Below are 72,089 nucleotides of genomic sequence, written 5' to 3' on the forward strand. Positions count from 1 at the left end.
CAATCCACGAGCAGGGGAGATCCTTCCAATTTCTGGTATCCTCTTCAATTTCTTTCTTCAAAGACTTAAAGTTCTTGTCAAATAAATCCTTCACTTCCTTGGTTAGCGATACTCCCAGATATCTTATGCTATTTGTGGCTATTGTGAAAGGTGATACTTCTTTGATTTCCCTCTCTGCTTCCTTATCCTTTGTGTATAGGAGGGCGACTGATTTTTTGGAGTTGATCTTGTATCCTGCCACGTTACTGAAGGAGTTTATCAGCTGTAGGAGTTCTTTGGTGGAGTTTTTGGGGTCGCTTATGTATACTATCATATCATCTGCAAATAATGAGAGTTTAACTTCTTCCTTTCCAAATTGAATCCCCTTGATTCCCTTATGTTGTCTTATTGCTATTGCTAGAACTTCAAGTACTATATTGAAGAGATAAGGAGAGAGTGGGCAGCCTTGTCGTGTTCCTGAATTTAGTGGGATAGCCTTGAGTTTCTCTCCGTTTAATTTGATGTTAGCTGTCGGCTTGCTGTAAATAGCTTTTATTATATTTAGGAATGACCCTTGTATCCCTAATCTCTCCAAGACCTTTATCATAAAAGGGTGCTGAATTTTGTCAAATGCTTTTTCAGCATCTAATGAGATGACCATATGGTTTTTTTCCTTCAGTTTGTTTATATGATGGATTACATTAATAGATTTTCGTATGTTGAACCAGCCCTGCATCTCTGGGATGAAGCCTACTTGATCGTAATGGATAATTTTTCTAATGTATTCTTGGATTCGGTTTGCCAGTATTTTATTGAGAATTTTTGCGTCAATGTTCATGAGTGAGATTGGCCTGTAATTCTCTTTCTTGGTTGAGTCTTTGTGTGGTTTAGGTATCAGGGTAACTGTAGCTTCATAGAAGGAATTTGGCAGTGACTCTTGTGTTTCTATATTATGAAATACCTTAAGGAGTATAGGTATTAGGTCTTCTTGGAAGTTCTGGTAGAATTCCGCATTGAAACCATCTGGTCCTGGGCTCTTTTTGGTAGGGAGGTTTCTGATAACAGTTTCTAATTCTTCGCGACTAACAGGACGATTTAGAGCATTTACCTGGTCCTGGTTTAACTTTGGTATATGGTATTTATCTAAAAAACTGTCCATTTCTTTTACATTTTCCAATTTTGTGGCATACAGGCTTTTGTAGTAAGATCTAATGATTTTCTGAATTTCCTCTGTGTCTGTGGTTAAGTCCCCCTTTTCATTTCTGATCTTGTTAATTTGCGTGTTCTCCCTCTGCCATTTTATTAGTTTGGCTAAGGGTTTGTCAATCTTGTTGATTTTCTCCAAGAACCAGCTTCTTGTTTCATTGATTCTTTGGATTGTTTTCTGTGTTTCTATTTTGTTGATTTCTGCCCTCAATTTGATTATTTCCAGTCTTCTACTTCTCCTAGGTGAGTCTGCTTCTTTTTTTTCCAGAGCTTTCAGGTGTGCTGTTAAGTCACCAATGAGCGCTTTCTCCGTTTTCTTTAAGTGGGCACCTAGTGCTATGAACTTTCCTCTTAGCACTGCTTTCATTGTGTCCCATAGGTTTGAGTATGTTGTGTCTTTGTTTTCATTAAATTCAAGAAAGACTTTAATTTCTTTCTTTATTTCTTCCTTGACCCAGGTGTGGGTCAGTAGTTGACTGTTCAGTTTCCATGAGTTTGTGGGTTTTCTGGGGGTAGCATTGTTGTTGAATTCTAATTTTAATCCATGGTGATCCGATAAGACACAGGTGGTTACTAATATGTTTTTGTAACTGTGGAAGTTTGCTTTGTTACCAAGTATATGGTCAATTTTCGAAAAGGTTCCATGAGCCGCAGAGAAGAAGGTATATTCTTTCCTATTTGGGTGGAATGTTCTATAGATGTCTGTTAAGTCCATTTGGTTCATTACCTCCATTAAGTCTTTCAATTCTCTGTTAGGTTTCTGTCTGATTGACCTGTCCATTGGTGAGAGAGGAGTGTTGAAGTCTCCAACTATTAGTGTGTGTGGTTTGATGGCTGCCTTGAGTTCTAGAAGTGTTTCTTTTACATAAGTGGGAGCTTTTATATTAGGGGCATAGATATTCAGGATTGAGACTTCATTCTGATGGATTTTTCCTGTTATGAGTATAAAGTGTCCCTTTCCATCTCTTCTGATTGATTTTAGTTTGAAGTCAACTTTGTTGGAAATTAGTATGGCCACACCCGCTTGTTTCTTAGGGCCATTTGCTTGATAAACCTTTTCCCAACCCTTTACTCTGAGTAGATGTCTGTCTTTGTGGATTAGGTGTGTTTCTTGTAAACAGCAAAATGTTGGATTCTGTTTTCGTATCCAGTCTCTTAGCCTGTGCCTTTTTATAGGTGAATTGAGTCCATTGATATTAAGTGATATTAATGACCAGTGGTTGTTAACTTCAGTCATCTTTAGTAGTAGAGTTTGTGTGTTTCCCTTCTTCTAGTTGTGCTGGTGAAGGGTCGCTAGATGCCTGAGTTATTGTCGGCGTTGTTGGACTCCTTGGTTTGTGATTTTCCTTCTATTACTTCCTGCAAGGCAGGATTTGTGGCTGCGTATTGTTTAAATCTGTTTTTGTCCTGGAATATCTTGTTTTCTCCATCAATGGTGAATGCAAGCTTTGCTGGGTATAATAGTCTAGGCTTGCATCCATGTTCCCTAAGTGTCTGTAGTACATCTATCCAAGCTCTTCTGGCTTTCATGGTTTCCATTGAGAAATCAGGTGTAATTCTGATAGGTTTCCCGTTATATGTTACTTGACCTTTTTCCTTTGCAGCTCTTAATATCTGTTCTTTATTCTGTATGTTTTGTGTTTTGATTATTATATGGCGTGGGGATGCTTTCTTTTGATCCAGTCTATTTGGTGTTCTGTAGGCTTCTTGTACCTTCATAGGAACATCCTTCTTTAGGTTGGGGAAGTTTTCTTCTATAATTTAGTTGAATATGTTTTCTGGGCCTTTGAGTTGTAATTCTTCTCCTTCTTCTACCCCAATTATTCTTAGGTTTGGTCTTTTCATGGTGTCCCAGATTTCCTGAATGTTTTGTGTTAAGAATTTGTTAGATTTGTTTAGTTCTTTAATCTGTGAGTTTATTTCCTCTATAGTATCTTCAGAGTCCGAGATTCTTTCTTCCATCTCTTGTATTCGGTTGGAAATGCTTGTCTCTGAAGTTTCTGTTCGTTTACTCAGAGTTTCCATTTCCAGTCGTCCCTCAGATTGTGTTTTCTTCAATACCTCCATTTCATTTATCAGGTCTTGTACTGTTTCCCTTACCTGTTTGATTGCTTTTTCTTGTTTTTCTTGTTTTTCTTGGGTATCTTTGAGAGATTTATTTATTTCGTCTACCTTTTTGTTTGTCATCTCCATTTCTTTATGGCAGTTTTTTACCTCCAGTTTAAGGTCCTCTATTATTTTCATAAAGTACTGTTTAAGGTCGGTTTCTTCTATATCTTCTGGGGTAGGGTGTTCAATTCTTGTTGTTTCGGGATGTCTGGCTTGTGGTGATGTCATGTTGCTTTTCATGTTGTTGGAGGAGCTCCTGCCTTGGCGCCTGCCCATCTCTTCCTTCAAAAGGAGCGCGGAGGTGTTTGGTGTCCCCAAAGGATGATGGATACTCCTGCAGACTGTCAGGTCCCCTTGCAGGCCAAGCAGCTCTCAGACAAAGGCCTACCTTGCTCTGGGCAGTCAAATGAAGGAGGGGACCTCCCACCGGCCTGGGTGCACTCAATTCCAGGTCCCCAGAGCCCAAACAGGCTGAGCTGTGGGATTTTGTGGCCCCAAAGACGGGAGGATGAGGAAGGGGGAGGGGGGGAGGATTCTGGGTGCAAGCTGGGAAGGGACAGGAAGAGAGAGGCGGTATCCGGGGAGAATAACCCCTGCAGGAAGAGCAGGAAGTGTGCTGGTGACAGGGGGAGTTGTGGAGAGTCGGAGGTCCCTCTCCGGGCAGCTGCCGCGGTTCGGGCACTCACTCCTCACTCACCCCAAAGAATGATGGATCCTCCTGCCGACTGTCAGGTCCCCTTGCAGGCCAAGCAGCTCTCAGACAAAGGCCTACCTTGCTCCGGGCAGTCAAATGAAGGAGGGGACCTCCCACTGGCCTGGGAGCACTCAATTCCAGGTCCCCAGAGCCCAAACAGGCTGAGCTGTGGGATGTTGTGGCCCCAAAGACGGGAGGATGAGGAAGGGGGAGGGGGGGAGGATTCTGGGTGCAAGCTGGGAAGGGACAGGAAGAGAGAGGCGGTATCCGGGGAGCAGAAATGTATTCTTGTGTGCATGGCCAGAGTAGCTTTTATAAATAAAAACCTTTGTATGTCATCTTCCTGTTTAAAACTCAGTGGTTCCTTCTTGTTCTAAATATAAAGACCAATAGGCATACCACAGGTATAAAGATCATGTGACCTCCACTTACCTGTTTATTTTTGTTCTTGCCATAGCCAACCTTGCTTTCTTGAGATTCAGGAATACTGGCATTCTCCCAACTCTTTAAATATTGGTGACACCCTGCTGCCAGGGACTTTGCATTCATTCCAGAATGCCATTCATGCACTCTTAGTTAGTGAACTCTGTTAGTCATTCTTTAGCCCCAGAACTAATGCCACCTCCTTAGGGAGTCTCTTCAGAGGCTAACTCAGTCAGATTCTCATTACATTACATGCATTCACATGCCCTCAGCCTTTCCCTGTGAAACAGGTGTGCAGATTATAATTATGAATGTGGGTGGTGACTTGGGCAGGTCTTTCTCCTTCACTACACTTTAAGCTTAAGGGAAAAGATAACATCTATTTTAGTTTCCAAGCCCTCCCCGAAGATAGCACAGCATTTTGCACACAGTAGGTGGGCATTCAGTCACCTGTTAGTGGAAATGCTAAGGTACCTCCCAAGAAGCTCTCACCTCCTTCTGCCCTCTTCCCTGTGCTCCTGTGGAATCTGCAAGCAAGAAAGCTGAGACTTTGTCCTGAATTTTAAACAACATTTGATTTCAAAATGGGGAGATTTAGCAGGCAACGCTCTTTCTTTCTATTTTTCCCCCTTTTAAAACTAACACTGAGATTCCGTTCACCCTCTGGGGACATTTCTACCATCCCCTCCCCCACAAACTGGGCACTGTGAACTGCTCTTGGAAATTTTGTGAAAAGGGCAGGGTATTGGAATTTGAGACAAAGGGAAGAAAAATGAGCTGGCTTGAAAAGTCGGCCGGCATCATAATGAGCAACATTATTCTGGGAAATGTAGCAGCCTGCTGTAGAGGCCCCTGTAGGAAGCATTTAAACCAGCCCAGGGCCAGACACACAGCCCACTCACCCACACAGACATAGACACCACATGGCCATTCTTTCTGTACTGGCTGTGTCTAAAAGTCTCAGTCTGAAGCTGAGCAGTCAGTCATGATAAGGCAGGCAGGCTTGTCTGGTGGGACAGGTGCAAGAAAGCCAGATCTTGAGGCCCCTGGAGTCACCTTGTGTGTAACATCTGGAGATGGCCCAACAATTGTAGTTCTTAGGGATACAGAGTGGGTAACGTGATGTGGTTTATGCTTTGAATGTGAGCTATCCCCCAGAGACCTGTGTTTAGATAGTTGTTTTTCAACCGGTGCCACTATTTTGGGAGGTTGTGAAACCTTTGTGACATAGAATGGAGGTGGCAGACCTAGGGCTATAGAGGAGAGCCTTGAGGGTTATAGCTGGAAGCTTCCTGTCAAAATGAGGAAAGCAGCTGCCACTCACACTCTTTGCCATGATGTGACCTTCTCCCCATGTCTTCCCTACCATAATGGAGATAAATATCTCCTTCTTTAAGTTGTTTCTAATTAGCTATTTGGACATAGTGATGAAGTGGGGCTGACAGCCACTAGAGTCTGCTGGGGAATGTTCACTCATTTCAGCCCTTCCACTTCTATGCCACGAACTTTCTGATATGTCAGTCTCCTTGTTTAAGTTTCGAACTCATTAACAGTATTTATTATCTTTATCCTGCATAGTAATTGTATGCCAAGCACATACACTTTGAATAGGCTTCATCCTGCTCCCACTTTTATCCACTAGGCATTATCATCTTCACCTCTAAGTGTGTCAACACTGAAGCCCAAAGAAATTGGTTAAGGTTTTATAACCAGTAAGGAATTGTGTTATTTTAAACCCGGGGTTGCTCAGAGATCTCCATGAGGTCTTGCATCCTCCTGTAAACCCAGCTTTCCCCTTGTTGACATTCTTATTCAGATTCAAGCAGGACAGTCATGGCATTTGAACACATGCCTGCATTATTTTTATCGTCTTCAAATCACACTATCTGATTGTCAAGACAGTGACTATCACTTCTATCTCTGTTTTATAGATAGGATGACAGAGGTGCAGATAAGGGACTTCTGCAAAGAATTCTAACAGAGCCAGGATTCAGACGTGTGCCTGTCTCACCCAAGGCCTACACTCTTAGGTTTCTATACTGTGTTGTGAAAGGAAGAGGCTGCCTTTGCACACTAAGTTGTCTGAGAGACATCCATTCCATGTGTGCAAGTGCTCAGTGGAGCTATGTGTCTGAACAATGCAAAGGTCTTTCAACCTCCTTGGTGATCTTTCTAGAGTTAAGCAGTTGGAGTTACTTGGCATGCACAATGGGCACCATCACAACTCAGTAAACAAAAAGAGTTAGTTCAATTGGTTTTTAAAGTAAAAATGAATGAAACAATGCTCAGGTAGTTGAAACTAATGATTAGTATTTAAGCAACCACAACTTCTGTTTCTTTCTATCCTGTACTCCTGACCTTGCAGAAGAGGAGGCCTGGGCTCCAAAGTCTGATTGTAGCTCATGATCTCCTATGGCCTGTAGTGGGAGAGGAGAACTGAGGGTATCCTACCCCAGAGGACTAGGCTGTGAAGCGAGTTCTGTGTAGAAATTTTCAGAGGATGGTGGCTGTGAATGTGTAAGCATGGAGTTTGGAGGGAGAGAAACACACACATTCAGCCTAAATCTTTCTTCTGTGAAAAAAATGGGTAAGTGGATGAAAGTACCTTAACTAAGGACTTCTCTCGATCACTCCAGTGAGCAACCTATGTCCTCAGAGAGTCAGTAGCAGTAGTGATTTTAGTTCTTGTGTTTTAAGCTTCTGAAAGACTTCAATCCACTTGAAGGTTGTAAGAATGTTCAATTTATTTCCTCAGTGTGGCGGATGCCCCTATGGGCACATGCAAGTTCATGAAGCTTAAGAATAAGTTGAAGTTCATTAGTGCTATCCTAATAGCTCCCACTAATGCAGCTTTGGTGAAGCAGAAAATGCATTGTGTTGGACTGAGACAAAGACTTACTAATATTAACCTGCACAGGTCACTCTATTCCCTGAGGCTGTTTCCTCAGCTGGCAAACGATGGGAGTGGTGATGCACTTATTCAGTCAAAATATTGGAAGTCTTGAACAGAAAAAAAAAAAAAAACCATATAAATGGTGAAGGGTTTTCCTCTTGGTTGGCTGACAAGTTGAATGTTATTATCATTTTTTTTGGTCTTTTTGTATGATTCAAAAATGTATTATCTTGAAAGATGAAAAATAAGCATACTCTTGGGTGTTAGGATGAACTGGGCCTAGCTGGTTCTGGATCCCAGACTCTGCACCCCTCTGCTGTTCCTATGCCCATCCTCCTTTCCCAACCTCCCCAGCTCTCAGTTCTGTTGAGAGCTGTTTCATGCAGACATGAACCTGTCTCCCTGCAGATTAGTCACAGCAGTAGATAAAGAGGGTTGAGTGACCGAGGGAGGCTGCAAATAAGCTCCCATTAACACAGTCTGGGAGTCTCCAGTAGAAGAGCTGGTAAACAGTCTCCACTTATCGGGCTCTTCAGCATTTAGCTGATTTCCATAATGAGCTTCATCGAACTGCTGGGCCCCAGAGGTGTGCCCAGGCTTTCAGAAGGCATTGTGTTCTGTAAATCTGATTCATGGAGAGGTAAAGGCAAACATATTAACAGGGGAGGGGAGGCAGTACCACCAACACAAGGGCTGCAGTGTCTGAACAGGATAGGCTCTCATCCCAAGATTAAAGAGGCAGATGCTTCTAGGTTCTTACTGACTTTTGGAGAGGGAGCTGTGGCTGCTGAGGTTCACTCCCAGTTCACAAGATGAAAGGGAATAAACTGAGGTACCAGCAAGCACTGGTCACTCAGGCATAGTCAGAGGATCTGGCCACAGCCTAGACTTTAAATATATTTCAACGGCAAATGACATAAAGATGACATAATATCCTGTCTTATTCTGTATTACTAACTCATATTACAGCTGAATTAATTGTAGCAACATAGGTACACTTAGACAAAAAACATCCATCTCATATTGACTGCGCATGACTCCTTTAGCCATTCTATCCCTCCTTTCCTTTCATTTCATGTTTTCATACGGCACACATTTATGACAATGAGCATGGCCACGGTATATGCTAAGGATGAGATGATCCATGAAAAATCTGTTCTGTGCTCCTGTGGAGTTTACAGTCTGATGAGAGCGATAGAAATTAATAAAAATCATCAAATAAATAAATGTAAAATTGCTACTTTGACAAGAAATGTGAAGGAGAGATACTTGATAAGATGAGAGTCTCTGATGGGGAGAATAACATAGTTAAGAAACATTTCCCTGAAGAAGAAATGCTTGAGTTTTGAGATCTGAAGGAGTTATGTAAATGGAGAGGGAAGAGATGGGCAGAGGATAGATGAGGAGAGACTCTGCCCTTTTGTCAGAAAGAGGATGGTCTGTGGACTCTCAGATCACACTAGCTTTGCTGCTGTATTAACAAGAGCCCTCCAGCACTGAACGTGAAATGTGAGTATCTTATCTGGTAAATACTTTTGCAGTAATATCACAGATTAGCTCATTCAGCACTCCTTGCTCTTAAGTCTGTTCATCAGGAAGTCCAAGTCTCCAAAGTGCCTCATCACTGGTATTAGTGAAAACCTGCTCTAATGTTTCAGATGATGATTCTATTTTCTCACAGCTATGAGGAAGATCTTTACTCTGGTGTCCTCTGTTCCCTTTCCTGAGACTCCACACATTCTCATTTCCCTAACTTCTAATACCATCATGTAGTTGATATTTGAATATAGTAATTGTTTAAGGGATCAAACACTTAACACATAATGGTTCTCCAGATTTATTGATTATTCACACTTCATGACCACACCTGCTTAACACAGGTCTGCGATAGTTCCCATCAGTGGGATGCAAACTGATAGCACAGCCTTCATCCAAAATTCTGCACATTACTGTGAAGGATAGACTATAGCATGGAGTTCTGACAGCTCTCTGGCACCCAGATGGATGGAAAAGCAACTGAATAGTAGAACAGCAATAATGAGTGGATGTGCGTTGTGAGCTCACACTGGAGAGACCTGTGGAATCCGATTCCATAAGATCTCACAGGATATTTAGGCTTCATATTACTTATACAAGATGGAGCATCCTTAGCTCAAAACTCTGAACCCCAAGCACTCAAAAATTTGTAAATTTTTATGCCTTGAAATGACACCAGAATTGGAAAAAAAATTCGCACCTAGTCTCATGTGATAGGTTGCGGTCAAAATGCAGGTGCACTAAAAATATTGCATAAAATTACCTTCAGGCTATGTGTATAAATTTTATGTGGAACATAAATGAATTTCATGTTTAAATGTGGGTCCTATCCTCAAGGTATCTCATTAGGTATATGCAAATATTACAAAATCTGAAGAAAAATAAACATCAAATGGAAACCAAAACACTTCTAATCCCAACTATTTTGGCTAAGAGATACTCAACCTGTACTAAGAGAAATGGGCAGTGGTTGAAATTTTCCTAAGCAGTGAAATTTCAACGAGAGGAAGCTACCAGAAGTCTATTTCCAGATGCTGCTGATGATACAAATAATAGGCAATTATTGCATCAGGCACCTAATTCTTTCCTCCAAGTGATTCTGAGATATTTACTATTTTTACTCCTACTGAATAAGAAGGAGAGAAAGACCTATATCAGCAAACAACTATTGACATTTATACTTATTAAGTTGCCCGTGTTCTTACCAATATATAATTCTCATTTTGTACAAAGTTAATCATGCTATGGAGTTGAAAGTCATTGGACAAAGAACACAGGAAATTGTGAAGGCAAGTGAGGGGAAGTCTCAGGTTGGTCAGTCCTGTACTCTGCCTGTGCTGCTACCTATATCATCACTGGCTCTAGCAAAAGAATGTACCTTGAAGACTCTTTCTGCATGGGCAGGGTGGGAGGAAGATGCAAGGATGGAAAGTTGTATGCACATTTATGTGTATAAATGGAAGTACAGATGGGTGAATGAGAGTGAAGACGTAAGAAAGGAAAAATGCATACATGTATACATGGATGTATGTAAGGGTGGGTGGAAGGACTGAGAATGGATGGATGGATAAACGGAAAAAGGGGTTGGGTACATGAATACAGACAGATAGCAGTGAGGCACTTCATTGGCATATTGGGCTCTTGGACTTTCAAAAATGCAGACTAGATTAATGGAGCTTAAAAGAATGGATGAGTTTTCATTTTAAGACTAGGCCTAATGAGTCTGAAGAGACTAGCAATTTAGAGCTTTTGTATATGGTTTGTCATTTTAATTTTTATTTTGTTTAGTCTGTTAGTTGGAAACTCAAAGGGTAAAAACTGATGTATGTCATCAAGAAAGCTTACTTCAGACTGTACCTATGTGAAAGTTATGTCAAATTTTCATACCAGAAAAATCCAAATGCAGAAGGGAAGAAGTTTTAGTTCTGTCATGAAAGACCGCAGTAAGGGTGATTCTCAATGCAAGCGAGTCAACAAACAGTTAATCAGTGGATGCTGCTCACATCCCTGAGCTTTGTATGCTTCATATATTATTTTAGTCTCTACTGGAGGAGTCATTGTCCTATAACACCAGTCTAGAATACACACACACACACACACACACACACACACACACACACACACACACAGATGTCCTCTGTGATTTCTATCTCTAGCAAGAGAGAGGCATCAAATGTATCTCTGTGTTTTCAGCCTGCTAGTTACTCAGTGTCTTTCTTTAGGAGAGACATTCTTTTTGACTTTTGACCTGCTTTTCATCATTTTCCATGTAAATCAAAAACTTGATCAGATTACCAGGACTATGTAAGAAAGCAAGGAGGCAGAATAGAAACAAAGGCTGACTTGTCAGTGTGTTCTGCGTAACCCTTGGTACTGGTCCATTTTCTGTTGTTATAGCATATTAGGCTTATGAAGGTTTATAAAGAAAACAGGTTTATTTGGCTGAAGATTCTGGTGATAGGAAGCTTCAAACATTATGAGACTAGCATCCTGGCAATGGCATCAGGCCACTACACTCTTGGTGGTTCCATGATAGAAGAGAATGGCATGAGGAGAGAAAGCAGTCTGAATGATGAGTTATGAAGCTAAACTAGATATTTCAGTAATTACTTGCTTTCTTGGGAATTAACTAGGTTGCCATACGAATAACATTAAATCTTTCTGTGGCCAGTGATCCCAATGACTTCCTGGTAGTTCACACATACTTCTAATATAAGTTCCTAATAGTTCTACCACATTCCAAAATAACTACATTGGAAAACAAACTTTCAGCACATAAATCTTTGCTGGTGCACTTAGACCATATATAAACCACAGAGGTCAGGTCCAAGTCTGACCAGATCTTTCCTAATGTCAATCAGATCAGGTATCATGATGGAAGAGTGTCTATGTGTTAATTTCATTGGTTAATAAAGAAACTGCCTCGGCCCTTTAATAGAACAGAAAATTAGGTAGGCGGAATAAACAGAACAGAATTCTGGGAAAGGGAAGGGGGACACTTCAGGCAGTCGCCATATGCAGTCGCCATTCTTCTCCTCTCTGAGATGGACGCAGGTTAAGATCTCTCCTGGTAAGCGACCACCTTGTGGTGCTACACAGATTACTAAATATGGGTTAAAGCAAGATGTGAGAAGTTAGCGAATAAGAGGCTGAAACTAATGGGTCAGGCAGTGTTTAAATGAATACAATTTCCGAGTAATTATTTTGGGTAAAGCTAGCCAGGTGGCGGGACACAGCCGGCCGTTCTTTCTACAGTATCATGCTTCCTAGTGGCTAGTGGTACATCAACTTCTTTCATCTTCTTTCTTTATTTTGTTCTTTTGGTTCATTGATTTGACTGACTATTCATTTATAATTAAATCATACATTTATTAAATGCCAAGTGTTTTTCAAATCCATCTGAAACACCAGAGCTTCCCAGTATTTATCTGCATTCTGAATACAGATTCATCCTTTTAAACACACATATAGCTGTGCATCTTCATCGCCGAGGACTCTGGTGTTGTCTCTCTGTCCACCGGGGCTCAGGGATTCACAATACTAACCCCTTCTCCCACAACCTTGTCCCCTGTTTAGATTCTGTCCACCACTTCTGATGCCCTATCATTTCAGCCTTTGCATCTTTGCACATGTGGGTTCCCTCTTGACCAGTTCACCACTTGAACCCTAGCAGGCCTTGCAGACCAGTCAATTTTCCACTTCTTAAAATATTTTGCACCCATTCCAGGCAGGTTTGCCTTTCTGTGACCCTAGGAAGCTCTGCTTTCTGCTTACTCTTATAGATACAATTATTCTTTCCTGGCATGTTAACCTCATTTACTCTGAGGTTACAAACTAGACTCTACACTCTTTATTTCATTCACTATTCTGGAGAACAAGGTTTGCATTTGGAAGTTTTATTTGGTAATTGGAGAACCTTAGGTAGATTTTTAAGTACCTCTATGCAGAATGATTAATAAAAACCCAGAGATAGTTATTGGAGTTCAACCTAAAGGTCAGAAAAGCAAAACAGCCAGCCACTGGCTCTTACCTCTACCTCAGTCTGAAGTGGCAATCCTGCCTTCAAGAAGCTCAGAATGAGACTGGGTCTGACAGCTGTCTCCTCTCATTTTATCTTCCTCTCTAAGGCTGGGATTAAATGCGTGCACCACTATTGCCCGGTTTCTATGGCAAACTAGTGTGGCTACTGGGATCAAATGTGTGTGTCACCACTGCCTGGTCTGTAAGACTGTCCAGTGGGGCTGTTTCACTCTGTCTTCAGGCAAGCTTTAAAAAATACAAATAAAATATCACTACCCCTCTGGACTTAGTTTCTTTTTTAGCAAACCAAATAACAATACCTATCTCCAGGCCGGTGAGACTGCCAGTGAGTTTGATAAAAGTTTATGAAATACAATGGCTCCTTACTGAATGCTAGATGTTGTGGAATGAACTCTAGGTTCTAGGATCTATGCAGAGCCTGTCTCTGACGTTACCACAGGGAAGTCCACCATTATCTTGGGTTGTTTATGATAGTGGCAAGAAGATTAAATAAGATGTTGTTTTGGAAATGCTTAGCACGGTGCTTGCATTTATTAAGTACTCAGTGGCTTTTATAATCTACTAATATACATTTATTCCTCCATATTGTTTAGTATAAAGCAAATATGAGAAAGTGTGACTTGATTTAATCATGTAATGGCATTGAGTCAGAGCTTATTTCAGAATGTGAAGACTGCTAATGCATTTCTGTAGCTTTGTGCTATTAGTAGACACAAATGGTGTGAAGGAGAAAATAAGATGCCAAAGAAAAGTCCAGCAACTCCAGGAAGCAGAATTTGGATGATAAAAGATTCAAGGATGACTGATAGTGCTTTTGGGAATGAGGACACTTCCACCGGTATCCCCAGATACAAGACCCTACCCTGGAGGTTTTTTTCCTAGGGCTTCTAATAATTCTAATTGCATTCATGGAGGAGAGCTACACAGGAATCCTTCTGACTAAACAATGACATCTGGCTAAACAATGGTATTTGTTGTGATTTTTACCTATCCATGGCTTGTAGGGGGAACACCAATGTGTAGAATGAGGGCTCTGTAGGATCTAGAGTCTTTGCTGTTGAGTAATCTTGGCTAATACTTCCCACCTCTGTGGATCGTGTGTTTCTTTTTAGGGGATTTGGGGCAGACAGACTTGTCTACCTAAAGCATTGCAAAGCTGAACATAAGAGACATAGAGTCTCAGCAATGTTGCTCATGATTCTTCAGCAGCTTAAGATGTGAGAAAGGCCTCATTTAGGTTGTTCTTTGAGCATGTGTCAAGACAGTGGTTTCCCTGCATAATTTAATTAATGTCAACAATTCCTTGTCAAGTACTTTCCAGTTACAATCTTTAGTTATGGATAGTGAAGGAAATAATAGAAGGCCCATGTTGGCTCTTGATCTGAGTTTGGGTCATACTGTCCATTTTGATATTCCCAGTGATAAAACTGACATTTTAGTCCTCATCTGTCTGTGTCTTTTACCCACTTCTTAAGTCACTGAACTCTTGATAAAGAAAGGTGTCAGTCACTGTACAGGACTGGGTAAAAGAATGTTCATGATGGCACAGGTACTAGTGGGCATAAGTAGATGTGCATTTTCAAAGTCAGTAGAGACTTTTCCTAATAGAAGGAATTACTGCCTAGTTATGTTTCTAGGCAAATGACCACATGACTGGCATCTATGAAACTTTCAACAGTTCGACAGGCATTCACACTGAATCTTTGAATCACACAACAGTTAGGAAGACTTAGCCTAAAGCTCTGCAAGATAATTTTATTAATAAAATATACATTACTTGCTATAACTTCTAATTTTTACATTGGGCTGGGAACTAGAAAAATTTGAAGTTCCATCTTAAGAGCTATGTGCCTCAGTGCTTCCACCTGTCAATTGAGAATAATAACACATCACACTGAGTGTTTCTGGAGAATTAAGTGGGGCAACACATTTGTCAGCAGCATGATGTAGGCACAATTAAGCACTCAAAAGAAGACAGTCATTATTATTATGATGCTCACTTTTAGTCTGTACAAATAATTTTTATAATAATCACCCTAGAGTTTAATATCTCTATATTAATTAATTAAGTGGGTAATTGTTGAATTTCATAAACATTAATCAGGACCTATTATTTGTGAGACAGGAGAAAACATTGCCACAGTTTAAAAAATAATCCAAACAGTGAGCACTGGGGCTGAAGTGAGATGGAATGGGGAGTGATTACTTTCTAGGTTCGAGTTTCCTGTGGCATGTCAAGAAATTGCTGTAAGTATGTAGTGGTGATTGTGTAAACCATGATTTTAGAGGATTTCAATAAAGTAGTCCCACATTAGCTCAGAATAGAGTATAACAAAGGGTTCTTTATTTAGGGGTAGACTCACAGATTGACATTCCTCTTCATGAGCAGGGAACAGGAACCGAATCCAACAACCAAGACAGAGAGAGTGCATGTTTCTACATCTATTTTTATAGTACCCACGGCCACACCCAAGATTGTCCAACATCTCAAAGACCATTGTCTGAAGGAGTTCCACAGCACCTCCACCTTTTGTCTAAATAAGAGAATTTCAAACCAAATACAAAACTAAATACAACAATAAGAACAGATACCAAGTATAAAAATTAGAATTACAACCAACATAAACAATATTAAGTGAGAAACATATGCTAAATGTTTTAATAATTATCCTATACTAAGGAGTCTAAGTCTTGTATTAGAGATGGCTTGGTTAAGTCATAGAGGAAGTATGCTGAATCCTAAATGGCTGAAATGCTGAATTTTATATTCTTCAAACTTTACTTTAAAATCAGAATAAAATAATGGACCACCTGGATCACCAAGTTCTATGTTCTCAGGACTGGAGTGAAGGAAGAGAGGAACATCTGTTTTCCATTTAAAAGATCAAAGGGATGTTGGATATCGGAAGAGAAATTGAATAGTAATTCTATGCAATGACAGAAAGAAAGTGGGTTGTGACCGAGAACAGCTTGCCAGAGACTAGCAAAAGGTGAGAGAAGGTATGAAGACATGGACTGGCCTGCTACAAACCTCTCAGTCAGTTCCATCTCCGAAGAGAAAACTTGGTTTGTTAGGTGTATGAATAAGTCTTCCCAGGAAAGCAAGAAGGAACTTCTATTTCCCTACCATCCAAAATCCCTTACACGAGGGGCAATGGACTCTGTCATGTGTGATGAAGGACAGGAATACAGGGATGGCCTCTTGGGTGTAATTGCATATTTTGGAGTTTATGGAAAGTATAACATGAGCTGTTCTTCCTACTCTCATTGAATATTCCACAAACACTCACCATATAAACAACATGTCTTTTCTCAGCCCTTATTATCATTCTTACAGCCACTTGCAGGCTTTTAGAAACCCATTATTATAATTATAATCAAGAATCTTAGGACACAGCCATTTGTGCCAAAAATACATTTACACGCACAATTGTTCGCAGAGGAATGAAAGTGAGAGATGCTGTTCTATAGCTCTGAAATCTATGGGTAGAAATTCCTATCCTGCTTAATTTTCCCATCCATTTAATTTTGTAATTTAAATTTCTTATTGTCTAATTCCTAACCAATATTTGTGTTTGATGCATCTTTATTAAAAATATTGCCCTGTCTTAATTTTCAGAAGTGGAAAGAATGTGTGTGTTATCTCCATCATCTGAATTCTTCTACTGGGGACAGCCACAAACCAAAACAACATAGACCAGCATTTAAGGGTACTAAATGGGGTTTCTGCAAACCTCTGTCTCCTTAAAAAATTGCTCACTCTCTTGATTCTTTTATATTAGGAAAAGACTTTTATTTCATAATTGTTGATGAATAAATGCAACACTATTTTACCTCAGTTTACATTTATTTGGTTTTTCTTAGGCTTCTGTAACCCATAGAGCTGAATCAGACACAGATCTAGTCTTCAAAACATACTAATTATGAAACAAACCGAGGATAACATATTTGTCATAGGAGGCAAGATTTAGTGAAAGCTAAAAGAAATGAAAAGTATAAAGAAAAATATAAAACAAAATCATATGTCACAGTGAAGAGAGAGAGAAGGGAATTATATGACTAAATTTGAATGAGAAGAATACAATGGAAATTGTGCTCTTGAATCACTCTTTGAAAATGTGACATTAATACTTTGATCTAAGAGCAGGTCTTGGCCTCCTTTTCAATACAGTCAATACAGCTGACTTAGATAATGAGTCAATGGCTCAGTTTCCCCACCTTCCAAGTATGAATAATAACATTTATTCTCATGATTCCACACACAAGTACTACACATGCTGTGCGTGGCAGATTTCGGCATGACATGGAAGGCAAGGGGAGCATCAGGTTACAAAACATGGACCCAGTTCATCCTCTGGTTCCTCCTTCTTCTCACCTTGGCTTCCCTCCCTCCCTTTCCCACCCCGACTCCTCTTTTTCTCCCTCTGGGGCAGGTCCTGTACTCAAAGATTTATTCCAGATAAGATAGTGTAGCTACTTCTTCACAATCTTTGCATGTAAAATTTTCTCAAGAGAAACATTACACATGCTGTAAATATTAGTTGTCATTGATTTGTTATTTTTCATTAATCTGTTTTATGAACTGTGGCTCATATGTACATGGGAAATAGCTGAATCAAGACTTCTGAAGAAGTCTGCCTCTGCTTCTCTTGTTTCTTCCTTTCCCCCAGTTCCTGTTAGTCATTCTGAACCTGTGACATATAGGATCTGTACTTCAAGGTTAGTGAAGTTTGATTAGAGAGGTGTGAGCTGATTTGGATCCAGCCTGACTGTGCTGATTCCCACTTGGCATCATACTTTTATCTGAGATTTGAACTACTCACTTGCAAAGGAGTGATAATGCGGACCCTCTGTGCTCTTCTGAAGTTTAGTCAAAAATGTCCTTCAAGTAGCCACTGGCGCCACACTTGAGCTTACAAACTCATCAGAACCAAAAGAAAAAAAAATCAAGTCTTCAGAGAGTTTTATTTTGATGACAGCAAATGATAATACACAGACAATTGGATTGTTAAAGCACAAGTCTTATGAAATAAGTGTACAGGGCTCACCAATGGAGAAAGCATATACCCAACACAGATGACAAGATAATAGAGAGGGCGGTGGAGAGGATGGGTGTGTTCCGAGGAAACAGCATGTACAAGGTCCTTTGAGCTGCACATGGACCCTGTTCTTTCTTGAGAGCATTCTAAATTCTTCGTAAGGCCCTCAGTTACCATGTTTGTGGCATTCTATCTTATTAGAACTAAATACTTTAGTTGAACTAAGTATTGCCAATGCATTTTCCTACTCTTTCTTCCAAAATCAGAAATCCTAGTAAGGCATCAGGAATAAAACTCACTCTTTCACCCACTGCCTCTGTTTCAAGTGCAGTGGCCACCTGTGTATAAATTATCTGGCTACAGAGATAAGAGACATTGGCATAAATTAGGTATTAAAACATCCACTTAATACATAGGCTTTTCTCGAGGGTAAAGTTACTGGAGTCAATGAAAATGCACCTAGTAGGTATCTAAGAAATGTCAACTGATCCATTTCTTTAAAGAATATTTTCATTTCTAGTGACATGTGTGTTTGTTCTTGTGAGTACCATGCCTACGAAGGGCAGATGATGGCACTGGGTTCCCTGTCACTGGAGTTTCGTGAGTTTGTGAGTTTCTTGAGATGCATTCTGTGAATCAAATTCCAGTCTTCCAGAACAGCGCTCTGAGTCCCTAGTGGCTGAACCACCAGTCCCTAATTCTTTACTTTTAATCCTTAGCTTATATTCAGAGTATTTCCTGTCTAAATATGTTTAACAGTTTCAAATGAGAATTAAGCAAACATGTGTGGCCAGCATCCATGGTGGCAACACCCAGTAGGTCAAAAGATGTACTGAGGTGAGTTGAATAAAGGCTGTTGGAGCCCTCTGAATTCATGGCATTGGTTGTGGGTAAGCCTGGGGTAGGAAAGTCTTTGTGGGAAAATACAAATGCAAGTCATTGCTGCCTTTATTGGTCTGTTACCCACGTCTTTCCTCTTAAAACACTTTGCAATCAAAGGATTTTGGAGTGGACTATTTTCTGGCGCCAGCCTTCACCCTGAGCAGCACTAAGAGGAAAAGCTGATTAGGGAAACTCAGTGCTGTACACATAAGTCAGAATCACCAGTGTTCATCCCCAGCAGGATTATACCATTAATTTCTCACCAGAACCCTCACAACCATGTTTTCAATGACCCAGTGTCACTGTTTTAAGGATTCATTATGGTAAAGATCCTGGATTCTGACTCTATATTTAACCAACTAAAACTTTCTCTCAAGGTTTAGTTCAAAGTTTCTCCTTGAATAAATAGCAGTCTTAAAGTTACCTGTCCTCTAGAAAGCTCTGGTCACTGCAGTGCAGTGCTACCTAGACAGAGACTCTGGCTGTCACTTGCTGCACCTCCCACTGTGAGAATTTGCATTCAGTTCAATGTCTCCCCTTATAAATAAAAAACAATTGGATCTGGAGTCAAACATCCTATCATTACTTCATCACACAAAATCTCCATTTCATCGTCAGAACAAAATTCACAGGCAAAATAAGGAGCCTTATCTTTTAAGGTTGCTTTAGTGATTGCAATAATGGATGCAGTATTCTCAAGGAGACTGTTGGCTGCTCTGTGAGTTTTTCAGTATTGGTTCTTCCTTGTTGATAGGGCGTAGCTGGTCATCTCAAATCTATCCTTAGATTCATGAGGTCAGGCATGGGTCAGCTCTTCTGTTACCTGCTTTTCTCATTTGGTTGTTTTGGTTTTTATTTTATTTTTTTTTTTTGAGACAAGGTTTTTCAGTGTGGATTTGGAACCTGTCCTGGAACTCAGTCTGTAGACCAGCCTGCCCTCAGACTCAAAGATACCCACCTGCCTCTGTCTCCCAAGTATACACCACCACTGCCCAGCTGCCACATGCTTTTTATGTAACCTTGAGGAAATTTTTGAGCTTTTTTCTTCTTTTTTCCATCTAGATAGTTATAATTAGAACCTTATAGTCAGTTGGAAAGTTTAGAGAATAAGAATGCATATATTTCTAGGCATTGTTTCCAGCTGGTCTGGTATAGGAGCAGTGGGATATATCTTTGGAATTTGCATTATTTGCAAACTCCCTAGGAGATGTTAACATATGTTGTCTTTGAACCAGCCTTGAGTAACAGTCTGTGTGTTGTACGTGTTGCTCCAGTGCAGCTTGGTTGCAGGGTACATATGAATTTGTTTTAGACTGGGCCCTTGAAGCCTTGCTGCACAGAAAAAGAGCATGCAAAGTTCCTTGGGACCCAATTGTGCATTAATGCCTGATCAAGGAAGTTAGGTCGATACCAAGGCTGCTACTTCCTTCAGCTGACCATGTAAAGACAGTCACTTTCCAGCTCATGGTCACCTCATCTGATATCTGTACTTCTGGAGTCAGAAGACTTTAAAACCAATGCCTGTGGTTTCACCTCCTTGAGTCTGACTTCTGGGACTAGCAGATAATGTACATTTCTGCAGAATAATGAGAAAGAAAGATGCTCACTTGCTTTAAAGGATGGTGTCCCAGCAGATCTGGGTGTCAGTTGTGTGTTCTCTCTCCTGCATGTGTACACTTACAGTTACCTCCAAACTTGGCATGTCTGAATAATTCATGTGATATTCCAGGCCATAAAAGTTGAATGCTTTATGTTGCTAACCACATTACATTAATACTGGGACCTGGTTTAGATATGTACTTCATATAATTTCTCCATCACCAAACTTAGAAATAGGTACAATGGCTGAAATCATGGTAGTGATAGAACCAAGCTTATTATGAAAGCTCAAGGGGATAGCTAACTCCTTTGCTTCTAAAGTGTGTGCAGGTATAGGTATGTGTGGGGAGGTCAGAGCATACCCTTGGTTGTGGTTCTTTAGGTTACAAATACTTATTTTACTCCTCACACCCCTTTTGGTTAAGATAGATGACAGGTTTCTGTTTCTTTGTCTGTTTTAATGCCTCGCCTGGAAATCACCAAGTAGTGTAGGCTGTCTGCCTTGGGGGTTGTAGGGGTCCATTTGTCTGTGTCTTCCCAGTACGTTTGGAATTAGAAGTGCGTGCCATCATATCTGGCTTTCAAAATGAAAGAGGAGAGAGAGACAGAGAGAGAGAGAGAGAGAGAGAGAGAGAGAGAGAGAGAGAGAGAGAGAGAGAGAGAGAGAAGAGGGGATATCCATGTCTTCAGGAGATAAAACAACTCAGGCTTTCATGCTTGCAAGGAACTTTCCAACAAGACCTTCTTCCCAGCCCTGGTTCCTTGTCCTTTGAGTGCCCACAGGCCACCTGCAATCTTTGATATATGGGCACATCCTCCACTATCAAAGCCCTCCTGCTTCCCTCTCCTTAAGTCTCTGGCCCTTCTGCCCCCATCTCACAAGATTTTTTTATATAATCTCTAATAAACACCACATTCCAAGACTTAACCATACCTGAGTTACCTTTCTGTACTAGGTAGGGTAACTTATTTATGGGCTCCAAGGAACGTTGGGGACCATCATTTCATCTTACCTCATTAATTAATACTAATAAGCAATTACCGTGTGCCAAATAACTGAGACCATGTCAGTCAATATGACCGACCTGGTCCAGAACTTTTTTGTAATTTATTTAGGGAAAGACAGAAAAGCAACTATGTAATGAAAATCAGTTAGGGAAGGGGATGAAAGGGAGCCTGAAGGAGGTGACTTACTCTTTCCAGACTAGTATAGGTGTTTCCCACGGTTCCACCCCTTAGCCAAATCCCCAGCCCCTTCCCTGGAGGATTCTAGTCTGTCAGGATACCTGAGTCACCCTAGACCCTCTTTCCCTACCCAAAGTGTAAAAAGGAAGTTATGGACAAGTACATTATACTTGGTGTACAAGCTGGGAGGTTTGGGTCAGTTCCTGTCAATGTCTCAGGAGAATTAAGCTGAGCTGCTGCAGCCCACTGCTGCACATCTGCTGACAAATGTATTTACCAGCCTGCCCTGAGAATCATGTCAATCTTCCAGACCAGACACATGGTTCTTCTATAGCTACATGCTAGCTGGACTTGATTTCATTTTGAGGTGTGTAGTTAAGCGGATCCTGTCCTCTCTAGTCCTCAGCTAAGAGAGAGCAAAATGCAGCAACCAGACATAGCATCTGAAAATGCACACAAAGGAGCCTTATGATCCCATCCAAGTATGATTACCTAGCTCTCTAATTCCCTCCTCCTTGTGATTTCCCATTAGCTATAGTGAAATCTTAGCTTCTGGCCACAATATCCAGGTCCCTCATTACCTGACACCTGCCTCCCTGCTGCCTAGACTTTCAAAGCTAATGCTCTAATCATGCATTAGTAGCTTACTGTGCCCTAAAAGGTCATGCTCTCTCATGTGTGCTGTCTGTCGATTCTCCTTTATTGCTCTTAGATTCTACTGCGCCTATCTCTAAACCTTCTGCTCTTATCTAGTTAATATATTTTGTACATTATTTTCAGCCTAAATCAGATGCTGCTACTTTCCAGAACCCTTTGCTGACATATAGACATTTGGCACACATTTGCATTCTATGCCAACCTAAATGTACTCCTGCCACAAAGACACACAGATTGTTAACTTACATGCTTGAAAGCCCGAGTCCCCTACCTCACTGGAAGGAAAGGGCTTGTCATTCATCCCATCCATGCTCCTTGGAGACCTACCTTGTCTGGAAGTCTGGTTCCTGTATCCGATACTTTTTGAAGTTTCTTTAACAAAATTACTTTGACACAAAGCTGCTTAGTGTAGGGATGTTTTGTTTTGGCTTTTAGTACCACGAGTCAGTCATTCCATCATGATGAGGTAGGCAGGGCTGCAGGGCTGGGAAGCAACTGATCACATTGTTTTTCATGAGTCAGAAAGTGCACGGATATGAGAGAGAGAGAGAGAGAGAGAGAGAGAGAGAGAGAGAGAGAGAGAGAGAGAGAGAGAGAGAGAGACTAGTTCTCAGCTTGCTTTTCATTTTTATATATTCTGAGATCCCAGCCCATGCTACCTACATTTAAAGGGAACCTTGCTACACCAGTTACCCTAATAGAGAAACTCCCTCACAGACACACCTAAAGATTTGTTTCCAAAGTGATTCTAGATCCTGCTAAATTGGTAATCTAAAGCATCACATTTCCCAAGTAAATAATCATTCTGTAGAGTCTGACAGACTTCCCCAAAGTTGCACAATTCAGATGTTCTAAATTCGCAGTGAATTCCCCACTGACTTGTTAATTTATGCATGATTAGAACTGTCACTGGTCAGCTTCATGTGCAGCAAAACAAAGCACATGTCTGCTTGAAGATGACGGTAGGACAGAGTCATCATTCTAAGGTTTCAATGGCTGCGAGCACACTTTCAAACAGTGAGCACCTTGCCTGTGTCATTCTGCACCAGTTCCCAGGCAAACGCTCTTTGGAGAGGTGAGCCTGTCTCTGCTGACACCATTACTGAAGACAAATAGGTACATAAAACAGTTATACTGGCTTCTGTTTCGTTAGGAACTCAGGGGGAAGGTAGGGAGGGGGAAAAGACTTAATGCTTTTTGCCACTCAAAGATAACATCAAGAGAAGATGGAATTTTATTCTTTTGAGTTACTGAGTGGTTATTAAAGTAGTGAAAGGTAAACATCAGGTTGGATGTCATGGAGATATAGTGTCTTTTCTGACTTGGAGTGACAGCCAAGAAACATTTCACCCTAGTCCCTCTGAACTCGGATATGCCACTAGGAACAGATAACAGTGGAAAAATGACTTTCCCTCATGACTTCAGGAAGGTTTCAAAAAGATTTATTCATTTATTTAGTCATTCATTAAATATTCATTAGCACATAGGTAACCAGAACTGCATTATTAAGTGGCCAAGAAATTTAAAGATGACTAAGATCAAATCCCAGATCGTAATCAATTTGCAGTTCAGTATGGAAGCCAAGTAAATATACTGCTATTAACTTAGAAACTTGCAAGAGCTAGGTAATGCCAAACACTCACTGGACACTCAATCTGTGTCATGTAGAACATTATAAAGCGTTGACTGCATTAATTCTTCTTGTCTTCACAAGAATTCTGTGAAATTGGTGCAAGTTTATTTTTGGTTTTCTGCTCTGAGTAAATATAAGTACAGAGCTGGTAACTAGCTCTCTGAAGATCTCATAGCTTCACAAGAGCAGTGGAAGGGTTTGTAACCCCATATCTATCTCAGGACTCCGTGCCCTTCACCTCTCCTGCCATCTTGGGGGAATAATGGTTCATATAGAGTTCTCTGGGATTCATTAAGGTTTGGAGATAGTCTCTCAAAGATGGAAATCAGGGGTCCAGGTTCTGAAAATTAAACCAGGTCAGTAGGTAGGCAAGGTACATGGGGAACCATGAGTACAATTCAAGTCAGAGAGACTGTATGTATTCACAAGTAACTGATAATGCTGACTGTAAGAACAACATCCCAGACTATAAGAATGAAGCAGATATCAGTGGTTACACAATCAGCCCTTCTGAAGTATTTCCTGAGAAAAAGAGAAGAGAAACTCATTGTAATAACAAGTAGGAACAGACAACTAAAGAGTAAGAGACAATGCCTTTGTAGTGTTATTTCTTTCTCTCAATCAAGGCTGTTGGTTGATGGAGAGAGATGGAGAAAACATGAGCCTAGGAAGTTTGGCTGACTGAGCAAAATGAAGAAGATACTTAGGACCATGATAAGAGCTCTCTCTCTCTCTCTCTCTCTCTGTGTGTGTGTGTGTGTGCGTGTGTGCGTGTGTGCGTGTGTGTGTGTGTGTGTGTGTTGGGGGTGTTAAAGATGGAATGAGGTTTTAGGGAGGATCTGACAACACAGGAAGGAAGATAGATGGAAGTGAAGTGTTTAGCCACTGGTGTGATACTTCTCTCTCCTGTTATCCTTTGCTATAATTTTTTGAGGGAATAGAGCCGATGATCATGGGGTACCAGTATCTGATAGCCAGAAGCAAATATGGGGTCCTTTCTGGGAAAGACTTACACTATCCCATAGTGTATCCAAGAAAAGAAAATTCAGTTACTTTGCTTGGAGGAAGATTTGGGATCAGTAGAAGAATGTTTTTGTCTGGTGCAACAATGAGGAAAATGTTGGGGAAGAATAAAGAATGAAGACATAATAACTTCCTAAGACTGATTTTGATTGCAGGTCCTTGGTGACTTGTGGGCACAAGGATCTTTCCTGATGTGGTGGGAGCTGCTTTCTGCCTTTTGTAAATCACTGGTTTCTTGCTCCTGGTGAAATGCTATTCCCCATTCAACCAGATTTCACTGTTCAGGGATGTTGTTCATACATTTAGTGACCTTAAAAAGGTCTAGGTCGTCTCCAAGTATTGGTTGCTACATCTGTAAGATGAATGGGCTAAACATTCAGGAAGAGTTATAGAGTGTAGAATTGTATTCAAAAACTCAAAGCATAGTGGACATTTTAGCTAGCTTCAGAACCCTTCAACTTAGTACACTAAAATGCCAATGAAAGTGCTTAGTACACTAAAATGCCCATCACAGTGCTTAGTACACTAAAATGCCCATCACAGTACTTAGTACACTAAAATGTCCATCACAGTACTTAGTACACTAAATGTCAATCACAGTACTTAGTACACTAAATGTCAATCACAGTACTTAGTACACTAAAAGCCAATCATCACAGAACTTAGTACACTAAAATGCCCATCACAATACTTAGTACACTAAAATGCCCATCACAGTACTTAGTACACTAAATGCCAATCACAGTACTTAGTACACTAAAAGCCAATCACAGTACTTAGTACACTAAAAGCCAATCACAGTACTTAGTACAGTAAAATGCCAATCACAGTGCTTAGTACACTAACATGCCAATCACTGTACTTAGTACACTAAAATGCCAATCACAATGCAGCTTTGATTGCAACTGTTTTTGCTTTCCAGTATTAGATTTTCACAAACAAACAAACAAACAAACAAAAAACCCAACCTCCTGATATTAGATTTTGGGAAGAAATGATACATAGAAATAGCAGAAGGAAGTTACAGAAAGATATATCAATGCTGGGTATTTTAGGAACGTCTTAAATGCCAGTTTGAGTGTCAACAACTTTGGTATTTCAAGCAGGGCCACTCTTCAACATACTCAAAGCAACATAACAGATGACAGCACAGTGGTTTTATTTTAATCGGCCAGGGCATAAGAGGCCATGTTCCTATTACAGGGAGATCTATAAGGAATCAGACCCATTAATGGCTCCCATTAAATTCAGGGCATGCGGGAAAATTGTAGTTTGATTTAGTTTAGCAACACAAAGATATTGGCAAGATAATCACATAAAAGCGATGCCTTTTATGGCTGGGCTATTTGATTTTATGTCAGCGGGTTTCAAATGGCCATTTTTATGATGGTATATAGGTTACCCCATCAAATGTATGCATTATCCAGAGTAAAGGTTAAATAGATTGTTTTAGTATTCAGGATTCAAACCTGATAATATGGATATTATAAAAATTTTCTTCTTCCTCCATGATCCCTTGCCTGCAGTGAATCTATGGCTTTCTTCTACATCATCCTCTTTCTGAGGGCCAGTAGGAGTCTGATAAGCCAGTAAAGCACAAAGGGATAAAAAATAAGCATGTGTTCAGAGTTCAAATTTGGTAGGGTGACTGTGCTTAAAATATTTTCTCCTGACATGAGTTGCCTCATCTATGAAGCAGAGACTGTGGGATCTACCCCATAGTACTCTTACCAGAACTTAGTGTGACAAGGTATATGGTGCATATAATACATGGATGCAGCAAAAAATAAATTACTGATGAGGTCACATTCACCCCTACCTGTCAGATGAATGAGAGGGAACAAAAGGGGAAGCCCATCAACTTGAATTAAATTTTTTATTTGGCAAAGAAAAAGGAAAGAAAAACAGACAGACAGACAGACAGACAGACAGACAGACAGAAAGAAAGAAAGAAAGAAAGAAAGAAAGAAAGAAAGAAAGAAAGAAAGAACATTGCTTCTTCCTCAGCTTATAGTTCTAAAAGCCGTGGAGATGGTCTGTCCTGTATCAGGAGATAAGAGCTGGCCAAACCATATGACCTTCTGGGGACAGCTAGAAATTAGATTCTTGGCGACAGGGACTGAGGCATTGGAGTTATTTAATACACATTGTTTTGGAGCTGAAAGGAGCGAGGCCCATAGTTATTCGCTTTCAATATCCCTCCAAGTCCTTGGGTGCATTTAAACCCTTAATTCATCTTCCATTTATGCTTCTTCCCTTCCCTGATAAGTTTTTCAGGAGACTTTGAAAGAAAGACTAATATTATCCAGGCCAAATGTAATTGGCAGCCCCCTCCCCTGTGACACTGTTGCAAATCATTCACTTCAGAAACCTTGGTTTCTATCAGGGTCTGAATCTCCAGTGATTATTTGGTGGGCTCCATGAAGAGAATTCTAGCTGTCTCTTTAAATCTGTCCCTCTGACTATCAGCTTGGTCCTATTTAAATATTCCAGACAATTTCAAGACTTAATAATGATGAATACGGTTAAGATTAGGGTTTAATAAGAGCATTAAGAAAAAAGTTTTCATTCCAGATGGAGGTGGGCTGCTGTGAAAATTGAATTGGCACCAGGCTTCCCAGGCCGGGCTGACCACAGTAGTTCCTCATCTCTCCCAGCATGTTAGCTCTCTTCAGACAGTGTCCTGGGATGGAACTCAGCATCCATTTGCATGACTCATCTACAAGTCCCCTACTCTGCACCTTTCCCAAGTCACCCTCCCAGTGGTTGATAGAGCATAGGGCCTCTGGCAATCCGTCCATGAAAACCTTTGTCATAGTTTGTCATGGAGATTTATATTCAGTGAAGGGAGAAAGGAAACTTAGAAGTCAAGGTTTCTTCCAAAGCAGACTCACTTCTTACTACAAGGATTCAACAATACATTAGGATTCTGTTACTCTGAATTCAAACTTGAACTTGGAGAATGTGTTACATATTTGAACCTGACCATACGACTGAAGTGAAAATAAAGGTAGAGGCACACCTTGTACGGAGGAGACAGGATTTGAGACCAGGCAGTCTCCCACAAGAAGCATATCTACAATTTCCTCCACATGGTTTAGTGGCCCACACAGTCTCATGAAAGCTATTCACATTTCCTCTCCTAGCTGGACAGCAGAAATAGGCAATTTTTAATCACAGCCTGGCTGTGTCCCAAAGAAACTATAGTTATGAACTCTGAAATTTAAATTTCATGTGTCACAAAATATTATTCTCTTGATTTTTTCCAACCATTCAACAACTAAAACCTTTTTCAGTTGACCTCATTTGGGTCCTGAGGGTGACAGTTAGTGGATCTACAGCCTAGCTCCTTCTAACATGGCCCATTCAGTGTCCTGGAATTTGGATGACCAAATTAGAAATTACCTGTTCCTAAGCTTTGTGGGTGGATTGGTACTATGACACATAAATCTTGGATCCTGGAGCAGGGTACATGGCTCAGTCTGTAAAGTGTTTACTGCATAAGCACAAGCCAAAAAACCAATTTAAAAAAGCCAGGTAGAGTGATATGTTCGTAATCCCAGCACTAGGGAACCAGGCAGATCCTGGGCTTGTTAGGCAGTCATTTTATCCTAACTTGTGAGCCCCAGGCCCAGTAAGAGACTGTTTTAAGAAGCAAGCTTGGTAGCTCCCGAGAAACAGAATGCTAGTTTGGCCTTTGGCCTCCATATGCATGTGCTCACATTTGCAGGCACATACTTGGATACTTTATGCATATTCAGTTACAAACAAAAATGTGCATATCCATCTCTACACACACAGGCACACACACACACACACACACACACACACACACACACACACACACACACACACACAGAGAGAGAGAGAGAGAGAGAGAGAGAGAGAGAGAGAGAGAACTTGAATTCTGTCATCAGCCAATGTGCTGTCTGAATTTCCCTTTCTCATATTAAGTGCAGTCTGACATTTTGAACTGCTCTCAATCCCCTCAACATTCTTTCTAGATGACACTGGACATTTGTGCTGATCTTTTCCTTCTTTCTCTCTACACTCCCAACTTTTCATCTACTGATTTCTAAGCATACTGTTTCTCGGGGCATCTTTGTTCTTCTAATCTAAAGCTCCCTTTGTATTGTATGTGTTCCCCCAAGTCATTATGCTTTCAGAGATCTCCATATTCACAAGTCTACCTAACTGAGCATAGACATCCTATCTTAGATTTGTTCTAGACTCTTCTTGCCTCTGCACCTCTTTTATAAGTATGTCCTTCTATCTGAAACATTTTTTCTTCTTACTCATGTGTCAAATCTTACCCCACAAACATTCCCTAAACAATGTTCTCCATGTCAGTCTCACTGGCATGTTGTCTTTCTTTGCATGTACTGGTGCTTCTGCATTGCGGCCATACCATTTTTGCTGTCATTCATCAACTGCTTCCTGGGTGGTGCTTATGAGTCTGCTGAGCATTATTGGAAAAGCTTGCTTGCTGGACAAAGTCAGATGGGCATCCTCTGTTTTGCAGGGTCCTAAAATGGACCAATGTTTGAATCTTAGCTATAAGACCAGTCATTCTTTTAGCAGAGACATCAGTGGTACTGTTTTGTGGTACACTGGCATTATCTCTCTTTACCCATGACTGGATACATAGAAAGCACAAACAAACATATTGAATTATGCACAGTACACATGAATTCTCATTGGACTTAGGAAAAGTCCTGTGATCTGCCCTTGAGCCTTTCTCTGCCCTTGTATTTTAGCCTTCTTGTCTTTCTTCATTTCAGAAAACCTGGGTTTCCATTTTATCCACTCAAGATGCCCACTCTTAACTCCAGGACTACACATTCTGTTCCCATGACTTTACCATCTTCCTCTAACTGTTGTGTTTTTAAACCTAAGCACCTATGCACAAGATCATGTGTTGAATACTTGGTTCTCAACAAGTGAGACTGTTTTGAAAAGTTCAGGAAATTTCTGAAGGCAAGGCCTAGCTGGAGGAGGCCGGTCCCTGAGGTGTGTGTGCCTTTTTACCTAGTTTTACCAGACCCCCCATTTCTTTCTCTTTCTCCTTTTCTCTCCTTCTCTCATGTCTTCTGTGAGCTTCCTGCTTTCTCTATTACAATGATGCCTTGTCTCATCTGGAAGCAGAGGAGTAGGTAGACCAGGATGAACCAGAACCTCTGAACCATTAGCTTAAACAAATCTTTGCTCCTTTTAAAAACTCTTTTGTCAGATCGAAGTCACAGCAATGAGACCCAGCTACCACACCTGCTTAATCCCCACTCATCCTCAAGGCAGCAAGTTAAGACTCTAATTTGTTTGTGAAGCCCTTTCTGTCCCTAGGCACCAAGTCTCCTGTAGGTTCTGTTTTGAACTATTCCTTCCTCATCACAGCAGTAACAAGTACCCTGAAGGCAGAGGCCTGCCTGCTTGTTCATTCCTGTATCTTTAATGCCTAGCATGGGGTCTGGCACTTTTGTGGTTAAAGCTTAATAAATTGATGTTTAAAACCCTGAATAAATTTTAAATTTGGGAATAATAGGCTGAGTAATTTTTCCATGAAAAGTTCTATATGTGGCCAGATGCAAGTGTTTTAAGCATAGGAACTATTAATATGGTGATTGTTGGTGACACATTTTAAAGCTTGGTAGGATAAATTAGGGAATGGCAGAGGAGAAGGGCTGTGAAGTGGATGGTTAACCAGGGGTAAAGACTTGTGCCAGTCATCCCCACAAGAAGTGGTAGAGGCTGACAGGCTGTGTTGAGATCAAGCTTGGCTTCATGATTCATTTGTGGGAAAATAGATTAGTTAAGGGATGGACCTGGCATGACTCCAGCTCAACAAAGCACCCTAATCTGCTCTCCCATCCCTATGTCCAACGGGTGGAAAGACATGGAATGTGCAAAGACATGGAATGAACAAAGGTATATTTTTTCTTTAACTGGGGATAGGCTCACATAAAAAATCCCAGGAATTTTTACACCTCAAGAATCCCAATGATTGCTTATTTCCAAGATAGCAATGGGCTCATTAGGCAGAGGTCAAGAAGGACTTTCTTCCCCTATGGAGCCAATTTGCAGATGAACTTCTGTAAAGAGAAAGCAAAGTTGGATTTTTCTTTTGGAGTAGAGGGGGGAGATGTTAGTTGAGTGATCTCCATCTGTGGGACTTTGTGCTAAAACTTGGGAAGGGATTAATTTTCCATGTCATTGTCACTGCCTCCTCATTGCTTTCCTGTGCTATACTTCAAATTTCATATGCATTATTATCTTCCAAGATCTGTGAGAAAGGGCTCTTGAATTCTCTTTACAAATGAGGATGCTGAAGCTCAGAAGCAGAAATGAACCTTTCACATCACTCCATGAGTCATGGACAGCTTTCTCCTAGAAGTACTGAAGCTGTTTGGTAGACACATTATCTTTTGCCTCAATCTGACATGTCTCTGGGTAGGGTCGGAATCGTAAGGACAATGGTTTATTTGCCTGACTCCTAAGGAGGAGTGGAGTGGAGAACTATCAGAGACTTAAGAGAACATAGAAGGAGGTGCTGTGGAAGTCAACTGAGGAAGGGAGACAAGTGTCAAGTGGCCAGACAGTGGCAAGTGTCAAGAACTAGAACTTGTCAAAGCCTGTAGTGCAAGGAAATGAGACTCTTGACATATTATAGGGGCTTAGGTCTGCTTCAGAATGTGATCACCAAAGTCCCTTCGCAGTTTGCCTTGACATACCACCATGGGATATGTTGGAGGAGGAGCTGCTTATTCATCCTGGCTGCCCAGAACTGAAATAATCACACAGAAACTGTATGAATTAAATCACTGCTTGGATCATTAGTTCTAGCTTCTTATTGGATAACTGGTATATATTAATTTAACCCATTTCTATTAATCTGTATATCACCAAATGACAGTGGCTTATCAGCAAGGATTCGGCATGTCTGACTCTAGGGGTGGCTCCAGGGTGTCTCCCTAACTCTGCCTTCCTCCTCTCCTGCTATAGGCCAAGCCAGTTTCTTTATTCATTAATCAATAAAAGCAACACATAGTCAGAAGGACCTCCCACACCAGGAATAAAGAATCCTTAGCTTTGAAATCTTTCAACCCTCCCCACTAACTTGTTCTTTGGCCATATCTCATAATAGTTCATGTATCAGCAATATTGAAAATCCTATGAAATGTTTGGTTTATCTTTATGTAGTTTCAGAGTAGGATTTCTCCCATGTTCTACCTGGTGGCTTTTGTGAATAATTCTTATCACAGAAGGCTGGGTGTCTTGGGGACTTGTAGGATGCTTAGCAGCACCTCACTCTGCTCTTCATGTTAGAGTCATCACTAGTCCCCAAGCTGTGAAAACCAAATATGTCCCTAGACCTGGACCCGGAAGAGGTGAGATCATCTTTGTAGTTATTAAAAAGTATTTTTTAAACCTAAAGATTATTTGATTTCTCTAGATCTTATAGTCACAGCCCCTTGTTGGTGTTGAGGAGCCTCTAAAGCCTAGAGATAAGGTAAGACTAATTCAGAGATTTCTTTTTCAATTACAACTAGAGAATTGTTATATATCTATCATAATATAGTAGATCCCTTTTCTCATTCTTCTGTTGATGCTGCTATTCAGTAACTCTCAAGGGCACACCTTTCCTTTCCAGATGTGAAGTCTTGGGGAAGTGGCTAACATCTGACTCAGCCTTGATTTTTTTTCCTTAGGCTGTCATGTAGTAGACACTGTAGTAACTATTTACTGATTATATAGAGATCATCAAGTTTATCTGCTCTCAAACCTTTTAAAGTTAGGCTAGCTTACTTCCATGAGCAAATAGTGAGCAAATAGGGTAAAAGTAGGGGTCTTTGTTAGAACTGGAAGGGGAGTTTTAGATACTGTTTCCTCCTGTTACTACTCCATTTACCCTGCCCTCAACATCATAGAGTAGTCCCAAAGAGACTTTTGTTTAAATCTCATATCTGGTCAGTCTCAGTTTGGGGACTGGGATTATGATCCTTAATTCTGGCTGTACATTGATGATGGGGAAAGGTACAGATTGCAAGGTACCAAGAATAGAGTTTCTGTATCTTAAGGATCTGAATCTGGGCCTAGTCTCAATAGGAGATGGATATGTTCATTTCCCCCCTTGTAATTAGTTCACTGTGTATAGATATCTCAAAACTGTGACTTTACCTCATTCTAAGCATGAAAATTAATTTCAGGTAGACAAAGGTTTAGATTTTTATGTTAGAGAACAAAAAATCTCCATAGGTACCCCAACAGAAAAGGTGGACTTTGGGTGTCTCTGTAGATGTTCTGCAGGGGGAGGACATTCTCCAAAGGAGGTCCCATTATCCTCTTGAAACCCATTCCTTTTGAAATTTTTCCGATTATTTGAAATCTCTCATTGGTCTGAAAAGTTTCTTAGTTTTAAACTTTTATTATCCTCTGTGACACTTTTTAATTCACATTATCAAAACTATAACCCAGTTGGTTACATTTTGACTATGCATTTAAATAATAAAGAGCAGAGAGAAGAACAGGATTTCATTTGATCTTATTTTGTCACGCTCATCTAGGAAATGAGACAGGCTTGGCAGTTGAGGTGATAACTCTGAACTCTATCTACCAACTCAGAGGGAGCCATGTATAGTGGCTGTTTGTCATTTACATGAGTTTCCTGAGGACTTTAGCTTCCTGTGACAGCTCAATATCTTTTGAGGGTCATAAAATACTTCACAGGGAGAAGGTCTAGAAACAGACAGTAGCCTTTAAGTCCTTTAACTCTCAGCTACTTCTTCTTCTCTGCTTTCTCCTCTTCCTCCTCTTCCTCCTCTTCCTCCTCTTTCTCTTCTTCTTCTTCTTCTTCTTCTTCTTCTTCTTCTTCTTCTTCTTCTTCTTCCTCTTCCTCTTCCCCTTTCCCTTCCCCTTCCCCTCCTCCTCCTCCTCCTCCCTTCCTCCTCCCTCTCTCTTTCTCTCTCTTGCAGTATGTAAGCTCATGTAACTGTATGGGCATTCCTCAAAACTTGAGAATAGTAAAGTGCTTCTGAATATACAATTGTGAAATACTAATTCAAAATAAGATGTAAATTTATCCCAAGGTGTTTTTCTGATACCGATAAAAAACCCATCATAACATGAGAATTCATGTCAGAATTGATTTTAAACATGTATTTGCTTGCACATACCATCATGATATACAGTTAGGAAATACTACTTAAAATAAATATCTGTGGTCAGATTCAAAACTAATGTATATCATACATTGGCAAGGTAGTGTACCCACAAAATATTCTGTTCTTATAAAAACAATCTTTTTTCCATCATGATTCCTCAACTTGGAAGTGGGAAGTTAGCATATTTGGAGATTGTATTATGTTATATTGTTTGATTTTAAAAACCTCTGTTGAAGTTACTGATCTAGATTTCATGAGAACTGTTAGATGAGAATATCCCTGGTTGTTAGGACAGAATTTGTAATGGTTTCTGAAATGGCCCTATACCTACTTGTTTTATGTATTCATGCAAAATAGCATCCTCAAGATTGACAGTAGTAAAATCAAAATATTGATCAACTTAGTAAAAGAATTTAAGATACTAAAGTAGCAAATATTTAGCTATAATTTCATTCTATGAAAGTAATGTACATGTATTTTGTTAGTAGGCCAATTTGCTTTTGAAATAAATGATACAGTTTATACATATATTAAATAATTGTCTTAAAATAACTTTCCTTATAATTTTAAATTGGCAAATGTTTGATTTGTACATCTATTTTATGTGTCTATGTATTGATGACAATAAAAACACTTTCTGTTTAAGGTCAGCAAGGTGACTTGCTGACTTGCTTGTTGAGAATATCTGATGGCCTGTGCTCAAGCCCAGAAACTCGTGTGGGTTGGAGCCTATGCATAATTCTTGCACCACTCTTATGAGATAGAAGACAAATAATAGGAGAATAGCCCAGAAACTCAAGGATCACATTGTCAGAGCAGGGCATAAACAAGAAGAGATCCTACTTCAACAAAGTGGAAAAAGGGTCTTGACTTCTGGAAGTTTCCCACTGACTTCCATACGCACACAATGGTATATACACACACAAACACTATAGTAATAGTAGTACTACTACTAATAATAAATAAAATATTTTAAAATTCTCTAACCAAAAGGGATAGTAAGTATAAAATGTGTAAAAATCCCTGCTTTAGTTGACCTTGGGAGTTAATGTTCAGATTGAAGCTGGAAACTAAGTTCTAGTTTGAACTTCACCACCATTTACCTGTGTGATTCTCCCTTCACCCTCTGGGTCTCGTTCAGACAAACGGTGATGTGCTAAGCAGACAGTAGCCATCAGATACTCATGTGTGCTTAGGGGCTGAAGATGTGTCTCAGTTAGTAGGGTTTGCCTGACATACAGAAATCCTTGGGTTTGAATCCCTGTACCTCACAAATTGAGTCTGTTACACACCTCTACTCTTAGCACTTGGAACATAGAGGCAAGAGGATAAAAGTTCAGGTCATCCTCTGTTACATAGACACTTCAAGACTAGCCTGAGATACATGAGCTATCTTAAAAGAAAAAATGGAAACAAGAATGCTTAACTATGGTGTAATGCACAGTTGTGTGCTCCACCTCCCAGGTTCAAAGGAGGAAGTGATGACGACATGTTCAGTGAACACTTTATTCATTGAACACTTCTTTTACTGACACAGTGTTTTTTTTTTTCATTTATAAATAAGTTTATTTATAATGATATTTACATAATAAAAACAAAACACAAAAACTCACAAGTTGTACAAAGAATCTGGTGTATAATAAAATACAGCAATATAGACTGACAGGCAAAATTTAAAGGAACAGTTAATAAAGACGGAAATTTCAAAGACAATTTTACTTCTAAATTTCACTTTGTCACCCACACTGAACTGGAATTGAACAATGGCTTCTCTTCAGGTGGTCTTGTATTGGAAATCCTGACACAGTGTTTTTATATTACATAGATTACAGAGTTTAATTTATCCAACTCTCCAAGGAAGATCCTTGTTATCTTAGAAGTAAAAAAAGGTTTTAAAAAAATTAAATAACTCACTTAAGATAATAAATGACAACACTTTGTTGGATGCGGAGACTTTGTCTCTTTCTTGGGTTTCTGAGTACCACCAGATACATAAACACAAGAAGAATCCTAGATGGCAGGAATGCTGTTGGGAAAGGCACAGTGGTCATTGGAGACCATGGAAGACAGTGAAACAATGGAAGATGATGCCAAACTAAAGGAGTGATGAAGAGAGAGTGTTCCATGGAGAAGTACAGATAATTCAAGTAGGTAATCAGTAACTACTGAGGGCTCTGAGCATCTCATGAGCTGTGATAAGTCCTCAGTAAATAAGTGCGTAGATGAATGAATAATTGAGTGGGTTGATTAACACAAATTCACAGGAAAATAGCAGTTACGAAGTGAAAGGAAGAAAGAAAGAGAGAAAGAAGGTAACTGTAATTCCCAAACCTTGTGTTTGTCTTTGTGTAATCTATATTCATCTAGTGTGACCTGCGTTGGTCATCTGCCCTTCAGAAACAGAAAAAGCAAATTTGAAGAGATAATCCTCCCATGTTTAGGTTACCTATTTTTCTGTTACATACATTCTATCCAGATTGCCTTTACTTGCTTTCTCTGATGTGTCAAGTCACCACACTTAGCTTCCTTATTAGATACCAAATGGCAAGAAATTGAGAAAGGCAGGAAGGAATCAGGCAGAGAATTAAGAAGAAGAAATGAGGGAAGAATTAAGGAAAAGGGAGGAGCTGAGAAGATATGGACTCCAATCTTAAAAAGAAAGGATTTTCATGCCTAAAGATAACAGAGAACACAAAGCCGTCTACAACTTCGACAATAGTGATATGCCTTATATCAATCCAGACATCTACTGTTCCTTGTTACTTAAAAACAGGATCATAAGGCAGAACAGATCCTAGAATCTCTCTCCCCCCACCCCTCTCTGGGTAGAAATGGCTCCTATTACCCTACCCATTTTCTCCATCTTTTCCCATGGTTGAATCTGAGTGTTAGCTAGTATGTTAGTTACAGATTATATAGTGGGTTACTCAAAACTACATTTTTTAGACTATTTATGTTTGCAGTAGTTATTTTTCAGGTGTCTGTGTCAGGAATTTTGGAGCAGACTATGCTGGAATTTTTGTTTCAGGAATCATGTACATTGGAGTACAGTCATTTGAAGGTTGATTCTACAGTTCTATCAATTTCCATCTGACTCACACACAAGGTAGATGAAACTGGGTTTCCACATGGATGTTGTATAAAATTTTTCCCAAACTGAGCAATGGAAAAGACCAAGACTGATATATTTCCTATGACTCATCCTAGAAACTACCTATTTTCACTTTTCTTATATTTTATTGATCTCAATGAAATCCTCATTTGAAAGAAAGGCAATACAAAGGCTCATGTAATACAAAGCTAGAATTATTGGAAACCATCTTAAAAGACGGTCTCCATATTTGAGCACAAATTTATCCAGAATAAAGACTGAAGCAGTGAATGGAGACGAGAAGATGGAAGCTGTACATTTAAGCTATTGGAAGAGCAAATAGAAATAGCTCCAGACCAAAGCTCATGGACTCCAGTCTGCCTAGGTTTATTAAAAGAGAGAGAGGAATTGGACTATTTCATTATTAAGTGACTGTTGCTTTAACTGTTGCATCATGAACATGGGCAGTATATTCTTGGCTAACTCTCACAAGTTTCTTACTTTTCTATTATATAGATAGAGATAATGTAAACAATAATAGATGTCTATATTAGTGCCTGGCAAAAAAACTGAGCTCATAGGAGGTTTATGTTTTCTTGATCTGTGTTTCATAGCTGTTAAAAGTGTGTCAGGTGAGTAAGCTAAGAGAAGAACAGAGACCTCTTCTCAAATCACAATGTCTTATAAAAATCCTTTAATTTCTCTTTTAATGGTGTTGGCATCAAACTTGTGCAGGATTAGGTATCTCTGAGATATATCCACAACTCTAAATATTTATTATTCTTTTTTTGGAGGGTGGAGTATAATGAGGATATGTATGAAAATAAGTCTCTATCAAGGTAGACATAATCTAGACAGGGTTTGATCACAAAGAGTATGAGTCTGAGGCAGCAGTGGGCTTTCAAATGTTTTGGAAAGAGGAAAGGGTGGAATAAAACCAAAGGCCTGAAGGCTGCATTTACTCCACTAGGGAGACCTTTTAGCCAAGCCCAGTCCTTTAGCCATAGCATGTTCAGAAAACTTCCATTTGTTATTGACTCTTTAAATTATCTCTCTTTATTATCATCTATTTACCTATATCTATCTATCTATCTATCTATCTATCTATCTATCTATCTATCTATCTATCTATCTCTATCTATCATCTCTCTCTCTCTCTCTATCTATCATCTATCTATCTATCTATCTATCTATCATCTATCTATCTATCTCTATCTATCATCTATCTATCTATCTATCTATCAATCTATCTATCTATCATCTATCTATCATCTATCTATCTATCATCTATCTATCTATCTATCATCTATCATCTATCTATCATCTATCTATCTATCTATCTATCTATCTATCTATCTATCTATCTATCTATCTATCATCTATCTATCTATCTATCTATCTATCTATCTATCATCTATCTATCTATCATCTATCTATCTTTCATCTATCTATCTATCTATCTATCTATCTATCTATCTATCTATCTATCTATCTATCTATCCATTTATCTATCGCCTATCTATCATTTATCTATCTACCTCTTTGCATGTTATCTATCTCTGTGTGCATGCATGTGGCAGTCAGAGGGTAACTTGGTGAAAATCCTCAGGAACCTTTGTAACAATGTACGTACGCAGGCACATATGTACAATGACACATAAGTGGAGGTCTGATGACAGTGTTTGAGGGTTCTTTCTTTCATACTGTCTTGTTTCTGAGACAGGTTTTCTCTTGATGTTTTTGTGGTTATGTTCTCTGGGATAGCATGCTTTCTGTTATTTCTGTTTTTAATTAATTAACTAATTTTTTACATACCAATCTTAGTTTCTTCTCCCTTTTCTCCTACATTCCCCTTCCTCCACCCCACTTCCCATCTACTCCTCAGAGAGGTTAAGTCCTCACCTGGAAAGTCAACTATGACTGTCCTGTCTCCTCATTGAGGCAGGACTAAGGTCCACACCCCTTTCAGCTGAGTAAGATATCTCTACATAGAGAATGGTTCAACAAAGTCAGTTCATGCATTAGATAGGGTGGTATGCAAATGTAATGCCAGCACTCCTACAGCACGGTGGGACGCAGAGAGAGGTAGCACTGCTAGTCCTTCTGTCTCTGCCTCCCATTTGCTGTGGGAGTACTCAGATTGCATTTGTATACCATCACATCCAGTTTTAAAAATAGGTTCCTGGGATTGAACTCACATCAACAGGCTTATTCAGCACATGTTCTCATCCACTGACTCATCTCGCTAGACCCTGCCTTGTTTGTTGAGTCTAAGTATCTCACTGATATGGAGCTTAGTGAGTAGGCTAATGAGCCCCAGGAATCTGCCTGTCTCCACCTCCCCATCACTGGGATTACAGTGAGTACAGACACATGGGTTATTTTTTTTAATGTGGGTACTGAGGATCAAACTCAGGTCCATATGCTTGCAAAACAAGCACTTTATGGGCTGAGCCCTCTCCCCTAACTATCCATTGGTTCTTAATTATTTCTCATGAATGTTTTCCAAGACAGTGAGGCACTAAAGAAGTGACTTGGGTATGACCTCCTTCTACAGCTTGACACCTTGCCAGTACTTATAACCAACCCTGAAAGCAGACGTTTCACCCTTGTTTGCACGATCAGGTGTAAATATACATTTTAATTATTTACATAATTAAGCCAGTGATTTGCTGCTGATCTGATATGTTTGACAATATTTCAGTGCCATCTGTTTCCTAATTGGACTTAATCTCCAAAAGATGTTTCCAAAATAGCCACCAAATAATAACACACACACAAAAATCAAGATACAGACCAAATTCTCCTGTTCTGTGCACTGCGTGAATACACAAGAACACACACACCACAAATCCTCCTGTTCTGTGTGCTGTGTGAATACACAAGAACACACACACCACAAATGCTCCGGTCCTGTGTGCTGCGTGAATATACAAGGACGTGCACGCCACATCTTTCCTGTCACAGAGATTTTAGATCATCTCTGAATGTGGCCTGGTGGCTTGTATCATGATTAAGATGTCTTAATTATAGAGGAAAATTAATGTATGTTAGCCCCAGGAGAGAGATCCAAGTTCTGGCTTACTGTGTGACCTCAGTCAGGTTAATTTCTCTGTCTGGGCAATAGGTATCATATACATACATTCCTGATCCCTATCTGCTACCTGAATGTCTTCATTGTGTCCTGTCTCTATCATACGGATGCTACTCCTACTGATCACCTTTTGCTATTGATTGTGAGGTCCAGGCAAGGACTAACTTTAATGAGAGACCTTGGGTGACCACTTTCCCTTCACTGGGTTTGAGGTTCATTATTGCATGGAACAAAATCCATAACCTCTAACATTGATCTTAGAACCTTGTCCTGCCAATGTAACCTGTTGCATGGAATGGGATTTTGGACCTGAAAGTGAGCTATGAAATCAAAATTCTTGTGCTTGAATTTTGATTTATCTATTCAGTAACTCCAGGCCCTTAACAAAGTCTCCTAAATCACAGTTTCTTCATGTGTAGAATGGAGGGCATGTTATTACCTTCCTCCTATGTGTAAGGCAAAGAACGCCTGATCAGCCCCTAGCTCACAGCAAGCTTTTGCTTAAAGCTAATGATCATTATTTTCATGTGTTTTAAGAACATAATCTGAAAACCTACTTTGAAAAGCCATGAAAATAATAATAACAAGCAATAATTATTAATTTCTTAAAGTAACGGATAGGCACATCTGTTTTCCTGCAAACTTACAACCTTTCAACCCAGTCTCTAGGTAAACAAAACAAGATCTAGCTGACTCACAGTGAGTGGATAAAAGAATCTTGGCTTTTTACTATAAACCGAGAGAGTACCCGTGGCCTACCAAAGTGCCATTTTGTGACTAAAGCATGCCACGGGGGCAGTCCTCAGTTTCCTAGTGTCAGTAGCTCAAACTGAGAGCAACAAAGTTCTGTATCCCATGTCCCTGACTCCACACACTCAGTCTCCTCTTGAAATCATCAATATGCTTTAAATACTTGCTATGTCCTAGGCTCTGAGCTAAGAGCTAGAACCAAGCATACTTGTTTAGTGTCTTTGTCTCTGTCTCTATTGTGCAGGTGTTCATGGGGACACCCCCCCACACACACACACACTCACATTTTGTGTGCACCATGCTATCCAATAAGAGGCAAGATCATGGTAAAGGGACATGTGGAATGTTTCATTTCCCACAGGGCAGCAGGGAAGAATTTCATGAAGGGATGTTGTTCCACAAAGTTGGTCAAAGCAAGGGGATGCACACATGGTGTCAGGGACAGGGTGGTTTCTGGTGAAGCTACAACAAATCAAACTTCTTAACATTGGGTGCTTGCCATCTGCCTCACAAAGGCTTGTAGAGCTGGTTAAATAGTGGAAGGATTTATGCTTTAATGGAGCACACACTACTAGCATCTGTGTGGTGGCAAAGCTGAAAACAGAAGCAGAGGCCAGGATGGAGGCTATTGTAGTAAATCTGTGTGTGGGAGGTAGAGGGAGGGGTTTGGTGAACAGGATCCAACTCTGGATGTGAATGATGGTGTATGTTGATGTGGGAAAGGAAAGGACTCCAGACTAACTGGGGCAAATACATGTTCATTCCAAAGATGGAGTATTCTGGGTCAGAAGTGGAGTGGTTACTGGTTAGAAGGTTAGGGTCAGGCCCCCATTTGGGAAACTAAGCACATGGCAAATGTCCTCAGATACACAGTGCCACATGGATGGTGCTGAAGCCAAAACCCTGTCTCTGCTCCCTTTGGAGCAACAATGCTATCAGAGTTAAGGTCTTCCATATAAGACATCTGCCATTCATTGCTAAAGGAGAAGAGAAAGACCAGAAGAGGAGTCTGAGCAAGAAGCATCTGGCTCTGCATGAGAAAAAATCAGGAGCCAAATGTTCTCATTTCCCAGGGCTTCATTTTCAGAGTCCCAGATCCTGGGTGTTTGGAAACAAAAGGAGATTGTTTCCTCATTTCTCTGTAGGCCAACAGTTCTATTCAAGGCAATGGCAGGGCCATGCTCCCTATGAAGTTCTAGGTGAAGGGAAAGACCCTTCCCCAGCTCTTCTAGTCTCTGATGACTGTTGTCAGTCTGTGATATTCCTGGATGAATGGAAATGTGTCTCCATCTTCTGTCTCTGTCTTCCCATAGCTGTGTTCCTGTGACTACTCTGTGTGTTTCCAAATCCCTCTATTGTAATGGTATCCCTTATGGGCTGATGGTCCATTCTAATCCACTTTGATCTTAAACCTGTCTCCATCTACAAATCCCTGTTTTCAGGTTTAGGTCACATTCAGTGGTACTGGGAGCTAGGACTTCAGTGCACTTTGAAACACATAATTATTCCTACAATTGGAAACCATGCAGTGTCTGCTTAACTCTGTGATTTGTGTCTTCTGCTTGTGATCACTGTTGATAATCATATTTCAACTCCCCCTTCATTTCTCATTAAGGTGAATGTAGCTTGCTTGCATTTCTATATAGTTGCAGTGCAGGCGTTAGGAAGGTATTGATCTGAGAAGACATCTGTGGTCAGATATACAGAAGCAATACAGTATAAAATGTACACATTAAACAATGCAGGATGTCTCAGAGCCTGTGGCAGGAGGGTGAAAGGGAATCAGGGCTTTTCAAGAAGAAGAGTGTGACATACAGATTGCCATTAGATTTCAGAACCTTAAAGGACATACCAGGTTGAAATAAAAGGAACCAAGGGTGGATGAAAAGTAGACTTTGTGGCAGAGATAAAACAGTGAGAGAACAAGGAAGATGGCCTCAGTCTCATAAATAGCACAAATAACCTTTAACTGTCTACCTCCTAGAAGATGCTCCTGAAGACAAAATATAATCTGTTCTTTATCGCACACATCACCACACAGAGCTTCTGGAAAAGCTGAGAGAAGGAATACAGAGGATGGGATATCTACCTCAGCATCACAGTAATTGTGAATGATAGGTAGTAATGTACTGTCTTTATAACCCATGGGTTTTATTGTTGTTGATTCTGGATGCTTTTTCTATATTTATTTCCAAATATTGGATAGGAGAGTAATCTTAGTGAGTAACCTTCTTGCTGTGCAAGTGTGAGGACCTGAATGTGAGTCTCCAGAACACATGTAATGCTGGGCATTATAGTATATCTATAATTCCAGCATATCTAGACTGAAATGCTGGGCATTATAGTATATCTGTAATTCCAGCATATCTAGACTGAAATGCTGGGCATTATAGTATATCTGTAATTCCAGCATATCTAGAATGAAATGGGAGATAGATTTAGGAAAATCCTTTTCTCAAACAAACTGGAAGGCAGGGGCCAACATATGAACTTTTTCTCATATCTCCAAATACACTATGGCATGCCTGAACCCCCATCCCGCATATCCACACACACCTCAATACAACTCAGTGTGTTTAGAGGCATTTATTTGATGTTAAATATATAAAGTAGTATAATACACAGGAATTGAGTTTTCAGGTTTTTTTTTTTTTATTAAAAATCTCCATCTCCTCCCCTCCTCCCACTTTCCTCCCCTTCTCTCCACCCACAACCCCACTCCCTCCCTCTCTAGGCCAAAGAGCAGTCAGGGTTTCCTACACTATGGGAAGTCCAAGGTCCTCCCAATTCCCCCAAGGTCCAGGAAGGTGAGCATCCAAACTGGAGTTTTCAGTTAAAAAAAAAAAAAAAGAAGAAGAAGCATAAAGGCTAGCTTTACAGAGAGTATCAAATAAAGGAACACAGCTGTTAATAATAAAAAATAATAGTTATGTGTCTTACCATTGACAGATGCTCCTGGTTCAATTATTGTAGCCTACTTTTAGAGTGGACATTTGTATCCCATTTTACAGATAAGGAGATTCATTGAATTTTCCAGCTTATAATTGCTGTGGATGAGACTAGACTCCAAGTCTGACTTGAGAGTTTGGTATTTTTATCTTATCTGTGTTCCTTTTTGGTATTTTTAAATGAGGTCTGTCATCTGATGGGAGTGGATGGTTTTAGCATACAGTGGTCTTTGTTTTATGCACTGTTTCTAAAAAAGATTCTGAAACTCTGTCTCCTTTCAGTGAGATAGGAGGTGCTTTAGATATGGAGATTCCACCCCCACCCCACCCCACCTTCCACCACTGAGGCATGTGCCTCATGTTCCTCAGGCCTAGGTCTTCCACTGTTCCCAACTGCTTTTGTAATTCTGGCTTAGACTTCTTTACTGCATCTTGAAGCGACAAAATACACGAGGAAGAATGGTTTCATTGTGGCTTACAGTTTATTAGTGCAGTGCACCTTTTCAGGGAAGCCAAGGCATCGGGAGTGTGAGGCAGTTAGTTCCACTGCACCTGCACTCAGGAAGCAGAGAGAGATGAACGCTGGCACTCAGTACAGTTTCTCTTTTTATTCAGTTTTAAACACCAGCCCTCGGGGTCTTACCATCCATGTTCAGGGTGGGTCTTCCTTCCTCATCTAAGCCTCTCTGGAAACCCCATAAACACACCCAGGGGGATGATTCCATGGTGATCTAAAGCTTTTCAAAAATACAACAAAAATTTTCCATTATATTGACACTGAGCTTTATCTTTACATACATAGAATTAGTGGACCTCCCTCCCTGGCTTGCAAAGTTTACAGTACAAATGAAAAGACTGAGTCTCAAAAAAGTGTACTGACATCTTCCTGCCCCCTTCTAAGTTTCTAAGTTCAGCTAATAGAATGGGGTGCAGAACATCACTTGTTAAGGCCTGCAGTCTTTCTGTAGCCGTAATACTTCTTTCTTGGTTTTCTCTGGCCATTACAGGTGACTCGCAGTTAGGTTAAGATGGGTGTAAGGTTAGATCTGATGTTTAAGTTTGCATGGAAGAAATAGCCATTGCAAATAGAAAGAAGGAAGTTAGGAGCAGAAAACATCTTAATATCATTCTTTGTCTTCAAAACAATGAATTCTTTCCTGTAGTGACTAATAATAACAATGTGAATAATCAATATTTTTCAGATTCCTGCTATGAACCAGAAAGCTTGCTAGTTAGCAGGCTGATGCAATTTCATCTCAATGATCACTCTTTAAATAGGTCTAATTTGCACTACCCATTTTGAAGGCAACAAAACTGAGTCTCAGCAGGCTTTATTTAACCCCCATCCACAGAAATTTTAAGCTAGAATGAGAATGTAAGGGATTCCAAAGCCATCTCCATTATCCAATATGCTCTGTGACTCTATGAGTGGGGCAGTGTGAGACATGCTTTGGATACCTATTTTGGGATGCCAAAGCTGTTGTTTGCTTTTAAACATAGCCCTGTTGCTTGGGTAACACACACCATAGAAGGTCAGCATCACGGAAATTGGACCATGCTAGGCTGTGACCTAGCCAGGCAATTACTCCCCCATCTCACCCTGATTATAAATATAAACTCAACTGATGCAAGCCCAGTCGTATCTCCACTTCCACAATTCTGACTTCAAATACATTTCCCTTTGGGCTATTTGTCTTTCCTGAAACCCACATAAATCTTCCAGTTTGTTGCTTCTCTTCTCTGCATCTATTTTCTTCCACATTGTGTTGCTTTAAACAGGAACGAAACTGCTCTCCCTGTTAAATTCAGTTTAACACCTCGCTTAGAGTTGCCTTGCCAATCAGGAAATAAAATACAATCACATCAGACAAACCTTTCAATTCAGTCCTGTCTTCATATTTTGCCATGTGAGTCTTAAAATTTACACAGCCTTGGTTCCTACTCTAATTGATTCCTCTAACCTGACCATGACTTTTACCACCCTGTGGTTAGAACACTTGGCTGGCCTTATTTCTCCACATATATCACCTTTAAAGGGACCCAAAGTGTCAGGAAGTTTATGTCTCAAATTTAAGATTTCTTGAATGAAACAAGAACTGCTGAGTAGTTTAGTGAACTTAACATGAATAATAAAACATTCAGAGATGAGGCTTTCTCTTTCCTGAAAACTTTATATAAAAAAAGACATTCCCATTTTTCTGTTATCGTGGGTACACCAAAGGCAAACAACCAATTTCCTTCAACCTTATAAAATTTGTAACTACAGAAATCTTCCCTGCCTTTAACAACTATAACACCATATACTTGGATTTATAAAGAGTGACCCTTGCCCTGCCTGCTCCAATAAGAACAGATTGAGAAAGACGAGTGCAACTCCAAGAGACTGTAGCTGCTGTAGCTAATCTGCTCTGGAAGAAATCAATTTGTGTTGCCTTGAAGAAAGGTCTGCCCATTATAAGATGTCATTATGTATGCAATGTCATTATGTATGTAAATAATGTCCCAAATTGTAGAGATCTGGAGTCTTACTGGAACATACATCAGGCATGGAGACTAGAATCCTGATCTCTAGGCTCTCCTGTGTCACTAAGAGCCCCATTTAGAGTGTACAATCACTCTAAGCCTTGATTTGAATCTTCTAAATATGTAGATACTACTATTATCTCTATTATCCTCTTGATCAATAAGGAAATTAAACCTTTTAATAAAGGGGTTTAGGAAAATCCTTCTAAGTGCATGTATCAAGTATATGTAGATTTGGGGCTTGAGCATCATTCTGCCCTGTTAGCCACTCTTATGGTTTCTATGAGTCACATGTTTGAAACGTGATCCCCAGAGTGGTATTTGAGGAAGTGATAGGATCTATAGAAGGTAGAGCTTGCCAAGGGATTGTTGAGAATGCTGTCCCCAGAAACAGTTGATTCAGTTCTTATAGGACTATGTAGAATGCGGTCCCTAGAAGTTGATGTAGTTCTCAAGAGATCATAGGGAATACTGTTCCCAGAAGAAACTGGTGCACTTCTCTTAAGACCATGGTATGTCTGGCACAGAGGTTGCTATAAATAAAGGGTTTTGTTCCCTAGTTGGTCATTCTAAGCTTCCTGTCTTACTGTGTGATTTCTGGCTCTTGCACATAATCCTGCTGCTGCGATGTTTTATCTTCCATGAAGCCTATCTGGAGTCAAACAAATGTTGAAATCCTAAAGCTGAACATCAGAGACTAAGTTAAAGACACAAATAGGGACTTTCTGTGAAAAGTACCCAGCCTCAGTAGCTTCATCATATCAGAAAACAGAATACCACTGTCACTGTGTTGTTTCATTGTGTTTATTTTAACCAGGTCAAGCCATTTCTCTGGGTATGAGTTTTCTTGTTTCTTACAAAAGTGAAGTGCTTGAGTGTTGCAGGAGCATAGTCATGCCAGGGACCAACATAACTATTTAAGATTTGACTCATGGGAGCAGAGAAAACTACAGATGCTTCGTAAAGTTTGGTCCAGATACATAAAACCTCTAAGGAGGTACAATATGTTTTAAAATGTGTGTAAGCTTAAAACAAAGAAAATGAGTATAGACAGACATAGGAAAAATAGTTTATAAATAAGATAATTTTTTAAAGAGAGAATAATAAAATAATATAAAAAGAGAAGGCATGTTAAGATTGAAAATACACACGTGTCTGGGTGTAGTGTCTTGATAATTTTGAATTCTTTTAATGATAATGAACAGAGACTAACAACTTCTGAGAGACACTGGATTGTGGAAGGGACTGCTTGTAGTGGGAAGAGGCAGGGCTGCGCCCCGCCACCCGGCCACCGGCTAGTTTTACACCTGAAATAATTACACGGAAACTGTATTCTTTTAAAACACTGCCTGGCCCATAGTTTCAGCCTCTTATTGGTTAATTCTCACATCTTCCTTTAACCCATATTTAGTAATCTGGGTAGCACCACGAGGTGTGGCTTACCAGGAGAGATCTTAACCTGCGTCCATCTTGGAGAGGAGCAGCATGGAGACTCACTATCGCGACTGCCTGAAGCGTCTCCCCAACTCTACTTCCTTGTTCCCACAATTCTGTTCTGTCTACTCCACCTACCTAATTTTCTGTCTCTTAAAGGGCCAAGGCAGTTTTCTTTATTAATTAACCAATGAAAGAAACATAGACAGGTAACTCTCCTCCATCAACTGCTGAATTAAACTATCCTAGATATTTCAAGAACTTTAAAATAGAAGTCAAAAATACATTGCTTTAGTCACAAGGTTATGCTATTTTTCCACAGAAAACAAAGGCTGTAAATTCATTAAAGAGGATCAGGTTTGATTCTGAAAGTTTCACTGAAAATCCAGGCTACAGACATAAAGGAATAAACCTAAAAACTACAAGACAGATGATGTATATTTTACCTGTTCAAACATGAAACAAGCGTCATCTTTGGTTGGTTTGTATACAACACACAGTGATACCAGTGCTAATGCAAATATGTGTGTTACCTTTGAAAGTTTGTGTATTTTCAGAGGAAGGAGACCAGACATCAATAGAAATGGGTGGCCCAGGTAATCCAGCTTCTCAGAATGCCTCTGTAACAGTTTTCTCAGAGTTATATACATCAAGAACAGCTTCAAGGCTGCTAAGATGTTCCAGCCTCACAGACTATCTAGCCAGAACTACAGATAAGCCTTGTGCTTTCTTATTGCACAGAGAATGGACAACAAATGTTACTGCTAGTTCTCCCAGGACTTGACAATTATCCCATTTTGATCAGGATCCTAAAGATGTCATTGCCCAGAAACAACAGGAAGCAGTCTAGTGAACATGGTGCCCCCATTACCAAGAGATTGGGTGGGTGGTTTTTGGTCAATCAATGTGTTATATATGTTTCACATCATTTAGAGGGCTTGGTGACTGGTATTATTGGCCATGGTCAAAAAAATAGCTTAGCAAAGAAGATTAGATTCAGGGATATCTTTTTATTAGGAAAAAAAGAGGGAATAGGTTATTGAAGTGATAGGATAAAAGGGTAGATTATTAAATCTACTTCCAAACTATGAAGGCAACTTCTAGTCTCAAATATTTTACATTGGTATGTATTTTTGTTTATGGATGCAAATTTAAGGTTATTTAAAGTTACACTGTATATATGTTCCTACTCTTGTTTAAGGTGTTGTACCTATGCAGTTCATTAAAAAAGTAATGTGAAGTTTTATTCCTTGAAAACTATTTAGAAAAATAAAGAAATACAGGTCAATAGTTAGTTATCTATAACAATCAAATTTATAGCAATGCTAAGTAAATTTCAAGGTCATAGAGAAAAATATTTTAGGTAGAATGGTCATCTTCAAGCACTTCAAAGACCTACAAAATATGGCATTTAAAATATTTTAATATCATAAGGTTTTTCATGACAGTGAGACATGTCCTGGCAGCACCAACCTTCTTCATAACAGGATGATGAGCATTGAAGAACCATGTTGTGGAGTTTGCCTTCATTGTGGCAAAGTTAGCCTTTTGGGTAAGAAACTGCCCTTGCTTCAACTGTTGACTGCATGCTGTCCAAACTGGACAAGCAGGACACACATAGAAGTGACTGCTAAGCCTCACCAAGCCTAGGACAGTCCTTCAAAATCTCTGCTTTACAGAAAACTCTGTCAGATATTCTAGGCTGTAGTCTGAAGATGGATGCCCAACATTGCAGAAGAACCTTGGGGTGACTGTCCAGGCAGCCAGATAATCTCTGTCATTTCTATAGCTTTGGAAGTTGCCTGGGCTGTAACACAACCTCCCCAGGAGTTCTCTTGGCCCTTGATCATTGTCTTTAGGACAGTAAGTCATCCACTTAGCTTCCCAGGATTCTATTCTCTTTTGATCTTTCCTGACACTTTCCCAGCTGATGACAATATTAAACCTGTAAGAACTGAATCCTTCTGCTTGGAGGATTGAGGACAAGGTACCCAGATGGAGCAGAAAACAAAAGGTTTAAATTTCAAATTCATAGACACTGCTTGGCTAACTTTTACCTCCTTCAGTGCCTTGGGTTTGTTTCAAGTTGTATGTATGTGGCCGACCCAATTTATAGAAAAATTCATAAATAAGCAAGCTAATATTTAATTTATTCTTTTTTGTCTTTAGAAAATTTTTGCTCAATAAACATTTATTATAATTATTTCATCATATTCTTTCCTTTCCCCAGATTCTCCCCACCCAATTTTATGCTCCACCTATAACCTTAAAAAACAGACACGCAAATCCAAATAAACCAATAAGACATAAAATACCAAAACAAAATAAGAAAAAGCGCATAAAAGATTGTTTTTTTTTGGGGGGGGGGTTGTATTGGCCAACTACTCCTGGGCTTGGGGCCTGTGGTGCAGTGTGGAACTGAGTTTCCCTTTCCCAGAAAGTGTCAGTTGCAAATAGCTTTTTGTCCCACCTCAACAAAGAAGGTATTTCTAAAAGAAAACTAGTATTTTTGATTCTGCTTGAGAGTCCAGAAGACAGAAGTTCAGGAAAAATAAATCACTTGCTCAAGAACAGTCAAATAACTAGTATAGCAACCATAACAAAATGCAAGCATTCATAAATGAATACATGCAAGAATATATGCACTAAATATATACATATTAATCCATAGTATAAACATTCATTCAATCATGTATAGATAGATGCATGTATACATGTATATGTACATACATCCATACAAACTTATAATTTCATTTTTTCTTGTTTGTCCAGTTAATTGCTTTCAGTTTTAGAAAGAGGGCTGTTTGAGATTTGGATGATATAATGTACAAAGTGCATATACTGTACGATGTTTGGAAGACATACTCTGGAAGATATATTTATCATCTACGGTGTATTGGAATTGTGTTTCTAAAATGATAACAACATCTGTCTTTTGCATCTTCACTGTTTCTATCTACTATGAGGCAAATAACTGCACTCTAAATATGTCTATCTATTGGAATTTAAGAATATGCTGCCCTGCCTGGCACAAGCTTCTATAAAGTTATGATTGCAATGATTTTTTTAAATAAATCCATTTAATTTTTATTCTTTTCCAGTTTTACATACATATTTAATGAATTTGAATTATTTTCAACCCGATTACTTTTTCCCACCCTCACTTTCTCCCAATGAAACCCTATTTCTTTCAACCATTGTCCTATTGTCGTGTATACATTTTATGTGTGGCTAACTGAATTTAATTAGAGTTGGGAGGTTGCTCAATGCTGCATGGGCAACTTACCATGGAAGAAATTGACATTTTCTCCCCCAGCAACCATTAAATACTAGGAGGCCCTCAGATGGGGCTCAGAAGCCCCTCTGCATCTGTGATGAAACAGTGGCAGGTCCTATCATGGTCAGCTTCTGTGCAGGGAACCAGAGCTGCAGTCACCTTACTAATGCAATGACCATGTCATATCCAGATGTCTTTTTGCTGTACGTTTTTCATCTTCCAGCTCTTACGTTCTTTCTGTCTCCTTTTCCTCAATGGTCCCTGAGCCTTCAATGTGGTGATATAGATGTCTCACTCAGAACCAGTTCTTACATTGCCACATAATCTCAACAATTTGACCAGTTAGAAGTTTCTGCATTGATTGGTGCCCACAATAAGAAGCTTAAATGAGGAAGGTAAACTTAGCACTGATTTATTAGATATTGACCTGAGTATTTAAAATACTCAATAGGTTTTGTCCCGTGGTTTTTTCAGTCCCAGTCCAGCTGGCCTTAGTGAGCTCCCATTAGATCAGCCCCACCGTCTCAGTGGGTGGGTGCACTCCTCGCGGTCCTGATTTCCTTGCTCATGTTCTCCCTGCTTCTGCTCCTCATTTAGAACTTGGGAGCTCATTCCGGTGCTTCAATGTGGGCTCTGTCTCTATCTCCATCCATCGCCAGATGAAGATTCTATGGTGATATGCAAGATATACATCAGTATGGCTATAGGATCATGCCATTTCAGGCTTCCTCTCCTCAGCTGCCCAAGGACCTAGCTGGGGATATCTCCCTGGACACCTGGGAACCCCTCTAGAGTCAAGACTCTTGACAACCCTAAAATTGCTTCCTTAATTAAGATATATAAAACCGGACTCCTGGAACATGGCGGACAATGAGGGCTGCTGAGAAGCCAAGGACAATGGCACTGGGTTTTGATCCTACTGCATGTACTGGCTTTGGGGGGGCCTAGCCTGTTTGGATGCTCACCTTCCTAGACCTGGATGGAGGGGGGAGGAACGTGGACTTCCTGCAGGGCAGGGAACCCTTACTGCTCTTCAGACTGGAGAGGGAGGGGAAGGGGAGTGGGGGGAGAGGGAGGGAAATGGGAGGCGGGGAGGAGGCGGAAATGTTTAACAATAATAATAAAATAAATAAAATACAGTTAGGTGTGGAAGTCTCCTACTATTATTTTGAGGGATTTTGTGTGTGATTGAAGCTTTAGTAATGTTACTTTTACATATGTGGGTGCTCTTGTATTTGGGGAATAGATGTTCAGAATTAAGCCTTTGTCTTTATGGATTGTTCCTGCTATGAGTATAAAGTGTTTTTCTTCATCTCTTCTGAATGATTTTAGTTTGAAATCTATTTATTTTAGAATAGCTACATCTGCTTGTTTCTTAGGTGCATTTTATTGAAAAATCTCTTCCCAACCCTTTAAGACAATATCTGTTTTTGAGGCTGGGGTGTGTTTCTTGTATATAGGAGAAAGATAGATCCTATTTTTTTTTCAGACTCATTCTAGCTAACTTTTCTTTTTCATTTTTTATGTTTTTTTATATTTAAAAATTTCCATCTCCTCCCCTCCTCCTCCCCCTTCCCTTCCCTCCCTTCCACCCATACCCCCCTCCCTCCCTCTCCAGGTCAAGGAGCCATCAGGGTTCCCTACTCTATGTTTAGACCAAGGTCCTCCCAACTCCCCCCAGGTCCAGGAAGGTAATCAACCAAGCTGAGAAGGCTCCCACAGAGTCCGTCCATGCAGAAGAATCAAAGCCCAGCGCCATTGTCCTTGGCTTCTCAGTCAGCCCCCACCTTCGGCCACATTCAGAGAGTCCGGCAGCATTATTTGTAATAGCCAGATCCTGGAAACAACCTAGATGCCCTTCAGTGGAAGAATGGATGAAGAAACTGTGGAATATATACATGTTAGAATACTATTCAGCGGTAAAAAACAATGACATCTTGATTTTGCATGCAAATGGATGGAAATAGAAAAACACTATTCTGAGTGAGGTATCCCAGACCCAAAAAGATGAACATGGGATGTACTCACTCATAATCAGTTTCTAGCCATAATTAAAGGACATCGAGCCTTTAATTCGGGATCCCTGAGAAGATAATAAGAACCTCCACCTGGCGATAGATGAAGAAAATGACTGAGCCCCACATTGGAGCACTGGACTGAGCACCCAAGGTCCTCATGAGGAGCAGAAGGAGAGAGAACATGAGAAAGAAAGTCAGGACCGTGAGGGGTGCGTTCACCCATGGAGACAGTGGGACAGAACTAACGGGAGATCACCAACTCCAGTTGGAATAGATCCTATTTTTGTATCCACTCCATTAGCCGGTTTCTTTTTATAGGTGAATTGAGTCCGTTGATATTAAGAGATATTAATGACCAGTGATTGTTAATTCCTGCTATTTTTGTTGGTAGTATTTATTTATTTCCCTTCTTTGGGGTTTACTGGTGTGAGGTTATCTGTTGCCTGTGTTTTTGTGGGTGCAGTTAGCTTCATTCAGCTGGAGTTTTCCTTCTAGTACTTTCTGTACGGCTGGGATTGTGGATAGATATTTTTTAAATCTACCTTTGTCATGGAATTTTTAATTTTCTCCATGATGGTATTCAAAGCTTGCTGCATATAGTTGTAATCCATGGTCTCTTATGTTTGCAGCACATCTGTCCAAGACCTTCTTCTGCCTTTCATGGTTTCCATTGAGAAGCTGGGTGTACTTCTGATAGGTCTGCCAGTATATGTTACATGACCTTTCACCTTTTGCAGCTCTTATATTCTTTTTTATTTTGTATGTTTTGAATTTTGATTATTATATGGGGAGTGGAGGCTTTTTTTTTGGTTCAGTCTATTTGGTGTTCTGTAAGCTTCTTGTACTTTCATACCTTCTTGTACCTTTCCCAACTCTTTAGGTTGGAAAAGTTTTCTTCTAGATGATTTTGTCTAATATATTTCCTGTGTCTTTGAGCTGGAGTTCTCCTTCTTTCTATCCTTATTATCTCTAGATTTGGGTCTTTTCATGGTGTCTCAGATTTCCTGGATGTTTTGTGTTAGAATTTATTGGACGTTATGTTTTCTTTGACTAATAGTCTATTTTCTTTATAGCATCTTCAACACCTGAGATGCTCTCTTTCCATCTCTTTTATTCTCTTGGTTATTTTTGCAATCTGTAGTTCCTGTTCATTTACCCAGATTTTCCATTTCCCGAATTCCCTCAGGTTTGTTTTTCTTTATTATCTCTTCTTCAGTTTTCAAAGTTCCTGAAACTGTTTGAACTGTTTTGGTTTCTCCTGTTGGATTGCCTTTGTTGTTTTCTTAGTCTTATTTAAGGAACTTTATTAATTTCTTTCTTCTATTTCTTTTCTTCATTTTATTGGGTCTTTACTACTTCTTTAACGGAATTTCATTTTCTCCTCTTTAAAGGTCCTATCACCTCACCCTCATAATGATATATTTAAAATCATTTCTTCTTCTTCTGAATTCTTTTTGGATTCGGATGATAAAGTCTTCCTGTTATTATCCACTGTGTTTCTTGGTGTTGCCATGTTGCCTTTTAGGTTGCTGAAGGAATTCCTTTCATTGCAACCGCTCCTGCGTCCTCACTATTTCTGCAATTGGTGTCAGCAGTGTCTTTGCCTCTTGGTTCAATCCTTGAAATTGCTGTCTGTGTCTTGGGGAGCTTCTCTTGGTCCACATTGTTCAGTCTCTGTTTGTGTCTCAGGGAGCCCTTGAGATCTCTCTTAGCCTCCTCTGTGCAGGCCCAGCCTGTGATTCAGAGTTCCTCTGAGGTGGTGGGGAATCTTTACAAACCCCATATCAGACAGAGGACTGACCTCCAAAATATATAAAGAACTCAAGAAATTAGATATCAATATTCCAAATAATCCAATTAAAAATGGGGTACAGAACTAAGCAGAGAATTCTCAACAGAAGAATCTCAAATGACCAAAAGACACTAAAGCAAATGTTCAGCATCCTCAGCCTTCAGGAAAATGCAAATCAAAACAACTCTGAGATACAATCTTACACCAGTCAGAATGGCTAAGATCAAAAAGACCAATGATAGTTTGTGCTGGAGAGGATGTGGAGTAAGGGGAACATTCCTCCATTGTTGGTGGGAATGCAAACTTATACAACCACTTTGAAAATCAGTATGGTGGTTTGTCAGATAATTGGGAATTAACCTATTTTAGGATCCAGCAATACCATTCTTGGACACATACACAAATGTTGCTCAATCATACTACAAGGACATTCATTCACCTATGGTTTATGTTTGTAACAGCATTATTTGTAATGGCCAGAACCTGGAAACAATCTAGATGCCCTTCAACCAAAGAATGGATAAGAAAATGTGGTACATTTACACATGGAATACTACTCAGTGGTAAAAAAATGAAATCTTGAAATTTGCATACAAATGGATAGAACTAGAAAAACCATCCTGAGTGGGGTAACTCAGACCCAGAAAGACGAGTATGGTATGTACTTATTCATAAGAGGATACTAGCTGTAAAGAATGGATAATGAGCCTATAGTCTAAAACTCCAAAGAATCTAAGTAATAAGGAAAACCCTAAGAGAAACATGTATAGATCCCTCTGGGAAGGGGAAATAGACAAGATCTCCTGAGAAAATTGGGATCATGGGGGGGGGAGAAGGGAGGCTGGAAGATGAGGAGAATTGGAGAAAGTGAGTGGGAAGGAGAATTTGGGGTAATAGGCTAGTCCAGATGTTGGAAGGACAGAGATGAAAGTATGAGAAGAAATACTTTGATTGAGGGAGCCATTATGGGACTAACAAGAAACTTGGCAATAGAGAAATTTCCAAGAATTCATGGGGATGACCCCACCTAAGACCTTAAGCAAGAGTGGAAAGGGTGCCTGAATTTGCCTTGCCCTGTAGTCAGACTGATGCATATGTTAAATGTCACCCTAGAACCTTCATCTAGCAACTGATGGAAGCAGAGGCAGAGATTCACAGTAGAACACTGATTTCAGCTCCCAATGTCCAGTTGAAGAGTGGGAGGAATGAGAATGCAAGAAAATGGGTCAAAACCATGATGGGGACACCCACTGAAACAGCTTACCTGAGCTAAAGGGAGCTCACCAACTCCAGTTGGACAGGGAAGAAACCAGCATAGGATCAAACTAGATCCTCTGAATATGGGTGACATTTGTATGACTGGAGCAGACTGTGGGGTTACTGGCAGTGAGACCAGGATTACTTGTACTAGCTTTTTGGAACCCATTCTCAGCCTAGTTATAGTGGGGGAAGGACTTGTCCTTTCTCAAGGCAATGTGCTAGACTTTGTTGACTTCCCATAGGGAGCTTTACCCTATCTGAGGAGTGGATGGGGGATGGGGTGGGGAGGGAAAGGTGGAGAGCAGAAGGAGGCGACAGAGTGGGAATTGGGATTGTAAAATGAGAAAAGATAGTTTTAAAAATAAATATATAAATAAAATAAAAATATAGTAGTACAATAAGAGCATGAAGGAAAAAGCTACAAGAAAGTTCCTCTCTAGAACCTATCTATGCCCTCCCCAGACAAGGATCAAGATTTGAGATAGGAATTTATCCCTTATTAATCATGTGGAATCTCTGTGATTTAAAAAGACCTCATTAAAAGGATAAAGGTGTATTGGAATTAAAAGTATAATGATAAGAGCTCAAGGGGCCCTTTGAAGGTTGGCAGGAAAAGTACTTCTCTCGGGAGAATCCAGTCTGGTTCATACCTTGATTTTTAGCTCATCGTGATCCATACCAGACTTCTGATCTTCAGACTTTTGAAATAAATTTGTCTTATTTTAAGTCACTATTTCTATTAATTTGTTATAGCCGAAATTCATAACCAATACAGCTCTCTGTTTATTTGGATAATTTTATTTATATCCAAATTAGTGTGTTTACTTTCTACTCTGCCATTCTCCCATCTATAAAAGATATCCTACATATGGTGCCAGAAGTTTCAGTTAAAGCAAAAACCTACTAATGACCCTTTTGATAAAACCCTCCACAGCTTTTGGAATACATGCGTTAAAGCTAAGACCCCCTTATCATGGCCATAGTTCTCCAAGAGAGGCATAGTGACTGACTAGACTTCGCCAATCATCCCTATGAGGTAGTAAAGAAAGATGAACCAAGAACCACAAGATTTGGCTAAGGTGTCTTTTCTGTTATGTATGAAAACATATTGACATACTTTGATCTAGATTAGATTCCTCCACAGAAAGAAATAAAGAGCTAGAGATCTTTGTCTCCCAAATGTAAAAGCAATTATCCTACAGTGTCTAAAGTTTCTAGATGGAACGCTGAAAGAAACAAAAAACATTTTTGAAAATTTTTCTTTCTTCTCAAATGTACACAAAGTGCTAAAAAAATAAATCACTCAGGGGCATTATCTGGGGAAAACAAGGACCCCTTAATGCTTGAATAATAAGCAAAAAATAGTATATAATATACTTATTTATGCAGGGTTGTAAACATGAGTAACTACAGTAGCAGACCAGAAACCTATAGGTTGGATAGTTAAGTCTGTATGGGCCTGAAAATGATTTAGAATTGATATTGGGGACCTGTCAGTGAACTGAAAATTACATTTTTTCAATGTAGTAAGCAGTTGGTAAGGGATGGTGTGGTTCTGAGACCCATAAACAAGTAACGTTCATCATTGGTCCTTGTTGAATGAAGATTAGTAAATCAAAGAATGTAAGGATGTGAGCTGGTTGGTTTTTGTTTGCTTGTTTTGTCAGCTCAACACAAGCTAGAATCATGTAGGAAAGAGGAACTTCAAATGAGAAAATGTCTCTATTAGGTTGGCTCACAGGCAAAGGCTACGGGCATTTTCTTAAGTAGTGATAGATGTTGATATGGAAGGGCTTAGTCTAATGTGGATGGTGCCACCCCTAGGCAGATGGTACTCAGTTGTATAAGAAAACAGGCTGAGCATGCCAATAATCAAAATTTCCTTCACGGCTTCTGCTTCAGGTGATGCCTTAGGTTCCTGCTTTGAGTTCTTGCCCTGACTTCTGTTCATAATGGACAGTGACTTGAAAATAGAAGCCACACAGCCATTTCTTCCCCAGCTTTTGGTCATATCAAGCTAATATAAAGCAAAGTAGGATAGGTTACACGATTCTGCCTGGGAAAGCTGTTCATTAAAGGAAGCTTCTTAGAGAAAGTGATGAGGAGAAAGTGAAAGCTTCTTAGAGAAAGGGGGAAATTGTCCTGGAAAATAACTCAGTGAGAGCGTTCTGTCTTAGCATGTGCAAGATCATAATTTCATTTTTATTTCACCACAATAAAGGTGAAAACTTGATTTTCCTATTCATAATTTAGGGTTTGGAAGAGGGAACTCCATGGAGCAGGTCTTTGCTATGGGAATGCCAGATGAAATGTAGTTAAGGAGAATGAACACAATATGAGGGGATGCTAGGTAAGATAAATTGGGCAAAGGACAAGATGAGATATCAGATCAAGTGAGGCAGAGGACATATGAAGGGAAGAGATAATATGTACCAGCCGCAAGCTGAAAAGTCCTTCCTCATGGCTGTCTTCTTGGCTTTGCAGTAATCTTTCTGGAAAGCTTGGTCTTCTCTCCAGAATGCATCTTGTGCTTAGCACTGGGGTTTTTGTGCTGCTAAGGACAAGGAAGGGTCCCCTCTGTTTCCTATCAGGTGCTCAGGGATCATCTTCTTGTTAATAGAAATGATTTCTATGTATAGTCTAGGATTAGACACTGGACAAGAGACTAACGATGATGTCTGTGCTCAGGACAACATTAAGAAGTAATGTGGGTCATGGCTCCCCATGTTGAGAAGGAGAGTTATGGACTACAGCACACCATGCCCATCTGCGCTCTATGTGCTACCATACATTTTGTGAACCAGGCAGGCAAGGGCCTGGAGATTGAAGTACACAAAGACACACAGACAGAGACACAGGTCATCCTTGAAACTAGAATGCCCCCTATTGTGTACCAGAGCCGCTGATATAGAGATCCTTAACTGATAGCCACGCCTCTGCCAAATGCATTGCACCAGAAACCACTCCCCTGCCATCAGGAACTCTTGAGGGTCTTGTGCTCAGAGCAGCTGTAGGAAGTCTCAGAGCAGAGGAAAACAAGTTGTTTACAAGAAATTCAGGATCTGGGGGTTCACAGCTCCCAGTAATGGACAACCCAGATATCATCATTTCTCCATGATTACTCTGCCCACAACACTCAAGGATTCAAAGCTTGTTATCTTACTTTCTTGCTCCTCTCTTTATTATAAACATCAAGTATTGTTTTATGTCAAAATGTTACACTGCATTTTCTCTTGAGACCCCCTAAAACGTCATTTGCACTGCTATTCCATTGACCATTGTACTGATATTTTGTAACTCATCTTTGAAGTCCTACCATCTTAACATTTTTTTTCTACTCAAATGACATTTTAGGTCTTCTTTGACCATTCTATTTAAACCCAGCTAAAAACTTTCTTTCTCTTCTATTCCTTCTTCACAGATTGCATAGGGTAAGTTTCTGCTATTTCATCATTTCATCTACTCCTCCATCCCAATACTTTCAACAGTATCTAGAACAAAGCCGACTGTCTTTCACATGGATATTCATTGCATATGGTATATATTGGGCTCTAACTATGCTCCAATGAACACAGTTTATCTGTCATTTGTGTGTCAGTTACATACCAAGGAAATAAGTGCATCTAGTCCTCCTCTGTATTCCTAAATCTGCACGGTACATTCTTATTGAATGAATTAATCCAACCAAACAGAAATTCTCAATAATCTTGAGAAATTCCTTGCCTTCTGAGTCTTTTCAATCATTATCTGCAAATGTGTATTTCAAGTTCCATTTCTAATATCAGTCACTCATCTGCAGTGATGCATTGAGATACTAAAAAGATAAGCTCTCTATTTAAAGAGATGTGGCTTTAAAACTCAGTGCCATGATTTACTGCCTCTGCAAGCATGGCCAGCTCCCTTAATTTCTATGAAACTTGCTTTCTTCATTTTCAAGCTCAGCTGAGCATCCATGTGTCTTTCGGTGGATTAGTCTAAGTATGAAAAAAGGCCATGTAATGTAAAGCACTAGGTATAGCAAGAACTTAATAAATAACAAATATCAATGAAAAGTTTAAAAAATACTTGAAAGTTTCACTGCATGTTTCTCAAACTTCATGTCCAGCTTCTCCCCACCCCCCGGGAGAGCATTTGCTTTTCTATCAACAAATGTTGCCATATCGGTCTTGCTTCAAAGTTATATTCTTTACCTGGGATGTGTTTATTGAAAATGAGGGAGGTAGAAAGAGTGAAGGGTTGGGCTAGGCAGGTGAGCTGTCATTCTGTTTCGGTGTGGCTGTGCAAATAATCATAATCACTTCAACTCACTATTGTAACCTCTGCTTCATCCTTTAATCTGATCAAACCAATTATCTACAGTCCGGAGCTAATGAGAATATTCAGAGTGATCCCATTTAGAGAGAGTCTGGAACTCATTTTTGTGGTTACTCCTTGGTAATGCCCATCTCTCATCTCTAGGCAATTTAAAATCACTTGCAGGAGAATGAAATATTTGCTGCAGCTTGTGACAATCTCCTTACTTCCCTCTGGGGCCCTGAACCTTTTCATGATGCCCTTTTATATTTCACACAATCTGACAGAGGCAGGGAAGCCAGATAGAAATATCTCCCAGGCCCTTGCGGGTGATTGGTTTACATCCAAATCACAAAATCTGATTATATCTTCCTAAATGTCTCTGCTTGCAAAGGGAGTGAGACCCATATCATTAATGGTTATAAAATTAAATTACCTGGTGCATTTCCTATTCAAAAAGAAAAACAAATTCATGTTCACCAGTCAACTCATATAGTGCAGAAATATAAACAAAATGGGTGTGGGGGTACTACCGTGTTATTTACTCAATTCCCGAACAATTTCTACATGCCATATGGCATGTTTTTTATTTTTCATTCTCAAAGCTTATTTCACAGATGTAATTATAAATCTTTTCACTTTTCCCAGAGGGACTATCTTGAGTATTGTAAAGATATTGTGAAACTTAAGACCTTAACACAAATGTGTCACCATGGTAATTGTTCAGTCACTGGCTGATGGAGATTTTGCTCCCTAGAGCAGCAAGGCTGAGATTTTCTAATAAGACAGTTATTGACTATTGGTCAAATGATCACATTAATGAAATTCAAATGTTACATCATTTTTTCAGCTAGATTCCTATCTCTTTGATAGGAATTTAGTTTAGCTGGATCCATGGTCAATACTATTATCCTGAGACATACCCCAAAATTTCTGATTTTCTGGCTTCTTTATAATCTCTAGAGAGTTCTTCAGTTCCATTTGATCAGTATCTTTGGCAACTTTTCCAGCCCACATTTTAGTCTGAAAGATCTGGACACATATTTTTCATTTATTTTATGTGGTGTCAAGCAAGGGATTGAACATGACATTGAGTAATACTTGTATTAATCTATTTGGTTTCTACAGGAAAGTGTGTAGCAAATGAGTTCACTTATACAAACGTTTACATTTCACTCTATAGAACCTAAGAAATCCAAGGTCAAGGCACAAGAAAAGTCAGTATCTAGTAAAGGCTTTTTGTTTTTCTGTTCACTATGTTTTTATGTGTAATGGAAGGAAATAAATAGCCAAAAGGGTGTCTCTTTTGAAGGGACTGAAGCTGTTCATGACAGTTCTGCATTCATGACTTGACTGCTTTAGAAATGCCACATGTTAATATTATGTAGTATTAGTGAATATGTTTCACTATCTTAATTTTGAGAAGACACAAGCATTCCAAATATAATACTTGTTGATCAACCTTCTATGTGCATACAAACATTAATAAGTGCTAACCCAGTTACATTCATAAAAACCTATTCAAATTATGGTCACATATTTGTAAGGCAGAGACCTCCTTCCCCTGACACTCTCTCATTTTGTGTCAGGCTTTGTATGAAATACTTTGTGTTGGTGAACTCACTTACGTATAATCCTGTTATGCAAATACTACTTTACAGACTTACACAGATACAAATGAACTCCCAGGATGATTAACTGCTACACTCAAGACCATATAGGTCATTTCTCCATCACAATGTTATGAAGATGAGAGGAACAATGATTGGTACCAGGTACATTCCACAGTGATGCCAATATTGTTATAAAAGGTCACCCTTGCTGTGCTAGAATTATTTTTACTTAAAAAAAATACATGAAAGAGTCAAATTTAAGGGGTCGAGGGAGAGGCTAATTTTGGCTCTTGAGGTTTAGTGTATAGCCAGCTAGCTCCATTGGGCCTGTGGGGAGACAGACTACTGTGATGGGAAGTAGAGTGAGAGACAGGGACAGAGAATTAAAATGAATTCCAGTGAGGGACCGCTTGACCTCTACAATGGTACATCCTCTACCACTAAATATTTGTCAACCCCACAATGGTGAGACAGGCTGGTGACCAAATCTTTACTCTATGAGGCTTTGGGAACACTACAGCTTCAACTATAACATGACCTCCTTTGCAAGAGAGGGACTTGGGAGCAGCAAACATAAAGAATGCGTGCCTGCATCCCCACAGCTCAAAAATGTGCTCTTATTCAGTTCTCGTTCAGTTCACTGCCTAAAATATACAACGTGGCACATACCCTCTGAGTTTTGAAACATAAGAACTTAACCTCCATTTATAGCCTTGTTTCTATGGGGTGATATGTTCCAAACTCTAAACAGCTGAGCTACACAGGCACTCTTGGCACCCTAACCTGTTTATGTGTTGAAGACTGTCTGTAACTTCCATGCTGATAGTGTGCGTCTGGCAAGAACAAGACAGTCTTGTGATATAGCAGATGGTAATTCTGTTCTCCAGCTGGATTGGGTTTCCCAGGGGACCTATCCCTTCCTGAGAGATTCCAGCAGTGCCGCCCTGAACTGCCACTGCCACTCCACCACCAGACAGAGGTTTTTATGAGCCTCAGGACCAAGTCATGTTGTTCTATCTGAATGGGGAAGGATAGAAGTCCAGAAGGCCCTGTAGTGGATGTGATCCTCCAGGATTGCCTTAGTGGACATGATCAGTCAAAGAATATCCACTACTGTAATTATCCTATGAATCTTCATATGCACAAACCTTTAGGTTTAAAAAATGGAAGAAATTATTGCTGTGGAAGTCATCCATGGTAAGGCTAAGGTCAAACTTTTCAAATATTCTGTGGGCAACTTTCAGAAATGTATACATTCATATTATAACCAGGATACTCACGGTATATGTGCATGCATGCATATAATTAAAATATTATTCTACTTTAATCACATTTATATTGTAACCTATAACGAAAGTACTTTCTCATCTCTCTGTCTTTCTGTCTCTGTTTCTCTCCTTCTCTGTGTGTACATGCATGTGTGTATGTATGTGTGTATGTGTGTGTGTGTGTGTGTGTGTGTGTGTGTGTGTATGTATGTATGTATACAGGCCAGAGGTTTATGTAGAGTATCTTCCTCAATCTAAATTCCTTCTCTGCTTTATTCCTTAAGACAGGCACTCTTGATGAACTTAGAACTCACTAATTTGACAAGGCAAGGATTCTCCTCTTTCTGCAGTGCTTGGATTTCAAGTGTTTACTGTTAGACATAGGTTTTGACGTGAGTCCTGGGGATCCAAACTTAGGCACTCATGATTACTTGGCTAGAACTTTGTTGACTGAACCATCTTACAAGCTTCCAATAATATTTGTTCTGAATTCTGTGTGATCTGTTTTCTTTTTCCATTGTAATGTACTCCAGTTAATATCTTTTCATCCCTTCCCATAAAATAATGTTCATTACAATGCTCCAAGTTGTGAGTACAACCTGCAGTTTTCGAACCAGTTTTCTTAAGGATCAGAATTACAGCTCTTACCATTTAGCCTCAGTTTCTCAATTTGTAAAATACTTTGTTCCACTATTTTTTCATCCACCTGTTGAGAGGTGTAAATAAGATGCCTATTTCCAATCTTCACCTAGTGTTTTACAATAAAGTTCATGAATTTCTATTTAAATCACCATGTCTTTTTCCTTTAGTGTTGGGAAAGAGAGTTACTAAAAGGTTAACATGACTTAACAGAAGTCACTATTTTTTTTAATGTCAGATTCAATTTGAAGTTTTTGTTTTGTTTTCAATATACTACAACCACAGTTTCCTGTTCCTCCACTCCTCCTAGTCCTCACTGCCCCTCTACCCCCTGACCCTCTCTCTCTCCCATATTCACCCCTAGTCAATTTCCCTTCAGAAAAAATTAGGCTTCCCAGAGATTTCAAGTAAATCACAATTAAAAACAGTGCTTGTAAGAAATCCCAAACTTCTGGCACAACCTACTACTTTCTCCGCTACCTCAAAAGCAACTTGTTTTCAGAAGTCACATTAACACTCAGAGTTCCTGTGGCCATCTGGCCTCAGATATAACCCTCCTTCTCTGCCCCTATCAGGCTCTCTGGAACCCATCCTGATATGCTTCCTGCTGAGAGTGTATAGAGAATGCCAGCATCCCAGGCAAGGACTGTGTTTTCCTATCTGCTGAGTGTAACAGCCAGTAAATGACTGTTGGTCAAGAAATAAGGCTATGGAGATGAACAACTGGGAGGCAAAAGTTTCCCTTCGAGCTCTGCCTGGTCTTTCCAAGTCCCTCAGAGAGACTGGCACAGGAGGAGAGGAACAATAGAGCATGCTTAAATTCTGAATCTGCTTTGAGAAAACAGCCTATGTATTAGCTCAGAGTTCTGAGGTGAAGTTAACGGTCACAAGTAAAAGATACTTTAATCATTTTTTTTCAGAGATTTAGGATGCAAGGAATGAGCCTGTGCTGTCCAGCACCAGCATTTTTTAGATGATCCAGAACTTCCCACCTAAGTCTTTGCCTAGGTAATTTTTTGTCCCTAGACCTTCAATTCTTCATTTTCCACAGTTCAAATGCTCTGGACCTAATGTTTTCTCTGACATTTGTTTGATTTGTTTGAAGGCCCCAGCTAGAAGACACATTTTGATATCTGGTGTATTTGGGGTGACACTTGCTCTTTTTTTTTTTTCTATTCTTTTTTTTTATTTTTCTCATTTTTTTTATTCAAGATTTCCACCTCCTCCCCTCCTCTTCCCCCTTCCTTCCCCTCCCTTCCACCCATACCCCCACTCCACCCCTCTCCAAAGACAAAGAGCCATCAGGGTTCCCTTCACTATGTTAAGTCCAAGGTCCTCCCAGCTCCCCCTAAGTCCAGGAAGGTGAGCAACCAAACTGACAAGGCTCACAGTGAGCCCGTCCATGCTGTAGAGTTCATGTTCATTGCCATTGTCCTTGGTTTCTCAGTCCTCCTCCAACGTCAGCCACATTCAGAGAGTCCGGTTTGGTCCCCTGTTCCATCAGTCCCATTCCGACTGGACTTGGTGGTCTCCCGTTAGATCTGTCCCACCGTCGGGGTGGGATGGGGGGGATGGGGGGATGGGGAGAGAAAAGTGTGAAGTGGAGGATGGGAAGAGCTTGGGGGAATAGGATGGTTGGGATATAGGAAGGGTGGATATGGGAACAAGGAATTATAAATCTTAGTTAAGGGAGCCATTCTAGGGTTGGCAGAGACCTGACTCTAGAGGGGTTCCCAGGTGTCCAGGAAGACGCCCCCAGCTAGTTCCTTGGGCAGCTTAGGAGGGGGTGCCAGAAATGTCCAGATCCTATTGTCATACTCATGAATATCTTGTATATCACCATAGAACCTTCACCTGGCATTGGATGGAGAAAATGACAGAGCCCCACATAGGAGCACCAGACTGAGCTCTCAAGGTCCTGATGAGGAGCAAAAGGAGGGAGATCATGAGCAAGGAAGCCAGGACCACGAGGAGTGCTTTTACCTACTTGCTCTTTCTTAATGTGACATAGATTACCACAATTTTTTCTTACTTACTAATTTGCTTTAGAGGGCAGTGTCTGTGCTTGATCTTTCATTATATCTTTCTTGATGCCTAGAAGTATTTTCCTTTGAACAACACACTGTGAAACAAGTATAAATGAACAAATGAAAAAGAAATAGGGTGTGGAGATGGATGAAAGCTACCAGATTTTAGTAGGATTAGGATAAATTATTGAAGGAGTGTGTGTGTGTGGGGGAGGGAGTGGTGTGATGTGTTCCATAAGTGAGTTGAAACCCGAAGTTCTTACTCTTAGGTGCTTTTGGGGGCAACCTGGGTATAGTATATATAAAACACAGCAGCCTCTCTGCAAGAAATTTTATGTAAATTGGTCAGGGAAAAGACCTGGAGCAATCGTATATTTAACATTCTGGCTCAGCTATCCTAACAGCACAGTCATGGTTCAGAACAACTGCTCTTAGCTTTCAGATTAAAAGGCAAATGATACATGGAAGTAACTGGCAGAGAAGCTGGCAACACTGTAAACGTGGCTGGTAGGTGTAAATGGATATAAACACATCCTCTGCTTCTTTCCTCTCCAGGCCTGGGATTCTATATTATGCCTCTTTCCCCTGTGCACAGAGCAGAACCCAAGGGATGAGTTAAAGAGAGAGAACAGGTGCTGCGGTAGGGAATATGAACCAGTGACCAATGAGCCAGCCCAGAAAATGCTTCCCATACTCAGATGTGAAGTCAAATCATTGCTGACTAGTGCACTCATGGAAAACTTGGTGAAGAAGGTTGGAAATGAATTCATCCTCAGTGGGCAGATAGAATTTGGCGAGCTAGTTAAAAAAAAAAAAAGACAGCATAAAAGAAAAGTACGATCGTGAAAGAAAGGAAGAAAGGGAGAGGCATAACATGTCAGGCATATTGCTAACTACTTTGTACTCAGGATCTTATTTTGGACTCGTGGGAACCGTGGGCTATCCCTATGTTATATAATGGGTATGGTGCGAGCAATCAGCAGGAGGTTTCATGTAGAGTAACTGATGGGGGAAAGATCTTAATGGGGCTTGATCTGAGATATTGCCTGACAGAAAAAAAAAATGTGAAGCCAAGCACACCACACAGTAGATGAACATAGAGAGGGGAGCAAGAGGTAGACAGGTCACATAGTCTTGTATAAGTGAGAATGCAGATGGCAGTGATCTCCAGTTTTGGAGGGCTACCTTAGGGACCACAGGGAGCTATGAATTTTTGAGTGACATGACAGATGTGAGTAACAGTACAGAGTCGAGAGCTAACAAGGTTGACAAGAGCCGTGGGGCAAGCTGTTTAATCCATAGCTGAACTAATGAGAAAATTGATTTTGCCATTCTTAAATTATTCTTAGTGGGGATCAAACCCAACAATTCAACATTTTAGAAAAAAAAAAAAAGAAAGAAACTTTTCAGCATCAGCATAAGCTGAGCTAGCAATCTTGTTTCCCTTCTCCAGGGAAACTTCAACAGGAAGGTTTTGCTGAACATCTACTGCATGGCCTGAGTACTTACATTCAAGGCTTTCTCTAAGCCTCTCTCCCTATATGGTGCCCTCAGACGCAGAGTCAGACTGAAGAATAAGGAGCTTTCTCTTACAAGCCTCTCTCTGAGCACTAAGCCGAAAATACACAGAATTGCCTTAGCATTCCCAAGTTGTCTTACTTTCTGAGCCATGTTCATTCTTTGTCTATATTTCCTTTGAACTACATCCAATTTATCACTCCCTCCCCCTTTTCTTTCTGGGAACACAATGCTCCGAATTGAACACAGTCGTCCAATTAAGTCTTAACCACAGCCAAGTAGGGTATCATAATTGTCTAGCTTGTTTTACATGGTGAAGTCTTATTAATAGATAGATGGGGAGGGGAATTCATGCATAGGTGGGCCACTTGAACTCTCTTTTGAAGCTACACATTAAAAGGGAGGCAGCAAAAAACTAATAAGCTCAACAAGCTGCATTGAAAACATTCTTATTTAATTTGTGTATGTGTTTTATTTGAGGTGATTTCATGTTTACTTATATTACTAACTTGAAACTAACTTGAAATGTTCATACCCCTGATAACTTTTTTTTACATAAGTTAAGCTCTTACTTAGGTACAGTGTGCTTGAGATGAAAGCTGTTATTTGATCCAGAGTTTAAAAGTTCTGAAGCTAGTGAATCTGAAGATATTTTCTGTATAGTTGTGTATTTAGATACAGAGAGAAGAGGATGGAGAGAGACGAGAGAGAGAGAGAGAGGAGAGAGAGAGAGAGAGAGAGAGAGAGAGAGAGAGAGAGGAGAGAGAGAGAGAGAGGAGAGAGAGAGAGAGAGAGAGGGGGGGGTGGATTTTCATGTTATGTTTTGAGGTTCTTAAAACAGACAATTTATTTTTAGGTGAACTTGGAAGAAAGAAAAGACTGAGAAAGGAGGTGTTGGGCTGAGTGATGGAAATACCATATGGAGGCTTGGCTGGAGCAGAAGAGAAACACTGGAAGGAAGAGGAGATGGAACACCAAGGCTGAGAAGGGGCCAGCACATGCCAGAAGATGCAGTCTGCTGCAAAGTCATGCAGAGCTGAGACATGGGAGATAATGTGCCCCTTGGATAAAAAACACAACTATGAAATTCTTAATAAATTGTAATGTTAAATACATAATATAAAATACATCCTTAACCATTTTTGAGTGCCTAGTTCAATAAAACAGAGTATATTTTCAAATCATTATGCTATCACCACTATCCTTCTCTGAGCATTTTTTTTTCCATCTTTCAAACTGAAATTCGGTATCCATTAAATGACAATTCCCCAGCTAGTCTTGTCCTAGACTCTGGCAGCCATCACTATGCAGAAAGCAAGAAAAGACACAAGGAAGAGAAAGGTCTCGTAGTAGAGCTCAACTAAGCACACCAATTTTGCAAAAATATCTTCTAGTTTCTCCTCATCACCATTTGCTTCATCCAAAGTGCAGACTTTTGTTTTATACTGGCTCTAATTCTTCAGTTCTTTCTTGTCTGTCCAAGCAGATTGTGATGTTCCTTAGGATATGAAGACACAAGAGCCTCCTCTCACATGCTCATGACCCCTATAGCATTGGCTGATAACAGTTAACTTTACTTATGTATTTTTTGTTAGTACTAGTAATAAAATAATTTACACCTTCTACCTCCAGAATGCTTTCAGCAATCTTACAAAGGAGGTAATGTTCAGCCAGGTTCTTGGCAATTTAAATAATTTGCTCAGGATCAAGTGGGGAAACCAGTATTTAATACAAAGAGCTTGTTTATTGATGGCAAAACAAAAACAAACAGTAAAAGAAACAAAGAACCCAAGCAACAACAATAAAAACTATTTACGAAGAATCAGAATTCACTTTAACCAGTTTAAGAACCTGTGGGCTGGATAGTGCACCTGATTGGGGGTAGCCAAATCACCTAATCGCATCATGGAAAGGAAGGCACCCACTTTTTGGAAATGGTCTTACAGGGTATCCAGCATGCTTAAATTGGAAATGAACTTTTACATCTTTGATTCAGCTTTATCTAATTTATCTAACCTTCAAGTACATAGAGGTTGACAGGCATTAGCATTATCAGTGGTAGACATTTACCACACTCTCTTCTGAGTGGAAGTAGAATAGTAGAATAGCTTACTGGAAAAATGCATACAGACATTAAGACTAATGGCCAGTTTCTGCTGCCAAATGGGTCTCAGTTGCCTGTCTATGGAGTAACAGAAGTTGGGTATCTCATTCGAGTTCTCTTTAGCACATAAAATCTTACAACCCTGGTTTTTAAATATCTCTTAGATTTGCTAATTTGTATTTTAGGTAAGTAACTCTCCTTCATTGAGCCCTTCAACCATGTGCAATATTTATCTCTTCCTTACCTGTCAGTCTATGCTGCTACAATGATAAAGGCCCTTTACTTTCGAATTCCATATCTGCTGAGCTTTCTTTCTTGCTTGATGCACATTTAAGAGTAGAGTGGGAATATATCGTTAAGATTTACTAAAGGGCTAAAAAGTACTGGAATTGTCCATCTTTGATCCTGTTAAATTTCTAACCTTTATTATTATTATTATTATTATTATTATTTCAACATGTTTGACTGGTCTAGCCATGGACTGATGTGCACCCTACCTCTCCTGGCATTTTCTGCAGAAAGAGGGGACAAGAACATCTGGGCTCATGTGAAACATTTAATTCTCCTGTGAGTTCTACTTTGGCTCAGTCCAAGTTGAAATAATCTAACGTGGAAAACCCACCACTTTGATTGATACTTGGAAACCTATCAGAAAAAGATCTCTGTTATTTGTTTGAAGAAATTCTTTTCCATGTTATGCATACAGGATTTGCATTAGGTATACATTTTTTTCTGTGACTATAAAGAGCATGTTTAAGCACATTGTGAAATAATTGCCATGTATTATGCAGTTATCAAATTTTGGTCCTGGATTTGGCATAGAAGTTAAGTGAAACAGTGATTACATAAGGACCACAGTTACCTAAACATGAGATTAAGAAGGCTCATGAAAAATATAACTGGCTGATTTACTAGACTAGTGAGATAATGGATGATTTTTTGTTAATTTATGTTCTATTAATTACAAATATGCACTCATGTGCACAGATACATGACATAGGGGATCATGTTTTATATGGTAAATTAAGCAATGACTTTAGAATCAGCCAAATCTAGGTTCAGAGCTTCACTTTTTGTTGTGTTTTATAGAATATTTTGGGTAAGCATCCCTTCATGTAGTGAATGGAAAGTGATTTCTTTTCTTCTCTTACAATTAAGAGAAATTAGATGAAAGTACAAAATAAGTGCAAAACTCTCCAGCAGTATAGTAAGAGTTCAACTTTTTATTTTTATTTTTTAATTTTTTTTTTTTTGCTGGTACTTATTTTAACTCACTGTGTTCTAAATGTAGTATGGGACACCACAGCATCACAACTCAATTTGGATTCCAGTTTCTCCAAGTACCAGTTCTGGCGGAACAGAGGACCCTTTTGAGCTTTTCTGTCCTCAAATTAGTAAGCAACATTTTTCTTTTTCATATCTGAGTCTAGAACTTGCTGCTAAAGGGGCATCTGTCAGAAGGATGGACATCAGGCTATTGTCTCTACTCCTTAGGGTCTTTTGGAGAATGCAACAAGGGTTTACCTAAACACAGCAACTTCCTGAACTCAGGAGTCCTGCTCCACAAAGAGGGCAGAATATCACCAAAGGTTTCCAGCCTGTAAGACTTAGTTCTCTGTCCCAAACACACCGTTAAAGACTCAGTGCTACTGCACACACTGCTTTTTAAGTAGTGGCTTTCACATGACTGGTGCTCAACCAATAAGGATAACCACAGTATGTACAACATCTTTCTCTGGTGAAGACTCAACTGGTGGGTTTTTTTTTTCTTTTTATGGATGAATTGCTAGATTATGTGGCCATACCAAGAAAGGTAGCATGGAATGAGGTTCTCAGAGCACAGACTAAAAATCCCGACAGAGGCATGGGCTATGGCTTAGTCAACAAAGTACTTGCCCTGAAAATCTAAATACCTAAGTTCTATCCCCAGAATCCACATAAAAACATTGGCTGCTCAGAATCTCAATGTTGATGTAAGACCAAGCTGGGTTCTTTGTATTAAGGCTAGGTAAGGCAACCCAGTATGAGGAGTAGGTCCCCAAAAGCCACCTTAAGCATTAGGAACAGACCCTGATCCCATTGCTAGGAATGACACAAATAGAGCAAGCTACACAACTGTTACACATTATGTAGAGGGACTAGGTCGGTCCTATGCAGGGTTGCTAGCTGTCCTTTGTTGATGTCCGTGGGCGGACTGCCCCTTTCTGAACAGAAATAGGAAGAGGAGTGGAAGGGGTAGGGGTGGGGGAGCAAGATGGCAGATGTGGGGGGAGCAGGAGAAGAGTGAGGGGAAACTGTGGTCAGAATGTAAAATAAATAAAAAATATACAAAGGAAAAAAAAAACCCTGCAATTTAAGTGGTTTGGAGGAAGAGAGGAGGGAGGCC

Source organism: Arvicola amphibius, chromosome 6 (assembly GCF_903992535.2).
Source record: "Arvicola amphibius chromosome 6, mArvAmp1.2, whole genome shotgun sequence".
NCBI lineage: Eukaryota > Metazoa > Chordata > Mammalia > Rodentia > Cricetidae > Arvicola > Arvicola amphibius.